We start from the raw sequence: 72,089 nt of genomic DNA, 5'->3' as shown, positions 1-72,089 counted from the left end.
AGCAAAGTTTTATGCATTTTTTTCCGAACAATTTATATAAAAAAAACTAATGCATAACAGATGCACGTTTATAATTTTTGATCATTACAGTATACAGCTAAAAGATCTGTTTTATGATTTGTTTTGTGTATTAAGACTACGATGGTCTAGTCTTAATTCATACACTATTTTTGAAACCAAATTCAAACATATAACCAAGAAAATCCATTCCTAAATGAGAAGTTGTCTATCCTTCGTGGTGTTGGAAAAATCAGTCAGATAAATTTTTCTTTTTATCGGACCCCTTCTGACTTAAGCAAAGGGGACTTCCTTTTTGCTATGCCCCTTTCGACAGCGTAAAACTGTTTAATTGGTCAATCCTTCGGGACTTTTGACCTTGACTGCATAATACCTCCTTCCATCCATTCTATACTCGATTGCAAGTTTACTTGACTATGGAGAAATGAGCTGCGGCCAAGCAAAAGAAATAGTTCCTAGCCCCATGGGCGGATTTATGGCGGGGCAAAGGGGGGCAATGCCTCCCCAGTTTGGGAGGACTTTATGTAGTAACAACATATCTTCCAAAATTTTTTTTAAAAAATATTACTTTTTTTTCTTTGTTGAATAGTTCAGAAGGGCATGGGTGGATTTATAGGGGGGAACATAGAGGGCAATGCCCGACAGTTTTGGGAGGACTTCATATAGTAACATTACATCTTCCAAAACCTTAAGACAAAAAAAAAAATTTTTTTTTTTTGAATAGTCAATGAAAATGAAGAGGTTCGCGAATGTCCTTTTCTGATGGGAGAAATAAAAATATAAAAAAGAACATTAAATACAAACAGTACGGCTGTCACTGGGGTGCTGAAAATATGTCTTAATTCACCATTTGACTGAAAATCATTTGGGCAAGTATATAAATGGAACTATAGGCTAAACGAGCTATGCATTCAGCTGCAACACTTATAATAATTGACGATTATTTTTACAAATTAGAACCTAAAACAAAGGAAACCCTCCTCCCCCATTTGCGCTAACAGAACGATCTACTCTTTATAATTTGTTTTCTTTCTTTTCAGAATGTTTATTTTCAATTTGCGTGATTTCAAAAACTAGATATTTTGTGTTGTTACAGACGAAAGATTTTGAAGAACCTTCTGAATTCACACGTTCAGATTGGTAAAACTGTAAAAACCCTTTAACTGTAAAAACTGACGAATTTTCGTAAAAATTACAAAAATCTGCAGGCAAGAGTGAATTACATACAGGGAAAGATTTACCTATAAGATAAACAAGCTATAGCTTAGGGTCACTACTTTGAAGTGGGCCGGTAACTCGCAAAAAATGCATCATTCGCTCCTTAAAAAATGGAAAGTGCTTGAAAAGACTAATTTCATTTTCAAGAGCTTGAAAGCTTTGAATATTCGGAAACGTGTGGCTACAAACCTTAAATTTTAAAATTTCTATCAAATGGTAGGGGGGAGGAATGCCAAAATATGTCAAATTCAGCTCCTTGCTACATCCTGCATCAAAAAAAATAAAAATCATGGTTCTTATGTTTGTAACATATTGCTTGAAATAAATTTTTCTGACTCACATGTTTCATATCTTGCTATTTAGTTAATCCCGAATGCAGTATTTTGGAAATTCTTTTCTATTGATTGCTTTTATCTTGCTTCTACTGCATATTGTTAATCTGTTTAGCCCAGAAAAAAAATGATACACTACCTCCATTCCTTTTCGTTTTCTGCACTGCTTATAATTTAAAAAAAGGTTATTGTAATGAGAATTCTATAGTTTATTTTTTCTTTTAGACTTAAAATAGCTGTTTTTTTTTACGAAGTTTGAACAAGACCGTACAACTGTATAACCTAGTACTCAATTTCAGAGACTGGAAAGTGCAAATGAGTTGCCTTAAATTATTAAATGTTCTAAAATCCTTGAAAAGAATTGGCGCAGTATAACCTACTAGGGCTATTGTGCCAAAACACCCAATCTAAACAACCAAACCTTGAAAATAGTTAGACAAGTCTTTGAAACTCCTAAGCAAAGTGTGCTTCAATTTTATTTCTTATCAAGTGTACAAATTATGAATTGTTCAAATGAGTAGTATGTTACTCTCATGTTACTTATTTTCTAAATATGTACACCATTTCTTTTAAAGTATTAACTTACATCACAAAACACATTTAAATCATAAAACTTTTTTTAAAAAAATTTGTCTATATTTTCCTGAGATTTTCGTCTATCCAATTAACTCTTATAAGGCTTCAAAATGCAGATTTTTATATCCATTTTACAAAATATCCTCCGGGGAAGAAACCCCCGGACCCCTAAAATTGGAGATATTCTATATCCAACTTAAAAGAGAGTCCTGCGTCACTCTTGATACCAGTCACCCCTCTTAAGGTCAATTCAAAAAGGACAGCATGAAAACACACATTAATGAAAACGACAAACACAAAAAAAGGTAAAGCATGGCCTTATTCATCACAGGAAAACAAACCAAAACATGGGGGGGGGGGGGCAATTAAAAATGTTGCTCAAAAAAGATCCTGCCCCTCCAGGAACTTAGTCCTAAATCCGCCTATGCCTAGCCCTTTGTCCGATAATCGGGGGGAAATTACGCTCTTCGCTTTAGAAATCGGATTAGTTAGTTAAACCCACGCATACGCAAAATTTTTTTGTCTTAATTTCTGTCGAACATTAAATATTTTTAATTCTACCAGTGAAGTAGCGCGGACTCCACTTCAATCAAACGCGCCAGGCAAGTATAGGGTCACACCAGAGTTTTTTTTTATCTGAAGAACATAAAGAGCGTTTTTTTTTTTTTGTGAGTGAGACCTAGCAGAAAAGTTTTATTTAGACTGTGAACGTGTGAATTTCATCCTTATTTAGGTAAGCATGTTTTAAAAATATTTTTCTCTGAGATTTGGTGATGTTATCAGGTAAAAAGTTCCCTGGTGGTGTCTTACTCAAAAGAATAGTAAAGGGTTTTTTTTCTGTAACAGCCAATTTTTATCCTAAAATTAATTAAATCTGGAATGCCTAAACGTTTCTGTTCACTGTACTTGGATGTTCAGATGCAAAAATTTTTTAAGATACTATATAATTTTAGGACTTTTTTCTGTTTTTGATATTTTCTGACAAAGCACAATTTTATTAAAAATATAGTATTTACTTAATTTTACTTAAAACCATGTGTTTTACTGTGGTATTTACAATAGTGTCCGAAATCAAACCAACACTACCTGAAATATGTAAAAATGTAACACTTAAAGTAATTACTGTAGTATATGGTACGTACACATAGTTTGAGAAACTTAAGTTTTAACACCAGGTAGGCCCCCATTTCGAGTAGCGCCTCAGGCCCCCATCTGTCTCGGTACGCCACTGATTACGGGCGGCTACATTTTTTAAAAGTTTGTACTTCAATTGCAATATAGAGACTGTTTTAGAATATGTTCAAAAAAAGGTAAATTGTTTTAAACAAGTGAAGTTTAAATTCATATTTTGGAAATTCCTCAAATTTGTATATTCTTAAATGTTGTTTTTTCGTTTCTAAAAGAGTGCTACTTTGTCCTTCGTATTTATTGCCATTTTACTTTTATGGGTACGGAAAAAGCTTGATTTTTAATCACGTCAAAGCGGTGGGTTTTGAGTTGTTTCAGTTACAGAAGAAAACTAATAAAAGTAACTATATTGTTTCTCACAATTATTACGCACCTAGGCAACGCCGGGTATTTTTGCTACGTACAACAATCTGGTAACTAACTAAAGAAAGTTATTAATTAGAGTCTGCCTCCCTACCCCTAGTTACCGTCGAAAAAATATTTATGTTTTACCAGGAAAGGCCAAAATACATGCAAAATATTTTCTTTGTAGCATCTTCTCTTCGGAATTAAAACTCATATCTTATGAATGTAGATTAAGCAAACATTTCACGCAGTTTTATAAACTTGGCAAGTCTTTAGCGAATGTATGGCACTGTGATCCTTTTTCCGATAAATAATGGATTTGGTTTAGATTATTTTACATTTTTACGTTGCTTCTAATTGCAAAAATAGATAATGAATTAGACTGCATTCGTTGAAGAAAATGAATTTAATTGCAACAAAACAAAATGACATTTTAAAAACTTATTTGATAGGCAGAGTTGTGATAACGCGGTCGGGACTAGTGTTCAACAATCTTGGCACTACAACCATTACAAAATTTGCATTAAAATGTAAAAACTTCGCCAAACTAATTTGGGTAAAAATATCATTAAATATTATGTATAGGGTATTGCAGTTAAAATTAATCCATCAAATTAGTGAAACAACACGCTCAAATAACATTAAAACTGCTATTAAAATTAAATTAATCCACCAAATCCATTTTATATCTCCAGACTCACCAGACGACTACGTTAGCGCATTTTCGAATTTTTTAAAATTTTAATGAAACTTTTCAATTAACAATATCCAATAGTCAAAATATGAACATTTAATAGGTTGCAACTTCTATATTAGGATTTTGTGGAATTAATATCCCTACTTTAATAGCGACAATAGAGAGTATTGTTCTTTCTTTTTTTTAAATTCGCTTTTTATGCTATCGGACCTGTACTGATGAAGATTTTTCGAATTAATCATGAAGGAGATCTTCAGAGGGAGATGTTATTTGAAAACGTTGATATCACCATTTTAATAGAGACTTTAGGGAATGTTTCTCTTTCCGACTACTATTGTCCTCATTTAAATGGGAACTTAAAAATAAAAAAAAAAATAATTTGAATTTTGACATCTTGAATTCAAATTATGTTTTTCGCAATCACAAGTGTGTGTATGTAGCCGTGTGTGTTTGTGTGTAGGGGTATGTGTGTTTGTGTGTAGGGGTATGTGTATGTGTGCGTAGGCATGTGTGTTTATCTGTGTGCTGGCATAAGTGTGTGGGTAGTTGTGTATATGAATGTGTGTATGTGTGGGGGGGGGGGTATGTGTATGTGTGCGTAGGCATGTGTGTTTATCTGTGTGCTGGCATAAGTGTGTGGGTAGTTGTGTATATGAATGTGTGTATGTGTGGGGGGGGGGTATGTGTATGTGTTTGTGTCAGTGTGCAGGCATGAATGTGTGGGTAGTTGTGTGTATGTGTGTGTGTGTGCGTGCGTGTGTGTGTGTAGCTGCGTATGTATGCGCTAAGTAGGACATGGATGCAACCTGGAGACGGCTTTCGCTATAGGAGCAGCATCGTGAGGAGCCGGTCGACGGTGACAGGGTGCGGAGGGTGGCGGTGGGAAAATAAAAAGATAGGACATCAAAACAGTCAAATGAGAACAATAAGCAATCGTGATTGCTCAAAAAAAAAGAAAGAAAGAAAGAAAAAAGAAAAAAAAAACTGTTGTGCTTACTCTGATTTTAATGGTATTTTTACACTTTTTTTTGGGGGGGGGGGGTATTTTAATCAGGACCGTTTGTGTTATTTAGAAACAGTTGATTTTCTTCTGATGGGGATTTTGAAGGATTGATGTTCTCACTCTAAAGGGACATTATTAGAATCTGGATTTGTAGTGACTGTTGACCCTATTTTGGGACGATTTCTCGGGTAAGAAGCTATACAATAATTTAGATAGCAGATGTAGCGCTAGACGCCATTTGACGGGGATGGGGATTATAAGGGAAATGGTTGACTTTATTTAAGAATTGTTGACCTCACTCGAATTGGAATTTTCGAGAATTACCCAAACTAACTTCTTTACAACTCCTGAACGTTTTCCTGATTTATGTTGTGGGATTTTTTAAGTGTCTTCCCAGTTTCCCCGAGACATTTCATTTACCCCCCCCCCCCTTGATTTTCAGTTTTCATCATATCTTTTGATACATTAAAAGGGGGAGGAAATTTTAAATGTCGGCGAAACTGGGGAGAAACCATTTTTGGTTACTATTTGACCTCTCCCTGTGTTGACCATTAACTTTAATCGTTTGAAAAAAAACTACATCAACGTGAGCGAAGCCGCGGGTAAAAGCTAGTAACTTCAATAAATTTTTAGGAATTGCGTTTGGCCATAATGTAATATTCCTGGAATCCTTTCACATTGCGTAATATGTAAATTCAGGGTTTTCAAAAACGTAAATTGTTGCTTTTTTTAATGTAAAAATATCATTTAATATTGTATTACCTTAACAGTTTCAATCGCTGGCTCTGTTAATAATTCATATGGAATGAATTATTAACAAAGAAGATATTCTCTCTCTCTCTCTCTTGGGAACATGAATTGTTTTGCTGATGATGTCAAAGTTATGGGAACTGTAGAAAATGAAGAACAAGCAAATCAGCTGCAAGAGGATCTAGATCATATTACGGAGTGGGCTGATAAATGGGGTATGGCTGTTAATGTTGGGAAATGTCAAGTGCTACATTTATGGCATGGAAATAAGTGTACTAGTTATTATTTGCAAGGTTCAGTCATTAGTCAGGCAGAAAAAGTTACTGATCTGGGCGTCTTAATAAGTCAGGATTTAAAGTTTAGACAACAGTGCAACATAGCTAGTAACAAAGCCATTAAGATGCTTGGGTTTTATCAATAGATCAATTTCAAACAAATCTAAGGAAGTTCTTCTGCCCTTATAAAGAAGTTTAGTAAGACCTCATTTGGAGTATGCTCTTTAGTTTTGGTCTCCTTATCTTAAGAAAGATATTAATTTATTGGAAAGGGTTCAAAGGCGGGCTACAAGGCTAATAAATGGACCTTGTCATTTAGACTACGATTCCAGGCTTAGATTGCTAAAAATTTACAGTCTTGAGCAAAGAACAGACCGAGGGGACATGATTCAGTTATTTAAATTTATTAAAATGAAAGATGTTACGGGGCCAAAGTTTAGCACTGAAAACAGGACAAGGGGTCATTGTTTTAAGCTATTTAAATCTCAGGCTAACGTGGATCTTAGGAAAAAATATTATTTTAGCAGCATAGTGGAACCTTGGAACAGCTTACAGGAAGAGGTGGTAATGAGGAAGGGAGTAGATAGTTTTAAGAAGGCCATTGATCTTCACTGGGGATTGTAAATCGACTAGGACCATCCTAGCTGGGCTCAGAGCCTGTTGCTGGTCGTCACTTTTGTATCTGTATTTGTATATCCGCACCATTTGCTTAAAATGACTAATAATTCGTAAATTTATATTAATGTCATAGTGAATTTAGTACGAAGAAAAAGGTGGATCAGAAAAAAAGCACAATATATTTAATGTACCTTTACATAAAGGATTTACTTCAATCGCCTGTTTTTTGAGCAATCACGATTGCTTATTGTTCTCACTTGACTGTTTTGAATTCCTATCGTTTTATTTTCCCACCAGCACCCTCTGCCAGCACCACCGTCGCGTCGACCGGCCTCACGATACTACTCCTCTAGCGAAAGCCGTCTCCAGGTTGCGTCCATATCCTACATACACACGCCTACAAACACATACACACACTCATGCCTGCGCACAGACACAAACACACACTCCTACACACACTCATGCCTGCACACAGACACAAACACATATGCCTACATAAACACACACACGAACGCCTACACACATGCGCCTACACAAACACACATGCGCATTCATACACTCACACGCTCATGATTGTGAAAAACATAATTTGAATTCAAGATGCCAAAAATTCAAATTAATATATATATATATATATATATATATATATATATATATATATATATATATATATATATATTTTTTTTTTTTTTTTTTTTTTTTTGAGCAATCACGATTGCTTATTGTTCTTACTTGACTGTTTTTGGCGTCCTATCATTTTATTTTCCCACCGCCACCCTCCGCACCATCACCATCGACCGGCTCCTCACGATGCTGCTCCTATAGCGAAAGCCGTCTCCAGGTTGCGTCCATGTACTACACATACGCGCACACATACACAACTACACACACACATGCACACATACACATACACAAACACACATGCATACATATACAGACACTTACACATACACACATGCATACATACAGACACCTACACATACACACACAAAAACATACGCACACACATGCACACAACTACCCACACATTCATGCCTGCACACAGACACAAACACATATGCCTACACACATACACATACCCCCCACACACATTCATACACACAACTACCCACACACTTATGCCAGCACACAGACACAAACACACATGCCTACACACACAACCCCCCCCCCACACGCAAACCCCCCCCCCCCCCCCACACACAAACACACACGCCCACATACACACACTCGTGATTGCGAAAACCATAATTTGAATTCAAGATGTCAAAATTCAGATTAATTTTTTAATTTTTTTTTTATTTTAATGAAATCGTATAAAATCTCCAGTTTTAGATGCATCAATGTATTTATGACTATACATAAGAGCTATTCCAGTAATTTGTTCTTCCAAAATTCAAGGGAAGAATGCCGTAAGCTTTCGATTAGTACCCCAGTAGCACAACAATTTTGGCCAATATCGGTCGAGTATTGGCCAAACCTGGCGTGCGTCTTCGTATGTCGGACGATTTTACCCGATTTTGGCCAATACTGGGCAGTATTGGCATCCCGATACTGAAAAAGTGAAAAGGCTTTATAAAACGTTTTTCAAGAAGAAATTTTGTGTTTAACAAAAAGGTAGAACTGTTCTAAGACTTTTTCCAGTAGATTTGGTATTTGAAACTCTTGATTAAAGAAACTGACAGACCTCGCTATTGGCCGATCTAGTCCAATACTGTATAGGCTTGGCCAACTGATACTGGTCAAATCAGAAAAACTTAATCAACGGTTACTTTTCAGAACATTTCTCAATTTCCTCCCAAAAGAATAACATGAATAACAGACATTTTGACGAAATTTAGCACTGCAAAAATATATTTGGAAATGTACGCTTCTTGTTTAATGTCCAATGCTGTCCGATACTCAACAACATTGGCCACCTCAATTATTAAAGTGCATTCAAAAGTTTTCTTGCAAAGCATTTTGAAATTTAATGCATGGGTACAATTGAGATAAGTTATTTTCCAATAACTTCGGAACCTATCATCCACGATAAAGTAATCTACGGTTTTCGCTTCATCCAACATTTGCCGATCTTATCCGATTCTATGCAGTGTTGGCATTCTGAATTAAAATATTACTTTTAAAATAGTTTTTTTAATGAATATTTTGTTCTGTAATGTATTGATAATACTGGGAAAAATTATACTGAAATAATTTAGGAATCTATTATCCACAAAAACGAAACGTATGGAGGTTCGGTTCTGCCGACATTGGCCGATCGCATCCGATGCTGCTCTGTATTGGTATTCTGAATTAGAAAATTACTTTTAAAACAGATTTTTTGCAAGACATTATAAATTTTTATACGCAGGTACAATGAAAAAAAGTCATTTTACAATAATTTATCGATCTATAATACAAGATACCGAAATGTACAGCGTTTATCTTCTGCCGACATTAGCCGATCGCATCCGATACTGTGCTGTATTGACAGTCTGAATTAGAAAATTACTTTTAAAACATATTTGTTGAAAGGCATTTTGAATTTTAATGTGTAGGTTCAATCAAAAAAGTCATTTTACAATAATTTATCGACTTATATAATCCACGATACAATGTACGGCGTTCCCCCTCTGTCGACATTGGCCGATCGCATCTAATACTGTGCTGTATTGACATTCTGAATTCGAAAATTACTTTTAAAACAGACTTTTTGCAAGACATTTTGAATTTTAATACATAGGTATGATAAAAAAAAAGGCATTTTACAATAATTTATCGATTTATAATACACGATACTGAAATGTACGGCGTTTTTATCTTCTGCCGACATTAGCCGATCGCATCCGATACTGTGCTGTATTGGTATTCTGAATCAGAGAATTACATTCAAAATAGTTTTCCTATTGGATATTTGCTGCTTCTGATTAAGTGGATAAAATTGAGAAAAATTATTCTTAAATGATTTAGGAATCTATTGTCCCCGATAAAGAAATGTATGGAGTTTCGCTTTTGCCGACATTAGCCGATTCCATTCGATATTGTGCTGTACAGCCAGCGCTCTCTGATGACGCATGCGCAGAGCTGGGAGTTCTCTTGCTCCGCTCCGTCGAAGGACGCCATTGGCCCATTGCTGTTATTTGCTTCATTCCTTCATTAACTCGTTCTGTGGGTAAGTTTGAAATCGTTTTGTATATTGAATAGAATTGCAAATTTCTTTAAACTAGAATTTGACATGTGTTATACTATTGCATTCACTCTTTGTTCAATACACATAGTGTTCTGAATACCCGAAAAACCTTCCAAATTTGCTTGTGCTGTGTTTGTGATTGTTTTATGATGTCAATAGCGTCGGGGGGGGGGGAGGCATTTCAATTATTCAAATTAAAACTTTTTAGCATCTGCTATCCTTTATTATAAATCGTTCCTTTTCACATTTTGAGAATCGAGCTATATTAACGTTATCGCTAACACTTACAAAAAAAAAAAAAAAAAGACGCCGAACTGTTTAGTTCTATATGTTACAGCTATTTTGCTTTGTTTTATATTTTCTTATCTTGCAGAGATTTCATATAGTACAGGGAAATTGCATTTTAGCTGTTTTCAGGCATCGAGCAAGATAAAAACATATAAAATATTCTTTTTTTTCCCTTGAAAATTCCCGTGCTCTTGAAAAAATAAGTTAGAATATAGTTAGAATAATTGTCATTTACTGTCAAGTATAACGCTTATTTGTGAGGCAATATAAGTATTTAATTTATGTCAACAACCAGTTAATATATTTAACAATTCAGTTTTGAATCGGATATTTACAATTTCTGAACATTTTGAGGCTGCGAGGAAAAAAGATGGAAACTTTGATTCTTTACAAACATTTTTTTTTTAAACAGTGATGTTTTGATGAAAATAATTTCATGAATTCACAAATATTTTCAATACTTCAAGTGCATATAACATTACATACTTTTCAGGGAAATCCAAACTCAGGAAATGGATAGGTACGTAGCAAAAGAGGGTTGTAGTAAGTTTATGCTCTCTGACACTTTTTTTTTTTCTGGTGCACTTAACAGTAGTTCGCACTTGACATCAGTTTAAGAAAGTAAAGGTATTGAGTTATTAAAGTAAGCATAAATAGTATCTTTATCTCTGTTGTGCTGTGTATTTTCTCTGTATTGTGATTCCAGCGGTTGTATACTAAATTGTTCAAAGTTGTATGTAATATTAAATATTTATTTGCAATTAGATATATTTGTGATTTGTGCTTATCCAAGTTATTTGAGATAATTGCAATATAAAGGCTGGAAGTGAAAAGATACTTAATTCTATAATAATTGCTTTAAATTGTTTCTGTAAAAATTATTATAACCATATTTATTTGCAATTAGATATATTTGTGATTTGTGCTTATCCAAGTTATTTGAGATAATTGCAATATAAAGGCTGGAAGTGAAATGATACTTAATTCTATAATAATTGCTTTAAATTGTTTCTGTAAAAATTATTATAACCACAAAAGATTACATATTCTAAAAGGTATTATATCATCCTACTTGCTAGAGTAGTAATTGCTTGTAAGTATTTTAAATAAAAAGCATATATGCCTTCAAGATTTTGATGCATAGAAAAATGCTCAACTAACTACATAGATTTGAGGAAAAAAAGAAATCTCTTCAACTAACAAAATCCCTATAATAGCATAGTGTATGTTGTTATTATATTTTCTTATTTTCAAAAACAAAATTTGAAATGTTTTAATATTTGCTATTTTATATCTAAATGTGAAAAAGATAATTTATAATTATAAAGAGTATTTTGATAATATGGCAAATATGAGTTTAATGTAAACTTCTCATTAATATCTTTCAGTAATTTGATTTGTTTGCATATGTTAAAAAAAATGACTTTTTCCGATTACATAATTTTAAATTTTGTCTCAAGAATTATAGTACAGTGAAACCTCCGAATAGCGGACAGTCAAGGGACCAGAAGTTTTGTCCGTTATTGGGAGGTGTCCGCTATTAGGAGGAACTAATTAATTTACCTTTTTCAAAATGGGCTGTTGTTCCCTTTGTAGAACACAATCGAAACAATTGCGAAAGGTTTACTACATTTTACGTCAAGTGTAATAAATCTGTTTTTTCTTAATAAAGGTATACTGACAGCACACACTTGTCTTAAAAAACATTTAATCAACTAAAGTAATCAGTTAAAACAGTTTGACACCTCTTTTTTGCATTACCAACGGCGGCGATTCGGCGGAGCAACCCCCCTCCCTCCACACACTTTTTATGGTTAATTTATTTATTTTATCTCGAGTATCACTATTGCATGATTGACAGTTGGCAATATGACCTTGAATATGGGCAAATCTTTTTCATGTCTAAAAATTAAACAACCCAACGAAACCACGGCGCCATAAAGCCGACTACTACCGGCGCCGGTCTGCTCAATTGCATCTCCCGAGAGCCCCACTTAGAAAAAGCGCCCAGTTTCTTCTTTTTTATCTTAAACTTTTGAATAGTTATTGTGTACAAAATTCATTAAAATCTTAAGAAAAACGTACATTAATTGTTAGGCTGACATCAGTTTTCACTTATCTGCTTCAATACTCTCAAAACTAGCCGTTACAAAATTATGACTTTTTTCTTTTTCATTTTTTGCTGCCCGCAAAAAGTACCATGACTTTTAGTTCTTTTTTTTCTGCCCCCAACTTTTAAGCCCCAATCACTGCTTCTGCCCCTTACCACCCTTTTAATTCCAAGAAACAGTGATAAGGAAATGACGGGGGTGGGGATGGAATATCAGTTGTGGAGGATGAAAAGCTTTGTAAGGCAAGCAGTTACTAAGATATTCTGTGAAAAGAAAAAAAAAAACCTTAAGCGCTACGATCGCAAGGGAAATTTTTTGTGAAATAACTGTCCGTTATTCGGAGTGTCCGTTATTCAGAGTGAATTACATGGAATCGCCTATATTGAGGGACTGGGACTGGCAAAAGTGTCCGTTAATTAGAGGTGTCCGTTATTCGGGAGTGTCCGTTAAGGGAGGTTTCACAGTATAAGGTTAGGAACTTAACTTTAATAAAAGTTTAAATAGTTGTACAAGACTTTCAGTTGTATGTTGCCATGGTTCGCTGATATAGGTATATCTATATATGATATTTTTCATATTTATTTTTGGAACTAGGATAGAATCCACTGTAATTTGGTAAAAAATAAAATGCATACTTGAAACATAACAGTAATGTTTATTATTCAGGTTTGTTTAATTACTGCCTTTTTTAATATCTATGTGATTTTCCCTGCCAGAGGTTCAAGTTGTGCCGCCCGTATGACCTCTTGATCTTTTCAGCAGGGAATCCTCTCTCATCAGTCTCTAAAGATGAATGATACCTGTTTGTCCACACAACAGAGGATCTTCGACCGTCTGGCTTCGAACCCACAACCCTTTAGTCCACTTCACTGATCCATGATTTGGTAAGTTTGCTCAATAATAAAGCCAATTATAAAAAGTTTTTGTACCGCGATTTTTTTAATTTTCTGTCGGACCAGTGATAAAAACCTTCCAATTGGGAAAACATAAAATTAGAGCAATGGCTAAAATGTACACATATTGTTAAAAAATAGACTCTTGTCCAATATTGAGAAAAATGTGTAATCTTTACTTTTTTTTTTGGTTTTTGGATACAAATTCACTTATAGCAAAATCTGTGCTAACATTTTTTTGCAAATTTACTTCTTGGTTGGCAATAATAAATTAAAATAGCTTTCTAGTTTTTTAAAATAGAAAACATTTATCTGTTTTTGGAAATGTTAAATGCATTTCCATGTAACATAGTAAATTTATCTATGTTTAGAAAAATTATTAAGATGAAACAAATCATCTAAATTGATAATTTCTTTCCTGATACATGATTTGATAGGTGATCGATCTTAGATCAAGAATCTTGTATTTGGGTCATTCCAAAGTTAATGCAACATTTCATGTCCAAGACTTTAAGTTGTAGGGTAGTTCTCAAAAGGTGGGAACAAAAACGTTCCTTTTGAGCCATTTTTAAAATTTTGGAATTTGAAATCAATTTTGCTTTTATTGCATAGCATGTATACCTAGAACATCATACACAAACATAAAAAGACAGCAGGTATTTATGCAATTTAATAAATAGCAAATTTAATGATCGGTCTGTAGGTAACAGATTTTGGACATACAGTTGTCCAGTAGGTAACAGATTTTGGACATTATCATAATGAAAGTTTCAGTTTTTGAACTTTTCCAATGAAAATTTTATCTATTTTTAAATTCTGCAATGAAAAATAGAGGATTTATGAAGTACATGAGTGACCTTATATACTGGTCTTAAAATAATAAAATTTTGTATGGTTTTGTAGAATCCGGAAAAAAAAAAAAAAACATCCATTTTGCCAGCGCAGGTGATCAAGTCGCCAAAACCGACACTGTTGGCGAAACCCTTTGGTAACCCTTTGCATATCGTACGCTGTGAGTCGTCGCCAATCGGGGTTTGCTTGGCGATTTTTGCTGCCTTTGTTTACTATTCGTTACATCATAACTTGAGTTTCTACTGTTATTTATGTAATGTTTAATGCATAACATATTAATTGTGCGAAATAGCAATGGATTAAAGAAATTAACATTATTATAGCCTTTAGTTAGTAAGGTTACAAGACGGAAGATCATATTATAATATTGAATAAATGGACAGAATTATCGTCATCTAGATCGTGACGCAATTTGGATATCTCACATATATGTTTAAGAAAAATGATTTTGCTTCAAAGATACTGCATAAAAACATATGAAAACACTTTAAAATGATTAACAATTAATTTTGAGGATCGAAAAATACCTTTAAAACATATAAATCATATATTTAGTACTTAAGTAATAGCATTGTCAAGATTGTAACTTTTGGACATACATGAAACTTCCAACTTCCTTCTTTTTTTAAAATTGTTTACACAATAAATAATCTGTCTTTAATTTTTTAATTTGTAGAAAATATTATCAAAAAAATATTTAGTTTGAGATTCATACCCTTAATTTTGTTTTGAAACGGTTGTAAATAATTTTTTAAAAAAAATTTTGATGGTACATTTGCTCAGTTAACCTTTTAAAAGTCCAAAATTGTGCCGTTTGGCAAAAAAAAAAATATTTTAAAGGGTATTTGAGGAGCATTTTTTCCATAATTTTTATATATTTTACATTTATTTTCATTTATCATTAATACCATTTTGTCCCCTGTGTTACCTTGATCTTGGTAACACAGGAGACAACAAAGTAACATAGGGGACTTAATTATTTCTAAGCTTGCTATATAGTTAAATTTTAAAAGAAAAAATATATTTAGGTTGAAAGAATATGCAGTATTTTAAATTATATGAAAAATATGTCTGTTTAATATAATTAAGTTAAGAAATTGCAAATGTTTCTTTGGTTACAACCAAATTTTATCACAGATAGATAAACAAAACAAAGGAGGACTAAAAGGCACATTTTTCTTCTCTTAAATTCTATTTAAATTTCTGTTGTAAGAATTTTTATCTCTTTTGGACTTATCATTATATAAGTTCAGTTTTGGTACTTGAAAAATATTAACGAAAAAGAGCACTAGTTTTTTTTTTTTTTTTTTTAATTTCAAGAAGGGTGTAGTGTTTAAAATAAGAAACAGGTTTTTACCTTAATGTTACTTTCTTAAAGACCTGCTTAACCTACAACAATGAGATTTTTAGTAAATTTGCCCTCTCTTTGTTGCAGAGTGCCAAGTATTTTCCTTTTTTCAAATCTGCATATTTTATATTTAATGTTAATTAGTAATGAATTGACTAATATATATATATATATATATATTCATTTCTAGTTCATATTAATTTTTTTTTTCCTGGTTATTGTCAATTTTAAACGTTTGTAATCGTAAGGCTGATGCATATGGTCACAAGAATTATGAATTAAAAACAACAAGTTTTAAATTTAACATCTGAATATTTTCCTTTACATTAAAATTACTTTGACAGTCTGAATTAATTTTGTACTGTGCACAAATTATAGCTTTCAATGTATTTAAAAAAGTATGTTTGTTTATCGATTATTCGCAACTCCAACGAACTATAGGGGGCACTGAAGTCACTGTCTAATGGCGGAATTGAAAACTAAAACAAACGCACATGGTAACGAAGAAAATGCTAAAAGTGTTGTGATTTTTGTTCGTACGTATGATTGTTTCGCTTTATTCTTTAACCGACTTCAAAAAGGAGGCGGTTATCAGTTCATACCGTATGTATGTTTTTTTTTTTGTTTGTCCACTCATAGCGTCTCACCTAGTGAACCGATTTTGATGATTCTTTTTTTGATGGATAGGGGATGGCTCAACTTAGGTCCCATTACTTTGTTTGACCATATTTGTTCTTTAGAAAAAAAGTTATGGGCAAAAAACAGTAAATTTTATGCAATTTCCCTATAATATTGTAGCGAAGTTCGCACTTTTCATTCGTGGATAACGGTGGCTCAGTGGTAGAATTCTCGCCTCCCACACGAGCGCTCCGGGTTCAAATCCCGACCAGAACAAAGTGAATTTTACTAAAATTTCGTTTCTACTGTTTCCCGTATTTTCTCGAATGTTCTATTAATTTCTGTATCTTTCCAAGTCTGGAAAGTTCCATCACTTTCTCAAGTTGTATATAAGGAGATGTAATGTTCCTTCGTGGTTCTGAATAAAGATCTCGAGTTGAGACTAACGCTTGAGTATTCGCGTCATTTGGCTTTCACATTGTCTTCGCTATCTTCATCTACGCGACAATATGAAACTCATTGTTATAAAAGTTTGGTGCCATCTAAGAGTAACATTAATAGTAATTGTAATGATAATTTTGAATAAAGGCTTTTCTAAAGCAATATAGTGATATAGGGCCGAACTTCTTACTAGGTAACTTCTTACTTTTACTGAAATATCTACATTTACACTAAAAAGAATGAAATAAAAAAATTTTGAAAAAAAAAATAGAACCGACTTCAAAATTGCTCTAAAAAGTGAAAAATAATTTTATTCCTTAAACACCATCGATAATACTTTTAAACATAATTTTTGAAGTTGGCGCAAAAACAAAAAGTAAAATCCATTGTAACCATGCTTCGTTCATATTTTTATCAAAAAATCATCCAAACTTAGGAACGAGACATATATATCGTTACTCAGATATGCTGTCATCAATGCGTAATGCATGTCGTAGTGAAGGAACTGGACCTGGTTAAATTTATACTTGTGGTTGAGTTATGGCTGTGAATGATTTTATCGATCGTTTTTGCGCCAACTTCAAAAATTATGTTTAAAAGTATTATCGATGGTGTTTAAGGAATAAAATTATTTTTCACTTTTTAGAGCAATTTTGAAGTCGGTTCTATTTTTTTTTTCAAAATTTTTTTATTTTAAATTAATTTTCAAAGTCTTGTTGATATTCTGACCCACGTAGAAAGAAATGAGAATTCAAGAAGCATTACTAAACGTCAAAGATTAATGCAAACTACGTAGTTCGTAGTTCTAAGCAGCCATTTCCACGATGTTGAATTCGATATTTATCAATTCTTGATAAAACTAAATAATAATTGTGGCCTGACAAGAATAACAATTAATGCTAGAAAATTTAATATGACATTACAAATTATTACCAAAAGAAGATGATACTTCTTTGCTTTGCTTTGGTTAGCGCTTGTTTTCCATTTGTAGCTGAGTTATTTCTCTTGAATTCCCGAATCGGTTAATTTAAAAATTTTCTGTTTCGATTTTTCTAATTTCTGAGTTACGATTTAATTGTGTCATGTTATGCAAATCATCAACAAAATTCTCACGGATATATGGTGGTAGTTTTCTTTTCAGTTGATTGACAATTATTTCTTTTTACTTATCGAATTCTGTAATCTTACTACCATTTTATTCCACTCATGATAAAAATTGAAAATGGTTTAACTAAAAACGCGAAATCTCGCCAAGGCTACTTTGCTCGCACAATGCCAAAATTATAACCCTAAACAAATTTGGCGATACCTTTCAGCTGAGAATAAAAGGAATAAAGTAAATTCTTTCTCGGTTATTCATTTTGTTCTACGATAATATTCAAGAAAATATTTTGCATACTGTCCATTCCAACTAAATGCTGCTGTAAAATATGGTAAGTTTAATTAATTTAAGATTAAAAAAACTCCCATATTCTTACAAATTCATACAAAACAATAAAATTTTTTACCTTGTAGAACGTTATCCAAGTTTGTTAATCCAGAATTTTCGCTTTCACCTATTATTAAGGAAACAATGAAAACTAACATTATTTGAGAAGCTCGAGAATACTACTAAGGAACGAATTAATTTCTGTAGCTGAAAGCAAACTAAGACACATCGATTGCGTTAATAAATACTCAGAACAAACTGCCTGTGTTTACGTCAACAGACACACATGGAACGCAACGTGGCAAAGTTTTAGTTGCATTCGCAGTTTTATAAATCACCGCAAGGTAGCGTATTCGAGCGCTGGAGTTCCGAATTGAACATTTAAATTTGTTTTCTATTTCGAAATTATTTTCTACATCTGATGACTTTTTCAAAAATTATTTTCTGCATCTATTTATTTCTGCATCTGGCAACTATTTTGAAGACTTTTATATCATAGGTTGCGTTTGACGAACTTCACCGGTCGACCGGTAAGTAACCAGTTACTAACCGCGTCGTTCTATGATCAACCGGTTACTGCAGCGGTTATTATTCTAAGAGGTTGATTGGTTGATTGGAGCACGTGATCATTAGTTGTCACGTGATTAACTAACCGGTCGCTCTCGGTCGTGCTCGTCGAACGCACTCATAGACTACTAGAAGCAATTATTTTAATAGCTGAAGTCAGTAGTAGCCCTGAAGAGATTTTGTTTTCATGAAAAATAGTGTTTATAGTAAAACTAGTACCAGATTGTCTTAGTAAATTCAACAATAGTGCACGATTAAGAACTTTTGATTGTGAAGTATCTTTATTTGAATGACAAAGAAAATAGATGACTTGCTTTAATACTCATTGTATTTTGAACTTATTCAAGCCTAGAAATATGTCCTTATATTCTAAATATTATTTAGAATATAAAAAAAAATTCTATAAAATAATAATACAATTATTTTTAAAAATTAGAAGAATTAGCATCTAAACCCTCTAGGATTTCTTTTCCTTTTTGCTTGCAAAATACAACAATTAGAATTGTGAGCAAAAATTAGAAGTTTTATGGAATCTGATCTTAATTTAAGAAATGTATTGATCCTCAAAAGTCCATACTCTGAACAGTAGTTTGATAGATCATTTTTGAAAGTAATAAAATTAACAATTTATGCAGAATAAACTACTTAATGATAAAATAGATTTTTTCTATTTAATTCAATCTAAATTTAATGGTAGTAAGCTAAATCTAAAATAAAAATTTCTTCGAAGTGATTTTCTTATATATTTAATCTGTATTGAATTTCTATCTCCTGTAAATATTCTGCTGTAACTACTTAGCTTAGGATTGTACTACATAAATTTGTTTGATATTGAACCTATAAGTCTTCTCTCTTTCTGTTTACAACAACAGAAGTACACAACCATTCAAAGAAAATCATTTATATCCGCAAATCAATTTATGCGTAATTTTTTCATTTTGTAATTTAAAAATACTTGCTAAAATAATATGAGGGATAATGTATTTGTATAATGAGTTATTTTACAGTGTCTAATAATTGCAAGGGTAAATGGGGGCTACCACTAAAAGCCCACAGTGGTCCACGAGCAATCTTCATGTGATCTGCAAACATTTTAGTTGATGGTGAACAGCATCATTTTTGTAGCTGAAATTAAATTTATCAAAGAAAACTTTTGGAATCGTATGATTTCATCACACATAATTGTTGTAAAAAAAAATATCTCCATTGTATGTGCTGTCATTTATCGGTTTGGGGTAAGGGTATAAGTTGAGAACTTTTCCCTTCCCCCAAGCCGAAAGAAAGAAAAAAAAATGTAGGAATCTGCGAGAAATTTTTTGAAAATGTAAATTTGCCAAAGTAAAGAGTCTTATTAAAGAGTAAGACATGATTTGGAAAATGTTTCGTTACTGCTATAATCAGCAGTGAAATAATTTTATAGTCTTTAATCATCTCCACTGGAGCAGCAAGAATTTTTACCTGAATGGGAGGGGAGGTCTATAACTACCTAGTCTTGATGTGTTTAATTTTATCTAATTGGTAGCAAATTGCTAACTCTACCGTTTCTACAGTAATAGAATTAGCAGTATATGTTGAAGCTAAGAACTCTGGGGAGAGTTTGACCTTCAAACCATTCTTGTTGCACCACTACTTATGTCAGATTGACTACCAATTAATTTGCAATACCCTCATTTTACACAGATTTCATTACACACAGTTTAAGATTTGACACCGTTATTTCATTACATATGGATGAGTTTTGATTTATGCAGATGCAGCATTAAAATGCATAAAGTTTTTCAAAATTTTCATATTTCAAACTTCTAAGATTGTAGATAACAAATGAAAACTGCATTTTGGCATGCTTATAAGGGAGCTTGAGTCATTGGAGACATTTTTAGAGCTCTTTTCAGAAGTAATGTTATTAAACTCACACAATTCATAGCTCACTTGAAAAAAAGCTTTTAGAAGTGACAAATAAGAACAAAACCAACAACATCAACAATGATGATACTCGACCGAAAGCTTCCACATTTAAATTTTGAGCCATGTTTTGATAGTGGATCTTTCTGATTTGTTTATAAAGGAAGATCCCATCATGGAAATGATGCAAGTGACCATGGATGTGCTCATGCCCCACAAAGGAAAAGCCCTGCATAGAAAAATGACTGCCAAAGGAATATCATAAACCGCTCTTATTCATATTCCCTAAGTTAATTCATATTTTCTTCATGTCCATTGTGTATTTGTATTGGAATTAGTACATATTTTTTATCAATGGAACATAACCTAACCTATTTTAACATTACTGTTAAGTCTTCATTTACACGGCGTTTCTGTGGAACGTAACCCCTGCTAAAAACGAGAGTCCATTGTATGTAGTTTACAATTTACATGTTGGTTATAAGTAGTAATCCTTACTATGTGTTTGCTTTGCACATTGCAAAGTTCAAAAAAAAAGTAATTATATTTTAAGTGACTGCTTTTTTTCTCTCTCTCTTTAGCAAGTGTAAAAATTAAGTGGGATGCTGCAAATACAAATGCTATCAGCCGCAGAATCGGCAGATACTTGCTGGAGCTGTAGATTGGGATCATCGGTCTCACAGTATCAAATAAAGGACACTGAATGGTCGAAACGAAGACAAAAAAGCTGATAATATGTAAACACAATATATATGTATGTTTTATTGAAACATATTTATGTTATAAATAATATGTATGTTTTTTACATATTACCTAGCTGATAATATGTAAAACAAATGAATAAAAAATTTTTTCCCAATGAACTTGTAAATATATAAATTGTTCCAAAATATTAATTTAAGAAAAAAATAAGGATTTTGATTATATCATTTATATGAGCGAACAAAAACATTTATGATGGAAATACTGTCAATGGGAAGAACTATCATGCTTAAATCTGATCCTTACTCTTTACAATAATGAATCTTAATTTCCCACAATCTTAACATTTGGCATAAAAAAAAGTAATTTTTTCTTATTAAAAATCATAAAAAATGAAAGATATTACTGTCAGTAATCTAATTATAAAATAAATGATAAACCATCAATTTTCCTCTAGTCTAGTTATTGTAGCCGTAAATTATATCGTTTTAATACAGAAAGGTCGAGGGACCTTTGACCAGCGCGCTAGGAATAAAACACAAACGCACAGTTTTGGGTTTTATACCTCTAGTGCAGTGTCAAAGCTTCATAGCTATGGGTGCCACTTCTCATTAAACACGAATTCCGTTTTTTGAAAAAAAAAAAAAAAGTCACACAGATTTCCGTCCTTCCATTAAAAGAGGTAAAACAAATCCCTAAAACTGAAGGATGGAAGCCTGTATGCCGATTTTTTTTAAAGACTGAATTCTGTTTTAGCAGTATTGCCTAACACTGGCTAATAGTTACATATATAATCGGCCAGTGTCACCTGGTCCCATTGGCCAGTACTGGCTTGAGTATCGGCCAATGCTGCAAAAGAGATTGCTAGCCGGTATTGGCCAATTTGATTCTGCCGGTACTGGCCAATGCTGGCATCAAGTATTGCCCAATATTGTTAAAAAGTCAACCGTTCGACGCTGGCCAACCCAACTTTAACCGATATTGGCCAAAACTCGCTCCGAGTATCTGCCAATACTGGGGAAAAATTACCGGCCAACATTAGCCAATTTTGATTTGCCAGTATTGGCCAATACTGGCAACGAGTATTGCCCAATATTGTAAAAAAGTTAGCCGTTTTACGCTGGCCGACCCAACTTTACCCGATATTGGCCAATCTACCAAACACCGTGGTTATGACATTGGCCGATACTGCTGTGCTACTGGGGTAATTTGGGATTGCTTCTCACTCAGTAAGAAAGTTGTCAAAACCTATCTCGTTTGAAAAAGAGATTGAATGCTGTTATTTCCCCCTTTTTTTTGTGAAGTATAGTGCTTAGAAAGAGTAGTGTGCCGATCGACGGAGAAAAATGTGAGGTCCACTCTTTCTAGGCACTACAGTGTGAAGAAATGTGTCGGTCCGCTCAGTGAAGAGGAAAGAAATTCTTTCGTTCTATTGAAGACAGTGGCGTAGCTATACCTGACTTTCGGGGGGGGGGGGGTTACTTCTTATATATATATATATATATATATATATATATATATATATATATATATATATATATATATATATATAATCGCTTGGAATTTTTTCCTTTTCTTCTTTTTTTTTCTTTCTCTTCTCTCTTCTTTTTCTCTTTTTTTTTTTTTTTTTGAGACTAACTTTTCGGGGGGGGGGGTTTTGTCCCCAAAACCCCCCCCTTAGCTACGCCCCTGATTGAAGATGCTGCTAGAAAGAGAGGACTATGATCAGCAAACATAATTTTCAAAAAAGGATTCTAAATGCACAAAATGCTACGGAAAAATAAAAAATAAGTTGCTTGTTGTAGCAATGGTTGTAAGTTTTCATGTAGGGACTCAAGTTGTAGCCACCGATGTAATTGTAACAAAAAGTTCGGCCTTGTTTATAAAAGCTCAAGGACGTTTTTTCATTTTGAGCGTTTGGCAACACCAAGTGACATGCTCATTTGCATAAAATTCTAAAATAAACAAAACAGACGTCGCCTCTGCTGATTTGAATGGTACTATTTAGACTAATTGTCCTTTTCATGTCAACAGCATATTCAGAAACAGCAGTATATATGCAAGCATGCATGTGCTGTATGTCACACGTCGAAAGAAGTTTAATCAACCGGTGATATTTGACAAAATTTTACAAAATGATGCAAAACCTACTTACACGTTTGAAAGTAACGAAATTATCTTTGTTATTTGCAATAATTTTACTACTGGTACTTAGTTTATTTTTCAGCGATTTATTTTTGTCGAAAATACGAGCTCATCGAATGCCAAATAGCTGCAATTTATGCCAAGGCAAAGAAAATGTCACTTTTGGGAGCGCTAAAGAGTTTTTACATTTCTCTATGCCCGCCGCTGGAAAGTCTACTCAGGAAGCCATTCATGTTTTATTTCTCTTTGCTCATGTCAAGCGCAAACCAGATCTGAAAAACAAACTTTCTAAATGTATGTCTTCACTCTTTAAGTATGCAACTTCGCCTCTTCATCTACACATATTGACAGATACTTCGAGTTTAAATGCTGCCATTGAAGTTCTAAGAGAGTCGGCTTCGTTAGCAAATAATTCTGTTGAAGTAAGTCATAATTATTTGTTAATGTGCAGCATATTTTTTTTTTACTTAATCATTTACAGTTGTTAACTTAACTACAATCATAAATTCATTAGGACAGCGGTTCTTAACCTTTTCATTACTGAAGTTCACTCGGTACTGTTCCAAATCTCTAAGCGGGCCACCTGCAACAGATATAATAATTTCACAACAATTACAATAGGTGAAATGAGATGACTCCAACAATTTTCTTTAATAAATTTAATTGAAAGTACAAAAGGGGTTCTCAAACTGCATCCCGCGAAGTGTCCGGGTTTTGTGGCAATTTCCTCCAGGGGTTGGAAGGCTTATTAAAGAAACATATTACCAATACAGCGACTACGTTCATTTTACTGGAAAAAGAAACTGTAGTTTTGGTTTGTTTCCTAAATGTTTGATATGTGAAAATTCCATATGCAGCTGATGTCAACTCTTAAGCAGGGTTGGCAAGGTTTTGGACACAACGGTAAAAACCAGGGTTTTTACTGTCCTGTCCAAAACTATATTTTTAGAGGGATTGTATTTTGTGGTGAAAACAGAATAAAGTGTATCAAAGTAATGTTTTATATTGAACATTTATTTAGTTTGAACAACTCAACTTATTAATGCAGCTGATTTTAATCTACTTACAGAGAAGTTGTATTCTTGATTAAAATTTTCAATTTGTATGCATGAGTTTAGGTTGTTGGTACTCGCACTAAATTAATATTTCAGTCACAAACCTAGTTTGAAAATATAAAAAAGTGCTAATACGAAAATTGACATTATATGCAGAGCCAAATTTAGCTCCACGCCACCTCCAGGCAGATTTGAAATCTGTCACCCTGCCCCCCTCAAAAAAAAAAAAAAAAAAAAAAAAAAATTTCCGCGATAAAAAAAAAAAAACGACAAAAATAGTGTTCCTGAAATTTCAACTGTCAAGATTATGAAGAAATGATCGCGTTTACATTCAGAGGTGCCCCAATGTAAGGTCCACTGTGACTTCCCAAATTATCCTTATTTGGAAAATTTAGAGATAATATTGCATCATTGAGATTCTTTTATCTTTTTAAACATTTGTTTTTAATGATGCCTAACGTTCCTTCCGATTATGTGGTCTGAATGCATGAGATTCTTTCATCCTCATATTTTATCATGTTCGGTCAAATGGGAACTTCATTCGGCAAATTGAGAATTGCTTTCGTCTTGAATCAACGATTAAAATTATTTCCTCTGTTTTATTACATTTACTCGGTTCAGTTTGTTACCACTCCTCATTGCTCAATGGTATTTCACTTGTAAATTTGTACTGGATTACATTCCAAAAAGTCCAAAGATTCTGCTTTTGAAAACTATCCATTTTAAAAATATTTATCATCTCACATTCAAAAAGCTTTTTTAAGACTCGGTTTCGTTCTCCAGTTTTTAATTATGCACGTTTCCTTTATTTAAAAGCATTCAACTTGTTTAGCTCATTTCATTTGCCGCTGAGACTTAATATTAGCAGAAAAGTTTTTAAATGTTAATAATGTAGAAGAGAAAAACTTCAATCACTGAAGAGATAACAACTTGTGGTACTAAAAATCTTAGTCAAACTCCAATCTTGTTGAGGCTTCTGGATAAAGGCAATGACACTTGCTTTTCTTCAATCAACTCCCCTTTCTGTCTTCACATTTATTGTTTTACGCACATTTATCACCATGTTTGAAAATTATTTCATTTTCATAATATGTGTGAAATTAAACATTATTGAATTACAAGAAAAGGGATGTCACTATGGAAAATAAAAGAATGCTAGTAGTTCACATTCAAGAATAATAATTTTAAAAAATTGCGTCATTAATGCAAAATTTGCGCCCTGAGCATCTGCCTACTTCGTCTGTTGGAAAATTGGACCCTGCTTATATGTGTTAAATACATTCCTTAACATTCTGTCTGTATATTTTTTTCTATGGGAAATAATTTGGGCAGTAGAGAGTTAAGAGACCTTCAACAAGACAAAGAATTTTCAAGTTTTTTTTTCTGGAAGTTTACATTGCATACCGTTACAAGATAGTATGTACTAATCTTTATACCATTAAAGAAAACAACGAGTCTTTAAGACATTTACAGTCGGACCTCAATATAAGGTCGACCCTCGGGGCTTCGAGAATATGACCTTATAAGAGGAGTGACCTTATAACCGGTTCATAAACTTTTATTTAAAAAAAAAAAAAAAACAAATTCTAAAATATAAGGTTTTCAATACTATACAGGAGAATACCTTTATAATGCAGTCCTGTATAACGCAATTCTCTATAAACCGCACAACTTTTCAAAAATAAACAATAAGTTTTGAAGTTTAAAAAATCCATCTGTTTTGCCTTGCAAACATAAAAATTGTTAGGAAAATTAAATTTTGAATCGGTTTTTCATCTTAATTCAAAGCATTTTAAATGAAAATTAGCAATCACAGTAAAATGAAAATACCAGATGGTTCTTAAAAATGCAGCTGTTATGCAAACCATGAAGCTAGCAGAAGTGCAAGATATTTCACTTTCTTGTAATAAACATATTTATTTGTGAATGACTCATTGTATAATTAGTGCTTTAATATTCACTGCAGATAAAACTCATTCTGAAGTGTTAATATATAGATATATTTTGAATATTAGTTTAAAAATTTGTGAAATGTAATATAATGAAATGTAATCAGGGTCAAGACGAACAGATGTTTAGTATTATTAGTGACATTTCTAGCAAGGGGTCAGTCATCATAATGGGAGATTTTAATTTTCCAGGAATTGATTGGAATAATTTTTACCATAGTAATAGCAGAGAAGAGAATTTTTTGAAAGTAATTGGTGACTGTTTCTTAGATCAAATTGTAACTCAGGGTACTCGACAGGACGCGATTTTAGATCTAGTTTTCTGCGACATGGAAGGCTCTGTTCAGGGGTTATGTGTAGGGGAACACATTGGAGATAGTGACCACGACAGTATTAGGTTTGGGATTAAATTTGATATGCACAAAGTAGAGAATTTTAGGTTTGTGCCCAATTTCAGAAATACTGACTTTGTGGCACTTCGGCAGAGTTTGAAAGCAGTTTTTTCTTCTGGATTGGACAATAGCGATGTGAATCTTCAGTGGGCAGAGTTTAAGGAAAATCTAGCGAATACGGTTAGGGATCATGTTCCTTTTAGGAGAAAGGGTGTCAACACTAAAATTTGGCCAATGTGGTTCTCCAAGGAAACTAAAGACGCTCTAAATTACAAGCAAGCTGCTTTTCATAGGTTTAGAGAAACAGGTCACAGTGCAGATAGGCTCCAATATTGTAAGGCAAGGCGTAAATTTAAGTATTTGGTATGGATTCAGAAAAGAGAGTTGGAGCAAGGACTGGCAGATAACATAAACAGGAATCCCAAGAGGTTTTTTGCATACGCTAATTCGGGGAAAGTTCGAAATAGTCATATTGGGCCACTGGTTGATGAGCACGGAATTTTAATTCAGGACGATAGTGATATTGCTAATGTTTTCAATAACTTTTTTTCGAGTGTTTTTAACGATAACTGTATCTCAACAGTTGACACCAACAAGACACAAGCTATAGTACAGCTTGAGGACTTAGTATTTTCCAGGGATGACGTTTTACTTCATTTGAAAAAAATTTAAAGAGGCTAAGGCTCTGGGACCAGATAATATTTATCCAAAAATTTTAGTTGAATGTGCAGAGGAATAAGCAGATGTAATCGCAAACATTTTCAATGCTTCTTATAATTCGGGGACAGTGCCAGAGGACTGGAAGTTGGCTAACATTACACCGCTCTTCAAGAAAGGGTCTAAAGGGAGTGCGGGAAATTATAGACCTGTGAGTCTAACTTCGGTGGTTTGCAAAATTTTTGAAACATTGATGAAAATTAAGATAGTAAATTTTCTAGAGACTAATAATCTATTGACTAGTTTTCAGTACGGTTTTGAGGAAAGGTAAATCTTGTCAGGGCCGGACTAATACTCCGTCAGTCCGTGCCCCGGCACGGAGTAAAGATTTTTGAGGGGCGCAAAATTGCCAAATCAAAATATGAAAAATATTTGCAACTGAGCTGCTGAAAAAAAAAAAAAACTAAGTTCTCTGGAAAAAATACTGGCACCATCTACAAATGAAGAGGGCGCATCGCGATATCCCTTTATCTATTCTATAACCGTAGTCTCGTAGTCTGCACAAGTTTGAAGTAAAAGGTGTTAGTTCTTTTATACTAATTACAGAGACTTTAAAATTATTTTGTCATAAGTAGGATCAACACCAGCAGGGGCACCTCGAACTTAAATTTTTAAGAGGAGAGAACTTTTCTGCCGAACGGAGCTCTAAACTTTGCAGAATGATAAATTATGGATATTCACACATGTGCTTACATCTTTAGTAAATAATTACATTTAAGCATTTTATTATTTCAACTAGTGGTACCCGCACGGCTTTGCCTGTAATAGAAAAATTAAAAGGTATTTTGGTTCGCCTGTATATTTACAAATAATGTATGGTGAATTTTCTCGCCACTTGGCTTGTGTCCATGTTACGGTTCCACGTTATGATAATTTCGAAATTTACTCGTCTATCTTATGATATTTTTGTTCTTAAAATTGGAATAGAAAAAGACCACATCGAATTTTCGAAAAATCGCTTTGAGGTGCACGCCTCCATGCTACAAACTAACTTTGTGCCAAATTTCATGAAAATCGGCCGAATGGTCTAGGCGCTTTGCGCGTCACAGAGATCCACACATCCAGACATCCTCCGAATATCCAGACAGAGAGATTTTCAGCTTTATTATTAGTAAAGATTATGTCTCCAAATTTTCAGAATCATCAGGCGAAATGTCCCGAATTATGAAATTTTTGGAAGATTACAGTGACTTCCCATCGGAAAACAAAATTTCGCGGTTTTTTTTTTTGCAAACAGAAGCGAAAATTGAAAAATCCGACGTAAAAAGATTTTTTACAAGGTTTAAAAATTTTTTATTATGACGGGGTTGCGAAAATTAAAGCCTCGCGAAAAAAATGCTCTTACAGTATTCAGTGCAATTTGGAAACTCATGGCACGCTTTAGACTAAAAAATGTATAAATTTATAAATAAACAAGATAGCGTCTGGGGTGCTGATGTTTTTCTGTTTCTGTTTTTCTTACTTTCATTTTTTTCTTACCATGAAAATCTTAAAGCTGAATGCTGAAAAATGTTTATGCCGTTAAAATATGGTTCAAACAGATAAATCAAAGTAGAGAGAGATAGAGAGAAGTGAGATTTAAACGATTGATATGAAAAGTCGCACTAGAAGTTGTTAAATGGTTGAAGGGAAAAAACGAAGGTTAAAACAAGAACTCTGCAGGAGATTAATGAGACACGATATTTAAAATGAAACATAGTAGAAAAATGACCATAGTTATCACACAAAAGTCAAAAATAAAATAAAATAATAAATAAATAAAAACACCTCCGTCCAAATCAATAAAATATACTTCTGGGGCTGTAAGCGTTTGAATTCAAACATGTTAAAATGTAAGGTAAGGGTGAAAATTAAAAGTTTTAATATTTCCGGTTTTAGGACTGTATTCTGAAAGAGTTCCCAGGGTTAGGTGAAACCCTAGAACCCTAAAACCTAATCCCTATAACATCATCAAAGATTGTCTAAAGTTGTTTTCGAAACTTTAATTTTGAAAAATTTCCGAGGAAGTCTCCGCAAATCTTACCCTTTACCCTAACGTCATCAAAGATTGCTTACAATTTGCGTAATTATAATTTCAATTTTGAAAAGTTTTCGCGGAAGTTTTTGCAACCTTCCCTTTCCACCTTTAAAGGTCGACTTTTGTTTAAACGATTTCAATTTCGAAAAATTCCGAGGGGAGAGGCACTAAATTCTCCTCATCCTAACATCCCGAAGATCGTCTAAAACTACGATTTTGGAAATTAAAACTTCTGACAATTTACTAATGAAGATTTCTCCAATCCCATTCCTTCTCTTACAATTACTTACAATTACGTATTTTGGACGAAAAATGTATGGGGGATGATCCCAGATCCCATTCCGTTCCCTTACTTTAACAAGTGTTGCCTGCCGACCGAGTGGTGTAATGGTTAGGCGTTGGCATCTTACGCCTGAAGACAAAGGTTCAAACCTGGCTTTAATCGATGGATTTTCAAGATGAATAAAATAGACAGCGCTCGGGTCGTATGATTTTGCGGCATGTGAAAGATCCTTCGATTATTCGTTTGGCTTGAAGTACTCTCGGGAAAATTAAATTCCCAGCTCAGTTTCGCATTGTAAGAGCCCAGGTACCTCCATCTGATACGGATGCTACATCGGGAGATCGCACTAGGTCTACAAAAGTCAAAGCCTCTAACACAGTCCCATTAGAAATAAATAAAAAAAGACAAAGATTGCTAACAACTGCATTTTTTTTTTTTTTTTTTGGAAAATTTTCCTCTCTAGACGCTTTGACAACCTCTTCTTCCCTTCTCATTTTCAAATTTTGTGTACAGAATTAAAATTTTGAATCGTTTAAAATTTTGTTTTGAGCCTCAAGTTCGAAAAATTCCAAACTAAGGTCCCCTTAACATTCCTTCTCTTCCATCATCAAATCATCAAAGATTGTCTAAAAAAGCGTTTTCAGAGCTACTATTCAGAAAACTTTCCAGGGTGTAACCCCTAGACCCCCTATTTAGGCGCAAAATTTACCCATGACGCAATGTTCACATTGCTTTTTTTTTGAGCAATCACGAATTGCTTATTGTTTTCACTTGACCGTTGAACGACGTCCCGTTCCTTGATTTTATTTTTCTATTATAATGCAGGCGTCCACGTGCCTCGGAATCGAATTATTTAGAAACGACCGTCGATTGTACACAATCTTTTTTTCGCGAAAAAAGTATTCAGCACACAACATTCAGCACATAACAACCAGCCCCTGGCATTCATTTGAATTTTAAAGTCTTAAATTCTAATTTTTGTTGCGATAAGAGCCATTAGTAGAACCCAAGGAGTAGAGTCCTATCGCAATTCGTGATCGCAGAAAACATAATCTGATTTCAAAATCTCAAAATTCAAACTGTTTTATTTATTTATTTTCACATAGAAAAAGGATTAGTAATATGCATGTAACACATAAGCATAATTCTACTGATTCTAGATTCCACATAGATAACACAAGTCCCCTGATTTGTGAGCTCATAGCGCTTCGCGCCCCCACGCCACAGGCCCGGATTTCTATTCCCGGGTGGAGCATGGTTGAACTCAGCCGTTCATCCCTTCAGTGGGTCGATAAAATGAGTACCAAGTGCACTTGGGAACCAAACACTGGGGGTTCCGCGTTAGGCTGACCACCTAACCGGGTCGTATGCCTTACAACCCAGAGCCCCTGGTCAGGAAAACTGAGTTGGGCACAGTAGGCCTCGGCCCTCATGAACTGTCGTGCCGCAGGGTTTGGCTTTTTTACTCCCACTTAAGCCACAGACGTTAGATCTACTCTCTCTCTCTCTCAGATCGCTGTCTTATGAATGGAGAATTTGTAATCACCAGAATCAAATCTATCAACCGATTTGAAAATTGTTATTTACAATTTACATTAAACGCCAAGTTACTTTGACACATTTTATGTGTTTGCCAAAAAATGTAAAAAAGATCATGTGTTTTTTTCATTTGTTGGGGGAGGGGAGGGGGAGCTCTTTATACATGCAGTTCAAAAGGGGCGCAATTTTTCCCTTTTGCACGGAGTGGTTCAAAAGCTAAATCCGGCCCTGATCTTGTGCAACTAATTTATTACATTTCTATGACAAAGTTACCATGGCTTTGGACAATAAGAAGCCTGTAGATGTTGTTTACATTGATTTTCAAAAAGCTTTCGATAAGGTACCGCATGTTGCTCTACTTAGCAAATTAGCTGATATAGGAATAGGAGGGAAAACTTTCATTTGGGTAAAAAACTGGCTGACCGGAAGGAAACAAAGAGTAGTTGTAAGGGGAAATTATTCTAATTGGAGTGAGGTCTTAAGCGGGGTTCCTCAAGGATCAGTGTTAGGGCCTGTTTTGTTCATTGTCTTTATGAACGATATTCACAAAAATATTTCTGGGAACATGAACTGTTTTGCTGATGATGTCAAAGTTATGGGGACTGTAGAAAATGAAGAACAAGCAAATCAGCTGCAAGAGGATCTAGATCATATTACGGAGTGGGTTGATAAATGGGGTATGGCTGTTAATGTTGGGAAATGTCAAGTGCTACATTTAGGGCATGGAAATAAGTGTACAAGTTATTATTTGCAAGGTTCAGTCATTAGTCAGGCAGACAAAGTTACTGATCTGGGGGTCCTAATAAGTCAGGATTTAAAGTTTAGCCAACAGTGCAGCATTGCTAGCAACAAAGCCAATAAGATGCTTGGGTTTATCAATAGATCTATTTCAAATAAATCTAAAGAAGTTCTTCTGCCCTTATATAGAAGTTTGGTAAGACCCCATTTGGAGTATGCTGTTCAGTTTTGGTCTCCTTATCTTAAGAAAGACATTAATGTATTGGAAAGGGTTCAAAGGCGGGCTACAAGGCTAATAAGTGGACTTTCCCACTTAGATTATGATTCCAGGCTTAGAAGGCTAAAAATGTACAGTCTTGAGCAAAGAAGAGACCGAGGGGACATGATTCAGCTGTTTAAATTTATTAAAACGAAAGATGTTACGGGGCTAAAGTTTAGCACTGAAAACAGGACAAGGGGTCATTGTTTTAAGCTATTTAAATCTCAGGCTAACATGGATATTAGGAAAAATTATTATTTTAGCAGGGTAGTGGAACCTTGGAACAGCTTGCCGGAAGAGGTGGTAATGAGCAAAGGAGTAGACAGTTTTAAGAGGGCCATTGATCTTCACTGGGTATTGTAAATTGACTAGGACCAGTCTAGCTGGGCCCAGAGCCTGTTGCTGGTCGTCACTTTTGTATTTGTAATCCTATATAACGCCAAAACCTGTATAACACAAAAATTCTGGTCCCAAGGTGTGCGTTATAATGGTCTTCCACTGTATCACATGATGAAGTTATGATGTTTTCATTAAGTTGAGTTGATTGAAATTAGTGCAATTAGTTGGAAATTTGAAAATTATTTGTTAAAATTTTAACTCTGAAATAAATACAAGTGAACAAACGGTTGGAATGAGATAATTTCCAATGGTTTGCTGGTCAAGGAATGGACATGTGCTTACAATGGACAATGTGACACTATGGGGACCTGCCTTCAAAATTTGTATGCATTGATAAAAGCCTATTGATCTTGACCCTTATCTAAAAGATGTCTAACTCAATCCACAAAGCATGAATAGGAACCAACAGTAAGCAGCATGGGGAAACAAAACTCTTTTTACCTGAAATAAGGGGGGTGAATGATCCCTCCTACTCACTTTAGTCGTCTTCTCTCTACAGCATTCTGGTGTATCTACATGCCTTTTTCCTAGAATTTGAGGGGTTCGTTCGGCAGACGGTATGTTTTCAATAAAAGATCATGTACTAGGGAAAATTCGTGGAACTGAATCAGTGAGGCATTGAAATCACTCAAAAAAAAAGTCGGACAACAAATGACCTTACAAGCGGTGGCAGTATTTGAGACCTGACCATATATCCGATAATACATAACACAGAACCCCTATTCAATGAGTCGGGACTTTACTAAAGGTGACCTTATATGCGGGTGACCTTATATCGAGGTCTGACTGTAGTTCATTCTTGAATATCATGCACGCAAGAATCAGAGTAAGTAAGTTAACTTACATAATTTTATTTGAACTGTCCTATTACGTTTAAGTGATATTTAAGTATTAATGACACACATAAACTTGGTCAAACATATTTTGATTTGTTCTTACAGATCACATTATACAATGTAAATATGCTGTTGGAACCACTTCAGGAATTCATTGATGCCATAAGACCTCACTTCAGCTACAAAAAAGGAGCTTACTACAGCGATGGTCTCTTCTTCATTTCAATCTGCTTATTCAAAGTCTTGCCTCTGGAGAAGATCATCATCGTGGACGCGGACGTCAAATTTTTAGACGACATCAAAAGCTTGCATGGCCACTTCGACAACTTCACGTTCGAAGCGTTGATCGGAATAGCCGCGGAACAGCAGCCGGTGTATCGTCATGTACTGAATGAATATCGACGACTCCATAAGGAAACTGTCGTCGGAAATCCATTACCCGATGGCATGCCGGGTTTCAACAGTGGCGTCCTGCTTTTGAATCTCGAAAAAATGAGACATTCCGGTCTGTACTCGGATATTGTAAATAATTCTTCATATGTTGTGCAGCTGGTTGAGAAGTACAAATTTAAAGGTCATCTGGGCGATCAGGATTTTTATACGTTAGTCAGTTTGGAATACCCACAGCTATTTTACACACTGCCTTGTTCTTGGAACCGCCAATTGTGCCAGTGGTGGAAATCTCATGGTTATGGGGATGTATTTGAGAAGTATAATTCTTGTAATGAAACAATCCATCTTTTGCATGGGAACTGCAATACATTTATTCCCGATGGTTAATGCAATTGTCTTTTTCTTATGTTCATTTAAATATGTACATAACTGTGCCATTGAAAAATTTAAAAATAGTTTTAAATCTCTTAAAGAGAAAAAAAAAGCGATAACTCAATGTGTTATGTTGTGAACATTTTAGATTATTTACTTGTGTATTGTATTATGTAAAATCTAAAATATATACAAGGTATGATATGATCTGACTGATAAATATATATTTTTTCCAGTGTTGTAAAAAATTGCCTTTTATTTAAAACAAAAAAAGTTTGATTCCACTAAAGCATTTAAAAGGAAAAAAAATTCTTGTTTGTCAAATTATCATTCTTGTTATCATAAGCGTTGAAAAATATTTCAATTATTAATTTAAAGCACCAATTATAATTTTATAAACTTTTTTCAACTAAAAAAACTACAATCATAGTGCTTATTTGTGTAATATGTCATTTTTTCTATGGAGTTTTTAATGTAAAAATACAGCATTGACAAATCAAATGTGCTTGATAAAATAAGAGGTTGTATTTTTTCACTCGAATTTAGCTTAATTGTTAAAAATTCTAGAAAGATGACTTTATTTTGTGGCCCTGCAGAACCGACATATTAATCTCCTGTACTTGGAGAGCATGTTTTGTGAGCTGTGGTGGAATTAAAGTAGCAGAGGGGAGCACTCCACACCGTTGCAACTACTGCAGATACCATATATCCATAATAGTATATATGGTATCTGCAGTAGTTGCAATGGTGTGGAGTGGTTATCCTCGTGTGTGGTGGAGGAGTTTATGTGTAATGATGGTTCTGTGATCACTATTCAGCGAACATTCTGTCTTCAGTTCAAACTTAGTTAACATCATCCTATTCTACATAGAAAAACTATTCACTTTTGCATATCGAACTTTAAGTACTGTACAGAAACCTGGCAGACCTCAAACCATAACAACGCTGAAAAATAGTAGCATGCGAGAGCATCAATTATTGAATCTCTGTCACGTTTATCATCTAACTGGGATTCAATCTTGAAACAATTCGTAAGAGCCCTTCAAAAACAACTCTTAAAAATTTCATTTTGTTGCTTTTTACGTTAGTAAAGTGGCCTCCACTTATATGAATCACCTTTGTTCTAAACGGTTTTGATTTCATTAAACGGCTGATTCAATAAAGCAGGATTTTGTTTGTTTTTTGACAATTTGATTCACAAACAAACACACATTAAAGCGGCTGATTCAATTAACAGGCGTCCACTGTATAACAGCTTATTCATTTCTATATCAACTTGATCCACATTGGGTAAGTTCATACATTTCGAGAAAATTTTTAATGATTTTTTTTGAACGTTTAGCACTTAAACATGCAGCTGCCCCGCAATTGTCCTAAAGGAGTAAGAAAAATCTAGCCTTACAGAATGACGTCGGCAAAGTTAGAACGGAATGCGAAATGCTTGCTGAGCAGAACTCTTAAGTATCCCGTTGCAAATATACTCTCCTTCTCCTCCACAACACAGGACAATGGTCACCATTCCAAGCTGTAGCATCTACATGAGATGGCACGTACACCGCTATTGATTGACGTGCCCCTCCCCCCAGCTTAAATGGGAGGGGGGGTTCTAAATTTGCGGAATGGAACTCCAATTTTCCCGAATAAGGACATTTTTGTAACGTCACAGTGACCTCTTATCAAGGCGTCCTTGTCGATCGATATCACATCCGTCACCTTATCCTCACCACAACTCACACTTTGAAGCAAAGGGATGTAAGTGGCAAAATTAAAAATTTGGAGATAACCAGTACACATGGTAGGTGAACCTCTCCTCAGTCTCAGGGCAAGAGATTGTACTAATAGCCCCGGTAGTTGCTGCTATACAGCATGATTTGGAAAAAAAAATTTCAATATAAGCCTACCTAGGATCTTTGAATGCATTTTACTCAAAACTTGAAAATGTCCACTTACATTTCTTTGCTTCTCACTCCCTCATATGTACAAAAATATTTTTTTTTAAAATTTATAAATAACTTATGTAGTTTCTGGAAAGATCTGAAAACAATTTTTACAGGTTGAAGGACACTAAATTACTTTCTTTTACAAATGTTTCATTTTTCGCATCATTACTATGGATAATTAAACTTGCTGATATTTTTTTTTCTCCTTTAAGATTGATATAGTTTTGTACATTATTGCCAATTTATGAAATTTGCATTTATAGATTTTGTTACAGATGGGGTTATAATATAGATTTTGAAATAGATTTACTTTTCAAGTGCATCATTAATATGGTTTGAGCCGTTTAAAAGTGCCAATTGTTTTTGTATGCAAATCTTATCACATCAACTGTTACTAACTCACAAGTGCCTTCTTTATAGTGCAATATTTTAATACTGCCATTTTCTTCCCTCCAGATATAGTTAAAATTATAATCATGCATAATTCAGATAAAATGCTTGAGCTGTTATCTGGGTATGATGAAATATTTTATTTACCGACTACTTTTTGTCCATTGTATAGTGTACATATTGAACAAAGGTTTAATTCCATTTAACATGTTAAATGTGACCTATTCCTCAACATTTAATGTGAAATATTTTTTTATGTGTGCCACATTTCTCATTCCATAAAACTATATTTGAATTTATATTTACAAGAGGGGAAATTGTTGGTATTTTGCAGCAAGAAAGAATATTTAAAGTTGTTTCTGAAATAAATTTTGCTTTGAAATCATGTTTTAACTCTGAACTTTGAAAATGAAGTTTTTTTTTAGCAGAAAAAGGTAGTAATATGATGAAATAATTTTAAAATGGTGGTTGAAATACCACACAACAAACTTAATGAGAAAGCGTATGGATAAGCAAAACAATTTTTTTTAAAAAAAGATCAGAAGGGTGAAATTTGTTACAAAATATATTCATTCAAAATATTTTAATAAAACTTTTTTTAATGATGAAAATGTAAAATAGTTTATATTTTCCATTTTACAATGTTATTTGGATGTTATGCTATTTTTACAACTTGATGGAGTTTAAGCTCATATTTATACATGTATTTATATGAAATAAATTTTATTTTTACTAAACATTTTCTAATTCTTTATTAAGCCTAGGATGTGAACTCTGCATTGACAAGTTTGTACAATCTTTGCTATAGTTTCGATACATACCTTGTTGATAAATGTCTGAGCATTTAAAAATTTATTTCTTCAACTTTTTATATAAGCAAGTAGGTGGTTGACTTATGAGTACAGATCAATATTTTTAATTTCCTTGACTATCTACTACATCAGTAGGATAGAAACCTTTAAGCTACACGAAAATGTATTTAATTTTTCAAAATTCTAATACAGAACTTAAGGACCAAAATTATTGATTCAGCATTAGGGTGGAACGAAAAAAAAAGTTTTTGATTTTCAATTTGCCGTAGTGCGGAAAAGTTGCCTTTTCATGCAAACAATATGTAAAAAAAATATGAAAAATATTGAAGCACATCTTGAGGTGCCGCAAAGAGCATAAAGTTTTGCAAAATTGCAATTTTTGCTACATTTAAAATTTTTTTTAAAAAATTTCAAATTTATCTTTATGCTTCAAATGCTGTCGAAAAGCAATTTTTATGCTCAACAGGTCGCACAATAACTTTTTATTGTTGTTCGGATTATCTCTTGAGGTGCCGCAAGAGCAAAGTAAGTTTCGCAAAAACGCACTTTTTGCCGAATGCACTGGCATCTGGGAGCTTGAGTCATTGCAGCAGCGGGTTTTAAATGGGGGGGGGGGGGGGGCTGGTCAGCAGTGATTGTGTGAGTAGGGCCAAGCTCAGATCAGGTATAAATTTCTTTGTCGAGTTGAGTTAGTGAGTAACGTAAAATTTCGTTAGTTGGTAAGATACTTCACTGTTGTGAGTTGCAATGGCTGTCTAGCAGACGAGACAAACATCAGAATGTCCTATTATTGGAATCTTTAGCGATTTCAATGAAGTTTTACTACCTACTTACGAAGATGTAATGAAATGCTACTGTTTTATTAGACACGGCCTAAAATGTGCGGCTAGGAAAGATCTTTTTGTAAGTGAAATATATATGACTTTTTAGTTTCCAGAATAGATTACATTTGGTCAAGAACTGCTTTGAGACAACAGGAATTGAAGCCGAATGGATTCTTAGATGGTAAAACAAAAGAATCAAACGAATTTAAAGACAAAATAGGTCAACAGCTGGAAACCTGTTCTAATCTTCCTGTGGTTACCTCCTTACCTATTGGAAATAACCTTCTTTTTGAGAACATACAGGACATAAGTACCGATCAAATATGTATTGGATATGTGTGTCACTATACCAAGTGGGACTTGCTCACTAGATTTATCTTCAAGGAGCCTGGAAAAAATTCCCCACTCCAGATGACTTACATTTGCAAACCGTATATTTCGATTGTACGTGGCAACTAAAAATCCGACTGAAAATCTCAAGACTGACTCAGTACATTGTTAAAGTGTAGTAAAGTATAGTTTCCTTTATATGGGCGTGGCATTTCGCTAAAATTGTTTGAAACAAATAATACTGAAATATATTAATAGTAATATTCATTCATACATTTTCAAGAAAGGATCCATTTCTTGTACGGATCAAGTGGGCAATGCGTATGCCCCAGTGTGGTTTAACATCAAGTTAAAACCTTCTCGTACTTACGGCTCTAAACATTTATATTTGAACGTATCTTATATTCACGATATCTCTCTCACCGTGTTATCATATCACCGTGTTATATAAAGAAATGGGTATTTTGATGCAACAGAAAATCTCCATTTGGCTATGTTATGTAAAGAGCGTAGAAATGTAAGAAAACTTGGATTACGATGTGTGTTGAATGCAAGAACACAAAGTAGAGGCGGGGTTAAGAAATTTAAAATTCAACAAATAATTTTTGCTGCCAAAGATTACATCGATTTGATTTCATGGGGTGAAAATGAAATAACCGCCCCTCTTGGTGAAACATTTGTCTAGTGAATCCCTCAAAGTGAAACTTATAACCCCTAAGCTGCTCTTAAAAAGTATGTTTCAGTCGCAGGAGACGAAAATTTGACTCAAGAGTTATTTTGAATAAAGAGTTATTTGGTCCAAAAAAAAAAAAAAAAAAAATGTGTCAAAGAAGTAGATGCAAACATACCATTTATTTACAATCATTAAGAATACTTTGAATGGTAAAAATAGAACTGTTAATGTCTTTTATAGTGTACTAGTGATACCCACACAGCTTTGCCCGTTGTAGAAAAAATTAAGAGGTCAATTGGTTTGCTTGTATATTTACAAATAATGTAAGAATGTCTCGCCAATTGGCTTGCCCATGTTACAGTTCCACGTTATGACAAGTTTTTAATTTACTCGCCCATCTTATAATTTTTCTCCGGTAAATGTGATTAAAATTGGAATAGAAAAAGAACAAAATCGAATTTTTCAAAAATCGCTTCGAGGTGCACCTCCCACCCCCATGCTACAAACTAACTTTGTGCCAAATTTCATGAAAATCGGCCGAACGGTCTAGGCGCTATACGCGTCACAGAGATCCAGATAGAGATCTAGATCTCCAGACAGCCTTTCAGCTTTATTATTAGTAAAAATTATGATTTTTTTTTAAAACTGTATTTTGTAATTAGTATTTTTTTCCTAATATAACGCTTATAAATGTATTTACTGTCATATTTTGTGCCATTAAATACAGTAGGAAAGCATAAAAAGGAATTTCATTGCTAAATGGAAATTTCGGTTATTATCAAACTTTAAGCTCGTTGCGGCACCTAAAGATGTTGTAGTAAAACAATGAAATTTCTTCTGCTTCTTTTTAAACTTAAATGACAACTTTTCCCCCCTAAGGCAAACCAAAAAAAATTTAAGGTCATTTTCGTTCCACCCTATTCAGCATGTTTATGTTACATGATTGAAACTTCAAACTGGAAACAAAAACATGAAATATATTACTTTCAAATTTTTATTGTAAAAAGGTACATCATTGTTCAGCAATTATTTATTTTTGAAAATCTATTCTACTTTATAATACTTGGGAACATCATCTCCAATTAAAGTCCTTCTCTCTATTCCCTTTTCAGTAATAATGCCCAAGCGGATGATTCCACCACTGGAGCAATCTCTCCACATTGCATGGGCAAGTGCTAAAGGGAAATAATTATTGGATTGAATTAAACACAAGAAATAGAAATTCAAAGTTTATCTAGATTAATTTTGTTTTGAAATGATAGACCAATCACAATTTTCTATAGATAAGAAATATAAACTTTAAATCTGCAATCAACTTAAACCTCAAATATCTACATAAACACTTGAAGGAAGATGGGTAAGGGTGCAGCTTCAAAATTTGCCACAGCAAGGGGGAAATCAAAGACCTGTCTCTGACCCCAAAGCAGAATATTTTGTGATAATCTGCAAAGAAAATTTATTTGACAAAAATTTGATTTTCAAGATAAATTCATTATAAACTTATCTTCAGAACGTTATGAAATATCCTCTGAAACATTATCAAAAAATATTTTAATCATATGTATAATGAAATGCGAATAATTTAATGAAATTTGATCATTTTAAAACAAAAAAGTATATATTTTTCTATGCTTAACTATTTACATGTTCATTCCTATATACAGGGTGGTTCATGCTAAAATTTAGTTTTCTCTACAATTTTACTCATTAGCTCAGTATAATTTTTTTTTTTTTTTCAAAATCCCCCAGAAATTGATTTTATTTTATTCAAGGCATTTAATAAATAGCATAGGCAAATAAAGATTTTTTTTTCTTAAAAGACTTGAAATTTAAAAACTTCTTCTACATAAGAGTCAAAAAGTAAAGCAATTGGAGAATATCTAATGGTATTTTCTTGAAAACTGCAAGATTGAGCTCAGATTTGCAAATTTAAATCACATGCAATTTTTAATAATTTTATCTACGTATACTTATCATATTTCAGTATAGTTGCAATGTGTGCAGAAAAAACTATCATAATTCAGTTAAGTTAATCATTTCAAATACTTTTCTTTTCTCATTTTTAAAATCACAATACAGTCAATTTTGGTTTATTGCTATTAATCCATTTTCAGCCTCTACCATGATAAGTTTCACTGAATTATATCGATTACAGATGAACACAAATTTAACTTAAATCATTAAATAATTTGTACTCGATTGTATTTAAAACATGAAATAAATATTAAATAAAATAAGATAATTTAAAGCAACAATGTTTAAAATAACTTTCACTTTTCAAAATAATAGAAAAATTCACAAGATGCAAAAAGATTAAAACTTAAAGCACAGCACACAATTTTCGGTGAATAAGAGAAATGCTAAGAATTCCCCCCCCCCCCCCATTTACTATATTTTTCGGCTTTTAATAACAAAAATTGAATGCAGCTGCCAATCAGTTCCTTGTAATGAACACTTTTAGATGATGAAATCGCATTTTTGGAGAAAAAATTGCGATTTTGTCGTTTTTTTGTAACAGACATTGAAAATTTGCGCAAATTTTCCACCCCTAAGTTGATATACAGAGTGGTTCGGAAGAAACTTTCCCTACATACAAATCTTTGGTTGCCTACATACTGAATCAAAATTTTAGATACAATTATTTGCGGGTGTACACTTAAGATGCATATATTCCAAGTCCCAAATGGGTGATGATGATGTAAGACTCTGTAGCTGTGTTGGTTCCTGATAACCAAACCCATGAACAAAGAACATGTTTATGCTGCATATTTCAGTCTATGGTACTTTACTTTAAAAATTAATTTAAAAGTTATTTTAAATTGATGAAAGAAAGAAAAAATAAAAACTGCACAATCAGAGTGAAAGAAACAACTGAAAAACATTATGTATATGTAAGTTTTATTTTTTCTATTGTACGTATTGGTAAAAGTTGTCAATATGGATGAGGGAAGGAAACTTTTTAAGAAAAATTTTATTGAGCTCTATTTAACTTTTATTTATTATCACATTTATTTGATATTAAAGTTTATAACTATTAGATAATTAATAAAACAAATAACTTAATAAAAAGTCAATCTATTCTATATTTTTGGAGATTTTAAAACTCTATTGAATTAGCTTGAGGAGTCAAATTAGAAAAATCAATTAGAAATTGAAAGTTTTAAAAATCCATTTTGGTAAAGTAGAAAAATCAAATGAAAAAAAAAAAATGCGCGGTTGAAGTTTAAAATAAGAGGAACTCTCAGGAATGAAATGATTTATTTAAATTTTTAGTTGTATATTTTTTTTTCCATTTTCAAATGATAATTTATTAAGTCTTTACCAGTTGCACTAATTTATTGCAGATTACTAAATGCACAGGACCTAGACATCTGTACATCAGCTAATTATTAAAAATAAGGTTAGATAATGACAAGTAAACAGCAGGTTGTGTGATCAAACTGAATTCTTTGACAAAGATAAATTAAAACCTTGGGCTAAAACCTAATTAAGGTACAGAATCATGACATGGTAATAAACTAAGCAAAAAAGAAAAAAAGTTAGAAAATGCATTTGTTAAATGTATTTTCAACTATATTTCTATTTTCAAACAGTGGAAAAGCTTTGAAATTTTCATATTTACTATATCTTTTAGGAAAGTAAAGAATCATTTATTTTTTATTTGTTGATGATACATAATATACTAAATGCCTTGAATGAAATAAGGGAAAATAATAGAGAAATAATAATTTCTGGGAGATTCAAAAAGATCATGAATTTTTAACAGAGGAGCTGTAAGTAAAATACCAGAAAAACAAACTTTTTAGGTAGTTAAATTCAAAAGGAAAATAATAGAAAGCAGCAACACACCTTTAGATACAAATTCAACACACTCATTTTGCGTCATGCCTTTCCTATAATTGGCATCTGTGAATCCATAGATGAAACCACTTCCAGAGCCGCCAATGCAACAAGGCTCTCTTGATACCATTCCACCCAGAGGAATCGAATACACCTAAAACAAAAAATCATCATTACTTACTCACCATTGTTATTGAAAATTGTTACTGAAATTTCAAGACTTATATTAGATACCAAAGAACATTTAACAAAAAAAAAAAGTATTTTTTGCTGTGTCAATAAAATTGAAAACAGCTGTCCATCGTATATTACAATTAATTTGTACCATGCTTTATTGAAACCATGTTGCATGAGACTTTTAGTTATGTATTTACATTTATTTTTATGTATTTGCATAAGATAAATCAGGGCATTATGTACCATATTGTATTGAAACTGTAATATGGAAATCACGTTGTGCACAAGTCATTGAAATTATCTAAATTGAGGAAATGTAGACTGTGTTATACCAAAGTCAAGTCTTATAGTATAAACTCTGTTTCAATTAAACATACAAACATGCTAGTTACTTTCATAAAATAAAAAAACAATAAGTAACTTCATTTACAGAGAGCAAAACACATATTCTATCAAAAAAAAAAAAAAATCAGAGAATTTCTGTATCAATAAAGTCTGACTGAGCAACAACAATGAAAAAATAAAATAGAATTATTCCATTGCTACAATTTTCATTTATCTTTTGTAAGATTTAGCTTAACTTTATTTTCTACAATTTTTTTAAAAAAGTATTGAAATAAAAATAACATTAATTTTTTTTTTTTCAAATTGCGTTATATCAAAACTTTATAGTAGTGAATTAAAGTTTACACATGTAATACTGCATTCATGTTAAAAAATTAAAAAAAAAAAATTACGCATAATATTGAAAGAGTGTAGTACAAGTACTGTGTTATTTGAACATTTATATTTTACAATTTTCATTTTTTTTTTACTTTTTTTTACATTTTTTTAATGCATTGGTATCATTCAATTCTGATTTTTTTTAAATCTCATGTACAGGGTTGCCAGATTTAAGAACAGTAAATACAGGACAGGCTTCTAGGAGTGAAGGTGGGGAGTGGGGGGGGGGGGGGTATTTTTTTGAGATTGAGGGCAATTACTGGTTATGGTGTATTTTAAGGGGTGATGAACAGCCATGTTTTTATAGCTTTCAAAAGATTCCTCTTAGTATGTTTATGGGTGAGCACAATTTTGGTAGAACTCTTTCTCAGAGAATAAAGCAAGCAATAGAACGATGTTCACTATACAGATCGATGTTGATAGGAACAGGTGCTAATTAGTTTTTTACTTGCGTTTGCTATGAGAGAAACGGGCAATCAAAAAATTTTCTTGTTAAATGTGACTACTTTATCTGAAATGGTAATACAAGGAATTGTGGAGCAAAACTTGTTTTTTAATGCCACACCAGACAATGGGGAAATTGAATGAGTAAGCCTTATGGTCTGCCACCACCAAAACAAAAACATACAAACCATATCAAAACGATAAGAACTTTTGCATTTGCTGCCACATGATTTTCTTTTTGCTCTTTATTTCACATGATTTTTGTTTTTGTTTTTCTCCTTAAAATAATGTTTCATTTTATAAAATACTGTTATTAGCCAGAATACGGGACTTTAGCCGTCCCATATGGATGTTCCCTGGGACGCGGGACAATTTTTTAAAATACGGGGCTATCCCTTGAAATCCGGGATGTCTGGCAACCCTGCTCATGTAAGAATGATGCAAGAATAATTTGCATTTCTTCTTTAGTGTGATCCAAAGGTTAAATGATAACGAAATATTAAATGCTTACTTCAGCATAGTACAACCTCGTGTATCCGGACTAACTGAGACTTTATTTCGAGCAGTTTTTACGGTTTTATGTAAACGTGTGAACCATGTTAATTTAAAACAGAGTCTTAATGAAATTCCTACAAAATGACATGCACTAACTGCTTGTATATTATCTTACTTCACATGGAAAATCATGATTTAATGCCCCCCCCCCCAACCCTTTAAAGCATGAATCTAGTTATATCTCACTGATCTTGTTATATTACCATAATTGTGTTTAAACAAATCTTCAATGAAGGAATTTTAATGTTAATCTATTCATCTAGATGGCAACTCATTATAATGCTAACTGATACCTCCTAAAATTTAAGTCCATTACTATCCTTTTGATTTTAAGAGTTCATATTTTCTCGGAGCTCTTTACGTGTAATTATTATTTTTTAAACATTTTTAAATGCATGACTACAAACAGTCAGCAAAAAAATTTCTCCTCACATCTATTGAGAAAACTAATACACTAGACCTTCACTATTAGATGAATATTCCACTATTTTTATAATTTGATCACTGAAAACTTTATTTAATAGACCTTTTTTTTCAACAAGTTTAGAAACAAGAAGAACATCCATTGGTAATGACATTTAAAAACTGATCATTAAAAATGACTTTGCTCCATGATACTTTAAAAATCGATCAAAATTATACCAACCCTGCCGAAAGTACAATGAAATTACCTGGCCACCAAGTTTTCGATCCCAACCTCCGACAATGATGCCTGCCGATAAAGATTCTCTGTAACTGTAACAAATTTGCTTAAAATCATTTGCAGCAGTTCTCACAGTCACTGGTTCATCCAAACTCATGCTAAAAACAATAAGACAATAATTAGTTTATTATTGAAACTATTTATTTTAGTTAAATAAAAAGTTCAATAGAACAACTTTAAAAGCAAAATAAATAAATAAATAAAATAATTCAAAAATCATTGATTAAATTTAATGTTTTAGAGTTAAAGAAATAGTTGTACACTTTCCCCAAATTTAGAAAAAGACTTGTTTCTTGCATCCCTTCCCTCACTCTCTTTTAGTTAGTAAAACTTCAAACAAGAATTGTACTAACAATGTAAATTGGCATAAAGTAAAATCTTCTAATCTTAAAATTCAAACACTTTTAAAAGGTCTTAAAATTGCTATTCAACAATGGAAACACTTAGCAAAAAAAAAAAGTACCCTTGTTCTGTCAAGGTCTTTAATTGTAAGAATTTGCAATTAGCAGTTTTTTGCAAACTTTACAGAGCAAAAACTGTGCCTTTACTAAAGGTATAAACAGGAGCAAGCAGAGTGGCTAAGATACAGACTGTGTATGTTTGTCTTTCCAAACAAAAGCAAGCACCCAGTTTTCTAAACAGTAATCAATCACTTTACTTCAGTGCAAAGGATCAACCAAGAACAAAACAAACTGTAGTTGGATCAAACCTAACCTGGTAGCATTGTGAACACCACATAAATCCTAATCACAGCATTACGACGCTGCCAGGTTAAGTTTGCCAAAACTGTAAACGTATTGTTACAAATCCTGTAAATAGTAATTATTGTAGTAACGTAACCTGTAAATAGTTTCCCGTAATGAATATACATCCCCTTTTTCATATGGCTAAAGTATACGACCCCTATTTCCTTTTTGTTCATTGATAAAGTTTGATAACGGTCTACTACTTTACAGAAGCGTGTGGAATATTTGAGAAATTTCTTTTCGGTGTATTTAAGCCGTTAGCGATGGATAAACAGTTAGTTTCGATTGAGGATTTCGAACTGAGAGTGTGTATTTGCTCTGTTTATAGCGAGGCATTTCGCTGTGTTGTTTTCGTATTTGGAAGTAAATACGTGTGTAAACGTTGAGTTTACGGTGTTGTGTGATAATTGCTTAATTGCTGATGAATAATTTAGCAGTTGTTGACGATCTTTCCTGTACATAGTGTAAATAAATTTCTTGTGCTTTTATCAAGAACTGTGTCTTCATTTCAAGAAAGTGGAAGTCGCACCGAATCCGTTACAGTATTTTAACATCAACATTTCTGCTGTCATAAAAATGCAAATTTAAATAACAGAAACATAATAATTGTTCAAGTTCAACTCAAAAAAAGTTGCCATATAACTTATATGAGTACATTTCTTTGCCTTAAAGCAATATTGGGATATCTTACTGTTTCCTGGGGTTAGATGTCTTCGTTCCCCAAAGCAGAATACTACTAAATTTGCGACGTATGTCGCAGAACACATGCCTGAGCTGCAGAACAATTCTGTTTAAATGAGAGGAAAACTCGGACAATTTTCTGCAGAAATTCTACAGATTTCCGTACAATTTCTGCAGAAGCTGTAGATTTTCTGCAAATATCTTTCAACTAAAGATAAAATTTTGCCCAAATTCTGCAGATCTCTTTAAATTAGAAGAAAACCTAAAATTTCTGGGAAATTACGATAATTCGACGGAAAGCTCGAGAAAAATGTAAATTTTACAAATCATCTGTTTAAACTTAAGAATTACTTTGAACCTAAAGAAAACTGCACAGTTTGTGCAAAGTTCTATCTTGAGATGGAATATATTTGTAGAGTAGAAAATCAGCATTTTCTGCAAAAATTTCATATTCTAAATCTGAAAAGATTCTGATTTTTCTAACGTTTTTGGTTCCCCTTTTCCTTATTTTCCCCTAAATTCTAAATTTTTAACTGCAATTTCCTCTAAAAACGTATGTTTTGGAAACATGTCAACAATGAAACACGTTCATTGCAGAAATATTGCCTGTCTCCTTTGAGTTTTCAATCCTTTTGCATCCTGAAAATATTTCAATTATTTAAAAAGTTTTGGAGTGTTTTATTATTTGCTACTCTAACTCGACTCATTTTATTTATTAGTTTAGTAATTTATTTATTTATTAACATTATTTTAATTCTTCCTTCATGCCATGTAAAATTAGCCAAAAAAATAGTGGTTTGACACCTAAGTTCGGATTTTTATAAAAATTTTAAATCTTTGCTGCTTCTATGCATTTTAGAATGCATATGAAATATTTTTGGAGAATCTCAATCGGTTTAGGTTTCACAGAAATGCATAGCAACAGTGAAGTTTTAAAACTGTAAAAAAAAAAAAACCCTCCTGCTTGAAACGATTTAGATTTAGGCTCCCGATTTATGGAAAAGGTCACATTGGTTGCTTGTGTATACAATGCTTGAAGTACTTTCAGAACAATTTCGGTCAAATGATTTTACGTTGCAGAATATTGTCAAGTATTCTGCTTTGGGGGATGTCTAACTGTTGCTTGGAGGCGAGATATACATTAGAAATTTCAAAAAAAGAAAAGTAACTGGTCTTGTGAAGCAGTAAACATGAAGATATATTAGTCTGCAGACAGTGACTGGTCCACTTTACACAAAACGTAGTTTAACATGAAATATGTGAACATAAATTGATAAGCATTTTACTTGTATCTTATTGCATTGCATAGCTTCAATTGGCTTCAATTTACAATGTAAAACATCAAACTGATAGTGCATACAAGATACCTACAGTTGGAGCAAACCTAACCTGGAAGCATTGTGAAGGCTATGCAGATTCTGATCACAGCATAGCAATGCTGCCAGGTTAGGTTTGTCCTTAACTATAAATGTAAAATTACAGTACATATAAAAAAAAAATGTTTAAAATATAAACATGAAATGGCTTAAATGAGGATGATTAACCACTGATCCCCCAGACTGCTGAATTTTATTTCATGATGGTCCGATTGGTTTTGAATGGTCTTGAACCAGAGGACCACTAATGATTTCAAACGCCGGGAAACATAAAAAAAATATCACAAAAGGTCAATTGTAATCACAAATTGTGATACAATTGATCTGTGATAATTCGACACTAACTAATGTGAGCTAGAGAAGAGTTTTTTACTTTCTTTACTAATTTACAAGTGAGTAACAAGTGTACCATGTAATAAACATTACAAAAAAGAAATTTGGATTTAATTCTCTATAAATTCCTACAAGTTTTGACAAATCTTATATAATGATCTGAAAAAAAAAAAAAAAAAAAAAAAAAAAAAAAAAAAAAAAAAAAAACTTAGTCAAACAGCCCTAACCTGAGCATGTCAAGTCTGTAAGCAACAGCATCAGAGACAGCTTGAGTATCAGCAGCGGAGCCAGATCTACAGCAGTAAATGTGGTCCGTGACTCTGGTCAATTTATCGGAAACACGGTTTGCGATGTAAGCTCTAAAATGAATTTAAAAATACATTAATATACATTCATTCGCATTTAACAACATCAAATGAAATAAAATAGGAAACAGAAACTCAGAATAATTCTTACAATAGCGGATTTTGCTATGCAAGTCATTTTGCATAGAAATGAATGAAAAAGAAAAAAAAAAAAGTTTCGCTTGAGAATGGATCATGAAATTTGTATATGGACTACAATCAAAATCTTACCATTATTCATAAATTTTTAGAAGTCCTTTTATAGCTAAAACCAATATTATGTATTATTTTTTTCTAAGGTGCATCTTTTTTTTTGCCAAAGGTGGAAAAAATGGTAAAACCCGCCCCGGCAAAAATAGATCTTCATCTATGTACAGATGTACATCTAGGTACTTGTCGGCAGTTTGATTTTAAATAAAGATGCATCAGTTTTTGTCATGGATTAGAATTAGACATTTTTAAGATTTTTATAATTGGAATAAAACTATTTAATATTACAAGCATTAATTTTGTGATAAAGATAACAATAAAGAAACTGAAAAATCTAAAAGAAGCTGGATCTCAAAAAAAAAAAAAAAAAAAAGCATTTTCCCGCCAGAAAATGAAAAAATTACATCCTTGCCTAAATTTTTTGTTAAGTTTTATATCAAAGTTATTTTCATGAAACACTTAAGAACTTACCCTGTTGTCGTTCTTGAATCTGCACCAATCACGACACCACCGTCAAACTCAACTGCCATGATGGAAGTCTGAATAAAAAATTTCATACGTTAGTGTCTTATTTCACATACAAAAATGTTGATTTAGTAAATTGCAAATAATAAAAAAATGATGAAACAGTTCAGTAAAAAATGAATGTTTTAAAAATTCTTTTAGTAATTTAAGGGGTCACAGTACCTCAAAAATGATCTAACAATCAAAAAATCTTTTTTTGCTTATTTCAAAACTACAAATTATTCCAAACGCAGGGAAAAAGTTTAATCGCTTTAGTTCAAATATTTAAAAAATTATGAGTAGTTTTAAGCCATGCTCGCTATGTGTTCTTTTGCAAAAGAAAATTTTTAAATTGCTTTTTCTCGGTGATTGTTTTTTTTTTTTTTTTGTGTTTTCATGTCATTAGAATCCCTAAGGATTTTTTCTATTAAAGATACAGCTTTAAAGTAATACTTTTTGCAATCGGGATAATATATTTAACAAAACTGTGCATTGGATAAGCATTTTATAAATTACTCAAATGTTTAGAGCATGTTATACCTTTAAAAACAAAAATTTTTTTAAAACAAATTACGTTTTTTTTACATAATTAATCACAGAAAATGTTCCAATACATATATAAACAAATGAATGCACAGATTTTTAGAGATGAGTATTGTGATTGCTTAGCAAAAATCTTTTTTTTTTTTTAATAAGGATTTAATAAGGGATTTTAAAAAATTGAAATTTTCCTAAATTTTTTGAATTTTTAAAAAATGTGGGTAATATTTTAAGATTTTGAAAATAAGTTATTGGTTGAGAAATGAGTGTGTATGTTCTGGTTTCAAAGAAAAGCACAATATTCATAAATTTAAAAAAAAAAGTTCAAAAGGTACTGTGACGCCTTAAAGTAAATTACAGAGGTCTGTTTTTTGAAACCAAATTTTAAAAATATGGAAAAAGTGATCTTTCTAAGCACGTAAATCCTGAACTAAAATGGCACCGATTATGAATGAAAACTAAATATCCCAAATTAAATACACTAAAATAATGCTTTTTATACAGCTTTTAAACCTCGATATTAAATAAAAGTTACTTAGATACTCCCTAATACAAAAGTGAGGACCGGCAAAACAATCTTCTTTAATCAGCATGTCATATTAAAGTTACAACATCGCTGCAAGTCTGAATGGTTACAAGTCACTAAGTGGCAGAATTGCCAACGTGTCACATTTGTGTTATGTTTCGTCAACTGCACTGCAAAAATTAATTTGGGTACTTTTACACAGTCTTGCATAATATAGACGCAGAAAATTTTTGGCTGTGCAGAAATTTTTTTTCAAACTGCTAACATTGATTTAATTTTTTTTTTTTTTTTTAAGGGATTTTTTAAGAAAATCCCAGAGTTTATTTCTGTTAAAGCCTTTCTCTAAAAGCCTTTTAAAGCACATTAAAGAGACTAAGGCTCCGGGGCCAGATAATATTTATCCGAAAATTTTAGTTGAATGTGCAGAGGAATTAGCAGATGTAATCGCAAACATTTTCAATGCTTCTTATAATTCGGGGACAGTGCCAGAGGACTGGAAGCTGGCTAACATTACACCGCTCTTCAAGAAAGGGTCTAAAGGGAGTGCGGGAAATTATAGACTTGTGAGTCTAACTTTGGTGGTTTGCAAAATTTTTGAAACATTGATGAAAATTAAGATAGTAAATTTTCTAGAGACTAATAATCTATTGACTAGTTTTCAGTACGGTTTCAGGAAAGGTAAATCTTGTGCAACTAATTTATTACATTTCTATGACAAAGTTACCATGGCTTTGGACAATAAGAAGCCTGTAGATGTTTACATTGATTTTCAAAAAGCTTTCGATAAGGTACCGCATGTTGCTCTACTTAGCAAATTAGCTGATATAGGAATAGGGGGGAAAACTTTCATTTGGGTAAAAAATTGGCTGATCGGAAGGAAACAAAGGGTAGTTGTAAGGGGAAATTATTCTAATTGGAGTGAGGTCTTAAGCGGGGTTCCTCAAGGATCAGTGTTAAGGCCTGTTTTGTTCATTGTCTTTATGAACGATATTCACAAAAATATTTCTGGGAACATGAATTGTTTTGCTGATGATGTCAAAGTTATGGGGACTGTAGAAAATGAAGAACAAGCAAATCAGCTGCAAGAGGATCTAGATGATATTACGGAGTGGGCTGATAAATGGGGTATGGCTGTTAATGTTGGGAAATGTCAAGTGCTACATTTAGGGCATGGAAATAAGTGTACAAGTTATTATTTGCAAGGTTCAGTCATTAGTCAGGCAGACAAAGTTACTGATCTGGGGGTCCTAATAAGTCAGGATTTAAAGTTTAGCCAACAGTGCAGCATTGCTAGCAACAAAGCCAATAAGATGCTTGGGTTTATCAATAGATCTATTTCAAATAAATCTAAAGAAGTTCTTCTGCCCTTATATAGAAGTTTGGTAAGACCCCATTTGGAGTATGCTGTTCAGTTTTGGTCTCCTTATCTTAAGAAAGACATTAATGTATTGGAAACAGGGTTGGCTTTTTGCCGGCAGAAACTGGTTTTTGCCCTGCCGGTGGCAGAAACTGGTTATAACCGGTAAAAACCGGCAGAAACTGGTAGAAACTGGCAAAAACTAGAAAACGTTTTTAATAGCTCTAGTAATTAGGGGAGATTAGGGATGGATGGGACACTGGGATGGATGGGACTCCTTCAATTATTCTTAAAATAAACATTGTTTTTGATTTCTAACTCTTCCACTAAATGGAGCAACCATAAAACCATGTTTGTTGCTATAAATCATTTTAGTTGCAAAGTTCTATGAATGTATACCAGAAAAAAGCTATTTTACAACACCAAAAGTAAATAACTACTTTGTTTTCAAGATAAGTTTTCAATCTTATTTATTGATGTTAACATAATTCTTTTTGCTGTTTTATACACCTAATAATACAGCTTTTATAAAGTAATAGTTAAGTTAAACCTAAAAGTAGCATGCTTCTAGTAACAAGCTATTTTACTGAAATGTTGTGTAAAGGGAGGGATGGGACAGTATGGTTTAGGGAGGGATGGGACATGTCCCATCTCTCCCTTTTATTATCTGCAGCTAAATAATTATACTGATTGTCCAAATTTTTTAATATTTTATTTTTGCAGTACTATCTTGTTTTGGAATTGAATTGCAGAATAAAAAGGCCATTGAAATTATCAACTTGATATATAAGAATTGCATTAACTTCTATGATTTTTTTCGAAACTAATTTCTTTACATTGAAAGTTTACAGTAGTATGACTAAGTTTTCCTTACTCCTGTAATATTTATCAATGTAATTATTACTTTTATGTACTATATAATATACTTTCAATCAATTGGTTAGCTGTACTTCTTTGTAAGAAGTATAACAGTGATTTCATTACAGGTTGTTTTCGCATGAAGCACATTATGCGAAGAAAAAACATATTGTTTACGAAAGTGTAGTATATTTTTGTAAAATGAAATTTTATATTGGAAAATAACATCCAGTTACTCAAATATAAACCATAAAATAAGTAGTGACTTGTGTTAAAGTTTCAGACTAATTAATTTTGTTTTTCTGATTAGACATTTTAAAACATTAATAAATAAAAATAATTGATGAATGTATTTTATGAATTGAATCGGGCCCTGATAATAGAACTCTAAGAATTTCAATTATGTTGGAAGAGTTGAAAGCAAGGATAATGATGAGACCTTTCAAGTACTCTTTATGAGGAAAAATGAAAAAGGAAACTTTATCTTTCCACAAACAACAGATAGTTCTGTGATTGATAAAATAGACATTATTGCCAAGTTGCCCCCACCAAATATGGTTGGTGGAACTAGTCGAGCACAAAAATTTTTCATTTGATGCTGATTTATTAAAGTATAATGTTAGATAAAATAGATGTTCCCAATGTTCAATAAACCTTACATAAATAAATGACATACTGTCTTTGTCATTTTTCATAATATTTTTGAAAACTATGTATATGTATTTTAACTTTCAAAAATGTCCCATCCCTCCCTTACATGAGGGAGGGATGGGACATTTTTACTGCTATTGTAATTGTCTTCAGAAATGACCATTTTAATAATTACCATGAAATTTATATTTTTTAAATATATTAAAATGTTTCAATTTGTTATTCTGAAACTTTCAGTGTTATACCAGTAGAAAATAATTTATAAGAAATATTTTTGTGAGAACTGTCCCATCCATCCCTAATCTCCCCTACTTAATGACAGGCAATTAAGTAAAATAAAATATATAATTCATTTCGTCATTGCAAAAACTTAATATAATAGTTATTTAATAATTAGTGTAAAAATATGTTAAATAACAAGACTGACATTTCTAAAGCAAAGTAAAATTTATCGTAGTTGAAATTGCTATGTGTTAGAAATTTTAGCCTTGTAATGCTGTAAGTAACAAATTTTTCAGTTTGTTTATAATTATTTTGTTTGCATTTAATATAAAGTGTGATATATCAAATATTTAAATAAATACAGATTTTTATTTTATTTCATTAAATTCTAAAATTCAGAAACTTGTCATTTTACACTTAATGTAACTGAATAAAGCTATTCTCAAAGAACAAAGAGCTCTCCCCCCCCCCCCATTTTGATTTCTATGGAAAGCTAATAATCCAATTATATAAGTACTAACACAGTCTTCAACTTTGCTGTATGTAAGAAACAATATAATTGGTTAGATTCACTGACTCATAAATGTAAAGAGTTTCATTGGTTGAAACTAGGGGTGCCACATGGATGTCGATGTTTTGGAAACATCGATTTTTTTGTTAAAACGTCGATGTTTTTAACATCGATGTTTTACTTTCAATGTTTTTGGACAATCGATGTTTTGGTTTCGATGTTTTTTCGATGCTGATGTTTTTGCATTTTAATTGAAAATTATCATAAAATTTTGCTCCAATCTTCTCGCTAGGTAATTAAGTTTACTTATGGAGTTGCCAAAAAAAAAATCATTTTTTGCACCCGTTTTATAAGAACAATTTTTCTGCGTAGAGGATGATTTTTGGGAAGATCACTACAAGATAGTAAAAGATTAACTAGAGAGTAAAAAAGAGATCAAAGCTATTGGAAGAACCTGACACTGGTAGTCTGGTGCCAGAACTTGCAGTCTATTTCAAGGCTCCAGTTCTTAAACTAAAGGAAAATCCTATACGCATTTGATAGTGATGGAAACTTCTGCTCCATCGAAAGAGATGTTTCTCAGACTGGTGGGATAGTCTGCGAAAAGAGAAATGCCTTTCTGGGGGGACAAAGTAAAGAAACTTCTTTTTCTCCAAACTGTCAACACCAATATTCGGGCTTACTTATCAATTTCCTCCAACAAGTCGTCCGTCTATTACCTTAAATTTGTGTTTAATTATTAACTAACAGTACAACACATATTTCTTACTCTTAAAAATTATTGTTAGAGTTAATTTCGTATTTTTAAAATAATTAGCACAACTTTTTCTCATCATTCAACTGACGGTAAGTGCATGATGCATTTTTTCTTAGATTCTAAATTTATTTTTAGTTTAATTCAGTTTGAAAATATTTCTTTATTACTATAACTAGATTGTATTAACCGCTGCTTGTCTTATTATCAATTTTTGCCCAACTATAATACCAAGCTGTTGCGAAATTATTCTTATTAAATTATATTCATGATTTGAGGTTCAGTATTTTCAATATATTTGTCGGATACATATTCTTTTGTATTGCTTAAATTAGTGTAGTATATTCAAAAATGTAGGTTATACATTGATAAAAAGATCGATGTTTTAATTTCTAACATCGATATTTTGATGGGATTGAATGAATCTTCTCAAATTTCTCCTTTGTGCACAACAAATTAAGAAATTGTTTAGGTTTAGAAACAGCGTCAAAACTTGTATTTTGTTACAGGCTGCTGCAATGTGAAAACAATGTAAAATTTGATTTTGAATGGTGATAGTGTTGTAAATAAATTGTATTTGGGTTAATATTTAATTATTTTTCTTATACATTTTCTATTGTATGTCAGGAATTGCATTTATGTCATTTTTTGAGTTTCTGCCACAAATGTGGCAGAAAGGGGTTTTTGCCATGCCGGTTTTAACCGGTTTCTACCAGTGGTTTTTACCGCCTTGGCAGAAACCTGCCAACCCTGATTGGAAAGGGTTCAAAGGCGGGCTACAAGGCTAATAAGTGGACTTTCCCACTTAGATTATGATTCCAGGCTTAGAAGGCTAAAAATGTACAGTCTTGAGCAAAGAAGAGACCGAGGGGACATGATTCAGCTGTTTAAATTTATTAAAACGAAAGATGTTACGGGGCTGAAGTTTAGCACTGAAAACAGGACAAGGGGTCATTGTTTTAAGCTATTTAAATCTCAGGCTAACATGGATATTAGGAAAAATTATTATTTTAGCAGGGTAGTGGAACCTTGGAACAGCTTACCGGAAGAGGTGGTAATGAGCAAGGGAGTAGACAGTTTTAAGAGGGCCATTGATCTTCACTGGGGATTGTAAATTGACTAGGACCAGTCTAGCTGGGCCCAGAGCCTGTTGCTGGTCGTCACTTTTGTATTTGTATTTGTATATTTGTGTAAAAAAAATAATGGTTTCGGCAGTTTTCTTCAGTTGGTGAAAAATAAGCAAACTCTATGTTATTGTAAAAAAAAATTAAATGATTTAAAGCACATTTTTTTGGTCTCTTTCATATTTGAATATAAATTTAATTCTTTATTCAAGGGTGAGTTAGGCAAAATAATTATTTGCAGAAAATTTTCCAGCTAGGATTTGTGTTCGCAGAAAGCTTTTCATTTTATCTAAGTCTGCTTTTACATTGTAGGTGCATTCGGCTTGGAGACTCGTGAACTTTCCACTACAGAGAAAATAGAAAATTAACGCTTACGTTGCTGCCATGTTTGCTTCTTTTTTTTTTGTTTTCCCCCCTCTTTTATGAATTTTTCAACTTATTGATGGTTCAATATATTTGTTTGGATGATTATTTAACGTACCTTTTACAGATAAGAGCCATTCCACCGAAAACAGTTATTTTGTTCCGCAAGTGAGGCATCGTATATTTCATTAAAAATAATAATTTAAAAGGGTAATGATAATTTTATTGCTTAACAAATTACAAATGTATGTGTGTTTCCTTAAGCAAAAGATTTTGTCATTACTTTTTTAAATAATTACCTTTTATTGAAATATATGAACCGTCATGAGCGGGACAAAGTGACTAATTTTTCGTGGAATGATTCAATACGTAACTTTTTCAATGGTTTAAACAATTGTTTCTCAACAAATGAGATATGTTTCCTTTACATCGGAACCTTTGCTTTTGAAATCTACAATTTATTTTAACATTTATATTTCAATAGAGCAAAAATATTAACTATTCATAAGCAAATTACAAGCAGGAGCGCAAGCAACGAGGGGGGGGGGGGGCACAGGGCGTGTTCCCCCCCCTAGAACGCCAATTTGAACAATTTTCAAACATACTCTTTTTTTTTTAAAAATTCAAACGAAGATGAAAGCGCTTTGAAAAAACGAAGTGGTTCCAAAGTAAGCAGGGATGACAAGAGGTCATTTAAAACTTCTCCCTCTCTCTTTTTCAGCAATTATTTTTTCTGTAGTTAGGAATGAAACGTCAATGATTATAAGATCGTATCTTCTTCCGTGTGACAGTTGATGGATAAGCAGTAAATCTGAGGAGAAAAACTTCGGAAAATAAATTCACCACCACTTTCGTTTTTCTCGGAAACACTCCAGATTGACGACGGGTGAAAATGTTGTCGGACAAACTTTGTATTGTAGACAATAAGACAATTTTATAAGTGTACATATGCAATGCGGATATTTAGGATTCATCAAGTGTAAGTGATTTTATTGATTATTTTGTTGTATTTTTAAGCGAATTCATGCCATTTTAACGTGTTTCTTTTTTATTCTCTTTCTTTGAATGATCTTAAAAATATGAATAGTTTAGAGCTTTTGGTGATAAAAATTCGTGTGCATTTTGACTTATTTCATTAATATAGTAAACGAAGTAATAACAAGTATTGATTTCCATTCATTAAGTTGAACATCTTACTGCCAAACTGTTGTTTCAAGTACTTTAAAGTTTATTCTTAACATGATTTCAATTCTGGGATAAGAACAATTAATGTTTTGCAACAGTTTTTGAATAAATTGCAAAACTTATACAATTTTAAGGAATTTTACTAAATAATATTAATAATAATAATAAAAATATATTGATGTAAAGAGAGAGAGAGAGAGAGAATGCTGATAGAGTGTTGTGAAAAAAAAATTGTGCCCCCCCCCCCTAAAAATATTTTCTGGTTGCGCCCCTGGTTACAAGAGGTTGACTTTGGATGTCAGGCACGTGATGCATGTAAATAAATTATATTTTAAACAACAAAATTGTTTAATAAAAACATAACTGCATCAGGAGCATCTTTGTATCAAATGTAAAGATAGAAAAATTTGCTAACCCCTGATTAATTAAAATATTAAGAGATACCTATGACAAAATGTTAATGAAATTTAAGAGTATTTTTGTCCTGCATTTGAACAGGTGCAATGGCCCACAAGTAAATTTGTGACTAGTCTCTTTGTTATTGCTTCTAAATTTCTTCTAATGACAGGGGTATGGCGGTATTTTTTACAGGGTCCTATTTTTGCGAATTTTGAAATTTTTTTGTGAAAAATCAATTTTTTTTTTGGACATTTAAAAACGTAAACCAAAAGTTACAGTAAAAACTAGATTTATGATTTGCATTCTGATGCATAAAAAAAGTAGTTCGTGAAAGATCTGATTCGGTTAATCGAAATTTTGACTAAGGTTCATTAACTGGTCTCAGTTATGATTTCGTGAAGGGATCCTTTCAACTAGAAGAATTTTTTGAAGGGTCCTTAAACAGTCCCAAATTTACCCTTGCTAACAAGTAGAAATAATTATTGAGAAAGAAAAATAAATTACAGGAGCTGACTCCCATGAATATTAAGCTCTGGTTCAATCTACTATTATTGATATAACTAATATTTGAAGACATATTTTAGCTTACTCCAGTAGAAACTTCACTATCCATCCAATCTGTTGAATTCATGTTATTATTATGAAGACCGATGTCAAAAGCGAAATCCATAGCGTGATTCGACGATTTTCAGTTTTTCTGCCGAACGACGGAAGGTGTTGCCACTTCTTAATTTGAAATGAGACAATAACAGAACCATAATGGAAACTGGAGTCCTGTTTCCTCTGGAATATATTTATCATTATTCAAAATGTTATATGAGGCCGTGGTAGCCTGATCGGTAGGGCATTGGACTCGGGGCCGGAGGGTCTCGGGTTCGATCCCCGCTGGTTGAAGACCCACCGTCGTCATTAAAGGGGACTGGGCGACGTTAAATATGCTCGTGGTCTCAATGTCCTCCAAGTGAAACGATACCTCTGGGGGTGCTAGCATCAGGTAGCTATTAGCTCTTGGACTAGTTCTAAATTCTCATTAACTGTTCGATCCGGTGATGGTGCTGCCATCTATCGGTATATAAAATAATGGAGGCAAGGCACTTAGTATGCAGTCCTCGACATAAATACAGTTGTAGTCAGTTGTGACTCTTGAATAGAATAGAATAGAATAGAAAATGTTATATCTTCGTTGTTTTACTTATATAACTAAATAACTAAAAAGCAAGGCATTTCACAGATCAAGTGAAAGTTTCCGCAAAGCCAAAATGCATCTGTTTGATTTCCTTCTGCTTTTGCTTCTTGTAGGTCGGGGGAAAGAGTCAAATTATCTTTTAGCAATAAAAATATGAAATACTAGGCATGATATGAGCAACTAAAGCCATAATACAAAGCATAAGAAGGGGTGGAACTTGATTTTCAAGAAAACTAGAATGTATAATGAATAGAAACCGAGCAGGGGAAGAAATCATTTTTGGAATGTCTGTGGTGATAGTTTAGGAAACAGGTTAAAACAAAAAGACAGGAAGCTGCTTTTATTCAATTCATTTCAACGAACCAATTTCAACACCTGTGAATCTGTCTTTTCTTTTTCGTTCTTTTCTTTTGTACGAGTGTAAAGCTATTTTCCCTGTAACACACGCCTTTCATTGATTGGCTGTCAGCCAAATCCTGCGGATTGGCATTTTCGGATTCATCATTTTCCTCTCTCCTCCTCTGCTGCTGGGCAAAGTAAACAAAAATGTGAAACAAGATGGGAGAGTAGTTGTGATTCAATGTTTGCCCTTCAAATTGTCGTCTTTTCGTATTTTGATATCATTCGGCTTTCTTCAAACATTTCTCTGAAATAAGGCTGAAGTTTATATGGACTACGCATTCAAAATCGTGTGAAATTCCCAATAGTCGGTGAGATTCTCTCCTATACTTATCAACTTTTAGTTTGCAAAATGCTGTAATTTATTTTACATTTCTTTTTAGAAAATAGTTGTATTTCATTCAGTTATTCAATTGATTTCCCTTTAGTTTGATTTGTTTTCAAAGTATGAAACGTCTTTTCTCATCAAAAGAATTATTGTTTCGTTAATCAACTGTTTAATGCATGCCTCTACTGGTTTATTTTTAAAATTTTGTTTTTCATTTAGGATTTTCTTCGAAATGTGACTGCTGGAACTCCATCAAACATTTCAGAATTCTATCTAATGCTGACCTTACGTCTCGTCTCATGTAGAACTCTTAAACAACCATGAATTGTAAACTGTAACAGTTTAATTCTTCTAGTGCATAGAAAACGTACTGCATTACAGCTCCACTTGTACATTTTGTATATTTTCCTTCATCTTTCATCTTACACATGCATTTTGTAGGTGGGTAACTTTGATTCTGACATTTAACTTCATGTTAATACAGTAGAACCTCGATTTACCGAGCTTCGATTAACGGAGGTTTCTGTTAACCGAGCCGATAATTAAGTCTAATTTTTAAAAATAATTTTAATTTAACATTAAGTGAAGAGTTTTCAATGTGAAAATAAGAATATTTTCCAGAAGTTTGCTTCTTTAAATGTATTTTTCAATATTTCACTTGGCATTGTAAAAAATAAAAAACTTTTCTTTTTAAACGTACTACTACAAGTTATTTTCTATTTTAGTTTTTTAACTGTAAAACATTGCTTTTTTCATGGTCATTTTTACCTTTTAAAAATATTCTCTTGTATTTCAATTAATATTTAAAAATTTGAGATCCTGACAGGGTTTTTATACGAAGTTTCTATCAACCGAGATTTCCGACATCCCAGGCACTAGCGGTCCCAATTAGCTCGGATAATCGAGGTTCTACTGTAATAGTTAGTGTTATACGTGCTTATTAATGTTTTTCCTAATCTTTATACAGTGGAATGAATCAAACTTTTAAAAACATTAAGTCATTTGTTGTGCTGGTATTATACTTGGCCAAATTTCGACTATGTAATCTGCCTCTGCCGAATAGTTGTAAAAAATTAATAATCAACCACAATGAAGAAAATTTATGTTTAAATGCAAAATTTTAGACTGCTGCTCGACTCAAAAGATGTGATTATGCTGTATGGGCAGTTCTCAAAAGGTGGGAACAAACACAGACCTCAACTTTGAAGCTTCAACACCAAATAACTTTCATTTTAATTAACTCAAAATTTTTTGAGTTAAACTATAATACTGTATAGAGACAAGAATTGACATAAATTATGGAAAAAATGCTCTTCAAATGCCCTTAAAAAAATATTTTCTTTGCTAAAAGGCACAATTTTGGACATACCAAAACGTTAACTGAGCAAATGTACCATTAAAAAAAAATTTTTTTTAATTATTTCCATACGTTTCAAAAAAAAATTAAAGGTATGAATCTTACACTGAATAACTTTTTGTTAATATTTTACACAGATAACAGAAATAAAGATAGATTATTTACTTTGTAAACGATTTAAAAAAAACGTAACTTTGAAATTTGATGTATGTCCAAAAGTTGCGATCTTTAAAATGCTATTATTTGAGAACTAAGTATATGATGTTTTTGTTTTAAAGGTATTTATCGATCCTCAGAATCAATTTTTAATTGTTTAAAAGTGTTTTCATAAGCTTTTATGCAGTATCTTAGAAGAAAAATGATTTTTCTTAAACATACATGTGAGATGTCCAAATGGCGTTACGATCTTGATGCCGATAATTCTGTCCGTTTATTCATAATTTTTGATGATCCACTGTCTTCTAACCTCAATAAAAAAGGTTATTATAATGTTATCTTTTTTAATCCATTGGTATTTTGCATAATTAATTCGTTACACATTGAACAATGCATAAATTACAGTAGTAACATGGCTTTCTATGATCGAACGAAAGCCATTTTGCGCTAACATCGCCAAGCAAACTTCCGCTGGCGACATTGGCGACAACACAGTATACGATACGCTAAAGGTTACCAGAGGGGAATTCCAGTCTAACAAATGTAGTTTATCGTCAGCTGTACCACTTTTGGCGAATTTATCACCTGCGCTAGCAATTTTTTTTTTTTTTCCCGCTTTTATTATTTTAGAATTCTTTTTCTCTTCTTTCTTTTGGAAACATAATTTAACGATCTCCAAAGAGAAATACGAATTTCTTTCTTCAATAATTTTTTTAGACATCATTTTAATTCTTATGACATTAGAAAAAATATTCATTATTAAAACTGATGTCACTTTTTACAATTGTATTATTTTTAATTTGAAGCTTTTTTTTAACTTTGCATCAATTTCTTCAAAATCATTCCAAAACTTTATTAAATGTAAGGAGCAGCATGTATAGCCATTCAAGTATTTCATTAATATCCTCTTTATTATTAAATTGCAAAATTTAAAAAGTAATAAATAAAATTTTCATTGGAAAAGTTAAAAATCAGATTAACAATTGTCAAAAATGATGAAACTTACGTTATGATGATGTCCAAAATCCGTTACCTACAGGAAAGCAATGTCCAAAATCTGTTACCTACAGATTGCTGATTTAATTTGCTAATTAACAATTTTTACAAATACCTGCTGTCTTTTCATGTTCATATATTGTGTTCTAGGTATGCATACTATAGAATAAAATCAAAATTGATGTCAAATTCGAAAATTTTTGAAATTGCTCAAAGTTAACTTTTTTGTTCCCACCTTTTGAGAACTGCCCGTATACAACAAGCCCCCATTATATTACTATTGTTGGGCCCCAAAAGACATGATATATCCGAAAACATAATATAACTGAGATCAAACAAAGTTGTAATTCAATTTACTTAAATTTTTGGTTAATGGAATTGTAACTTTGTTATTTTTGTTAAAAAATTAATGACCTCTGCCAAAAAGATCAATTTATTATCATGTTAGGACAACCTTCTTCAAAAATCCACCAGATTTTCTTTTCTTATAAATACAAACACAAATGTGACAAATAAAATGATAATTTGAATCATTTCTGCTAGCACCCAATGACTAATTATGCATTTTCTGAATATATTTGAGGATATTTTTTTTTCTTAGTAAAAATCAAGAAGGTCCTTTTAGTGTATGAAATCAAAATTTATAAAGCTAAGAACTTTTCGTTAAGTTGATTTTGCTGTCAATACTAATTTTAGACAGGTTTCAGACAGAAATTTAGATTCTTGGCAATTATGTTGAAAACCAAGTCGGAAAAGTTTTTTTTTTTTTTTGACATGATGGTAAAAACTGGTTAAAATCACCAACTGTCAAAATCTTGCCAACCCTGTTCACAGTGGAATATGAATGGAAAGTTTTACTTTAGACTGAAAGGTATTGTTCATTGATTTAAAAAAAGAAGAGAATACTTTGTCTGAGAATTTGTCTGAAAACTTTCATTTTCTGTGATACAAATACAAAAGTGATGACCAGCAACATGCTCTGGGCCCAGCTAGACTGGTCCTAGTCAATTTACAATCCCCAGTGAAGATCAATGGCCCTCTTAAAACTGTCTACTCCCTTGCTCATTACCACCTCTTCCGGTAAGCTGTTCCAAGGTTCCACTACCCTGCTTAAATAATAATTTTTCCTAATATCCATGTTAGCCTGAGATTTAAATAGCTTAAAACAATGACCCCTTGTCCTGTTTTCAGTGCTAAACTTCAGCCCCGTAACATCTTTCGTTTTAATAAATTTAAACAGCTGAATCATGTCCCCTCGGTCTCTTCTTTGCTCAAGACTGTACATTTTTAGCCTTCTAAGCCTGGAATCATAATCTAAGTGGGAAAGTCCACTTATTAGCCTTGTAGCCCTCCTTTGAACCCTTTCCAATACATTAATGTCTTTCTTAAGATAAGGAGACCAAAACTGAACAGCATACTCCAAATGGGGTCTTACCAAACTTCTATATAAGGGCAGAAGAACTTCTTTAGATTTATTTGAAATAGATCCAGGGCCGCACCGTCCCTATGTGCAAGGTCGTACGGCGCACCACGGCGCCAGAGACTAAAGGGTGCCGAACTCTACCGATAAAAAAAATGCTTCAAATGAAGGGAAAATTAACTCTAACCAAAAAGAAAATAAAATTCTTCATGATATCTAATGGAGGCAGTGAAATTATACTGCTCATTGAAACAATCAATCCGTCTCGCTGAGAATCTAAAATTAAAAAATTATTGACTTTTTGTTTCTAAACACGCTATTCAAAAGCACTATCTTTTACACTGAAAACAAGTGACGTTAATTAATGCATACATTAGCATTTTCCTTCTTAATGTGGAGCCATGAATGCTATTTCGGTATGTCTTTACACAAAATTGAGCATACGAGGAGCAAGAAATTTGCTTATCCCCATTTTGGTTTTTGAGGTGAATATCTTGTATTATAATTTGTGCAAACATAGTCTTAATTCGTTGTAATTCCACTGCTTCATGTTATCATACATTAAAAAAAAAAAAATACAGTAACCACATTTGCATATTACTTAGATGTGTGCAATATTTATCCATTGCAGGACACTAATTTAGGTTAATGTTTTGGTTCCGAAAAGTGTTTAACCATAACTACTTGATTCTCCTCCCCTCCCCCTTTTATCTTTTTAACTATTAGTGCATTAAATTAAAAAAAAAAAAAACTTTGGAGAGACTAAGTATTTGTTTTGGATCTTAAATTCAATGCCTTCTGTAACGGTCCCGTATTTTAAAATTTTTGATTTTATCGGAAATGATTTCAGTTTCAGATTTTAAGAGGAAATATCCTCTACTTCAATTTAGAAATCTATTCAGTACTCTGTTGTCATATTTTGATCGGCATGACACTTTAAATAATTATTTATTAATTCGAGAGATATTTAGAGCGGTGTTAACTTTGATGTTTAAAATATTTTCTTTTTCGGAAAACACATGAGCATATCACAGGCCGGGTTCGTCAAACCAGCCCAGCCTGAAAAAAACCCGCTATCTCGGTAAAGTAGGTTTTTCAGAATTTTCTATATTTTGAAACATTTTCTTCAGAAACAAACTAAATATCGATCAATGTAAATTCCAGAAATAGACATCTTGCTTTCTGGAAAGTATATCAAATATTAAAAATTTAAGCTGCATACTAGCAAAGCAATAATTATATCGATCATTTTCCAAGATTTTTTTTTTTTATATTTTTAATTGTTGGGGTAAAATGCTTTGATTAACTGAAACTGGTCATCTCTTTTTTAACGGCAGCTCAATGCAAGGTTTCCAAGAGAAAAAGTCAGATTCCAGAAGTCAGTTTCAATCGCCCGTCCTTTACACCCGCCCATACTCGAAATAACTTAGAGATATGAAGTAAACACATATATACTGTGTTCCAAAATTGAAAATTTACAGATTGTTTTTATTTTAATAAATTAAATGCCAAACGTATTTTTTCCCATATTGCATTTGTTTACAAAACCTGACCCGAGGAGTTAACTATATTTTGCTCGAACGTCACTGCATAAAGGCGCTCAAAAGACATTTGCACGATGGCGCCGATCAGGCTTGGCGCGGCCCTGAATAGATCTATTGATAAACCCAAGCATCTTATTGGCTTTGTTGCTAGCAATGCTGCACTGTTGGCTAAACTTTAAATCCTGACTTATTAGGACCCCCAGATCAGTAACTTTGTCTGCCTGACTAATGACTGAACCTTGCAAATAATAACTTGTACACTTATTTCCATGCCCTAAATGTAGCACTTGACATTTCCCAACATTAACAGCCATACCCCATTTATCAGCCCACTCCGTAATATCATCTAGATCCTCTTGCAGCTGATTTGCTTGTTCTTCATTTTCTACAGTCCCCATAACTTTGACATCATCAGCAAAACAATTCATGTTCCCAGAAATATTTTTGAATATCGTTCATAAAGACAATGAACAAAACAGGCCCTAACACTGATCCTTGAGGAACCCCGCTTAAGACCTCATTCCAATTAGAATAATTTCCCCTTACAACTACTCTTTGTTTCCTTCCGGTCAGCCAATTTTTTACCCAAATGAAAGTTTTCCCTCCTATTCCTATATCAGCTAATTTGCTAAGTAGAGCAACATGCGGTACCTTATCGAAAGCAAAGTCATGTCAAATGTAATGCATTGATGTCAAATGTAAATGTATTGATGTCAAATGTAAAGTAACAATATTTAAAAAAAATAATTTTTCAGGAAGAAAAGTGCAATATAACAAGGGGAAACAGTATAAAAGTTAACAGAATAACTATTTCACAAGATTTATCTACCAATAATTCTTATGCAAGAGCGGATGCAGAAATTGTTCAAGGAGGAAGCAGTTGATTTTTTAACTCACCTCTAAAACGTATATCTAATTTATTTTGCCTCAAGCATGTGTCATTGCTTGGGGGAAGAGAGGCTGCTACGTCATTTTTACGAAATCTCTAAATAGTGATTTATCCATGGAGGTCCTGGAGCATATTCCTTTCCTTTCAGTAGAAAGAGTTATTCTGAAATAGCGTTTTAGAACTTCGTAGTAATACCGGTCGACTGTTTAAAAATCTGCTTCCCCTAACAGGATCAAAGGTTATCTAAAATAGAACTTTTTGGAACTTCAGTTTCGAAAAATTATTGGAGAAAAGTTACTAAACCAATTTTCTCTCTCAAGACTAACCTGAGACATCTACAATCATGTCATTAGACTTAGATTTTGCAAAATACCCAAAAGAAGACCTCCAAACTCTTCCTCCTAACATAACAAAATATTGTCGGAATTGTCGTGTGCCGTTTTGAAACTTTAATTCCAAAAAGTTTCTGATAGGGAGATCCAAACCTTATTCCTTTCCTTAAAATCGTCAAAATTGATCTACCCATGTGCTTTAGAACTTCAATTTGAAAAAATTGATGGTTTAGGGTGCCTCAAATGAGAGGCGATTGTCCCTGTTCTGTATCCGTCCATGCTCTTATATTAATAGTATGGAATAAGTTGAACTTTCCGAAACAGTTGAAAGTCATTTATTGTTTTGTACTATTATTATTATTCAGTATTTGGCAAAATTTCAGCTATGTACTGGGAAAATATCCTATTAAAAGGATTTCTATGTAGTCGTACTGTTGGATGTTTGTTGAAATAAATGTATTTTATTGTCTTGTAGAATCGATGTTCTTATTCCTGTTGCTATTTGGAGTCGTCTCGCCGAGTGATGCATGCACTGTATGATATTGAGCTTATGAAAATGTTGGCCCCTAATCAGGTAGACAATATTTTTTTACACCGAGATTGTCGCTTTCTTATGATTTAAGCCAAGGTGTAAAAAAATCATGATTTTTTTAAATGAAAAAAAAAAAAACGAGTCTTAAATATTTGATTGAAATTGGAAATTAAATTTTTGTTAAAGATAACAGTTTTTGGTTATTTATTATTTACATTTATAATCAGAAGTGAACATGCTATTGATGTTTCAAAAAATCATGAAAACATTGCATTTCAAGTATTACTTCACCAAAAAAAAATAAATAAATAAATAAATAAATAATAATAATTTACTTCCTAACATGATGTAAATCTAAATTTTTATGCATGATTTAAATTACAGTATAATCCCGATTAACAACTGCAAAGGGACTGAATTTTTTTTTTGTTAAATCAAGGATATTGTTAAATCGTGGAGCGTAGACATTCAATGCAGTCAAATCCGGACTAGTGAAATGTATCATTAAATTTAGGAAATCGTTGAATTGAAGTTATTCTGTAAATAAAGATGGCATAGTAGTGCGCAATACATATAGAAAATGAGGGGAAAATATGGAAATTTTTCGTGGTGTTATATAATAAGAATATCAAATAAGATTTAAATAGAGTTCAACTTTGTTTTTTTTGACTGAAATGAGATTAAGAAAAAAAAAGAATCAGATTTTTAAAAGAGTTTAACTTCTCACTGATGTAAGAGCTGATATCTTTAAATCGGACCGTTTCCCATCTTGATTTACCTACTTTCTTGTAGAAGTACATAATATATACTGTTAAGACCTGTAATTAAGGTTGTTGATTTGCTTTTATCTTACATTAGCTGTGTTGCCCAGTCCACCTTGAAAATAAAAATTGTGTCCAGCAACGTATCAGGCTTAAATAAATAAATTAAAAAAAACATCATGCAAAATTTCCCTCTCAAAAAATGATGGCAGATATTTAAATACTTTTAAGAAATTAAATCAAGAAAGATGGATTCAAAAAGCGTAACCATGGAAACGCAAAATAAAATAAGTTTAAGGAATTAAAATACAAAAGAAATTGATTACAATTTGAATGGACATGATATGTTTTGAACTTGATTTAAAAAGGCTTGTAACTTTTTTTCCTTTTGAGATAGAAGCTTAGTTTTTCGACCATCGGTGAAGATGGATCTGGAGTAAAAAATGTCGCTTTTTCCAATGGTGTCAAAAAAAAAAAAACTGTGGGACAGTTCCTAAACTTTTTATTGGTAGATTTAATGAAGAAAGTAGTGCCTGGATTTCATTTAAGCCTAAAAAAAATCAAGCTAAAAATGCAAATGACTCCTGCCGTAATTAAGTTAGAGCATTGAAAAAAATTGCGTAGAACATGGAAAATTTTACCCTTTCCAACGACATTAATATGTGCAAGTCATTTTTCACCCCCATATTTGGAAACTTATGTGAAAATTGGGCCTAAATTGGAATAAAAAAATAACTATTTATCGAATATTTTTCGAACCGGTCTGCAAACCTTTCCGTGCTAAGAAAAAGATACTGTGAAAATGTCAGCGAAATCGGACGGGTAGTTCTCGAGTTTTGCATGTTCGCACAAACAGATACTTTTTGGGGACTTCATTTTATACTATGTAGAGAAGAAGGAAACATTCCTAAGGCATATCAATCCATGCCAGAATGTGAACATAATGTACCTGATTGTTGTAAAACTATCCATTCTATTGAGCTTCTTATTTATTTCAGCATCAGGAATCTTCTGGAGAGAGCCGCATCGACAAGATGCGGAAATTTCTCAGCTCACCTTTGATGAGGAAAAAGCCGTCTGTGTTACACTTGAAGACGTTCGGCACACCACTTGACATCCTCTTGCAAAAGACCCCGTCTGATCATTCTGTACCTTTCATTATCACAAGGTTATGTCAGTACATTCAGAAAACAGGTAATTTCATTACAAGTTTAACTGCAGCAATTTTTAATTGCGAGAGTAAATGTTCTATCTTCTTTTAGTATTTTTTCTCCTCAAAATTGTTATAATCCAATTGCAAGTCTTTTTTTTTCTCTCTGAGCTGATTAATTTTATACTTTGATAGAGAATTTTGCAAGGGCGGATCCAGAAAGTTTCCAAGGTGGGGGCGATTTTTTTTTTTTTTACCCTACCTCTTATTGTTTATCTGATTTATGTCTGCTTGTGGGGAGGATTGTCACATAATTTTTATTTAAAACAACTAAAACTGAACTCATTCCCTTCCTTAACATTACCTGAGTATGGTCTATAAGACCTAAATTTTGAAAATGCCTGGGGAAAGGCCTCCAAACTGCTACTTGTAAAATCACCAAACATAGCCTAAAGTTGACGCTTTAAAATTTCAATTCATTTCCAAAATAATTTTTTGGGGGGGGGGAAGGGGGAGAGATTCAAAACTGATTCCTTTCCTTAGTGTCATATCAAAGATGGCGTACACTTTCGTTTTATGACCTCAATTTGGGAAAATTCCAGGTGTAGGATCCTTCAAAGGAGGGGCGATCACACCTCCCTTGTATCCGTCCTTGGAATTTTGGCTTGGGCAGAAAATTGCAAATTCTGCAGACAACATTCCAAGATGTTTTACTCTTTAAAATATTGCACCACTTAACTTCAGGAAAAAGTTTTCAATGTTTAGTCTTAGTCAACATTCCTAGATCTCTGTGTTTATTATTAATTCATGTATATCTTTTTCAACCTAAAGGCCTTTGACCTTAGCCCTTTCCAATGCAATGAGACTGATGATCATTAGCAAGCATCATTGAGTTTTGGTTACCCTGAGTTAACGGCCCACCCCAAGTTTGCAGCCCCCCTGTGCATACCCTGAGTTTGCGGTTTCTTATCTAAGTGTTTTTTTTTTCACTTATCAAATCTGAACATTACTCCTGACAAAATTTGCTGGGAGTAAAAAAAAATTGTCCTAATTTTTTTGTGAAAATCCTTATATACCAAGAGCTGGTATGTAAAAATGTTCATAAATAAGGTACAAAGAAAATTTTTATCTGAAAAGAGAGCATATAGAAACGAGGATGGGCAATCAAAGCCCCAACGTATTTTTTAAATGCGAGAATTTTTTTGAGAAAGTGGCTACTTCATGTTATGGCACATAATGGTTCCTTATATTCAAATGTATACAGTTAAAAATTCAGGTAATAAAGCACAAGTATGTGAATAAAAATGTTGCATACGTACAAATGGATTGAGCAAGTACTGATTGTCTTTCGTTTGTCTGGCCAAAGTCACCCCAATTGATGGAATGCAATTTCAATCCACATCAATTGCTGGATTCAATCAAATTGTGCTGATTAATTAAACCTCATTTTTAAGTCTCATGAAATTTTAAAAGTAAGTTTCATTGCTTTTGCTTGTGTTCTGTAGGCCTGAGCCACGAGGGGCTATTCCGCATCAGTGGCAACGCTCGATCCGTGGAACGTCTCAGAGTTTCTTTCGATCGCTCCGGAGATGCCCCCCTGGAGACCGAAGGGGATGTTCCATCGGCAGCCGCCCTGCTCAAGCTCTTCCTCAGGGAACTCCCAGACCCCATTATCCCCCTGGCCATGCACTGCCAGTTCCTTGAGGCCGTCAAAGGTGAGCTTCTTTTTGTTAAATGTGTATATCATACTTGTAATTTTTCGGCTAGTTTGCAGAATTCTGTTTTTTTCCCCTTGTAATTTAAAGAAAAATACAGGAATAAAAAATCCAGATCTTGTAAAAAAAATAATTCCCAACTTCATATTTTTGCTCAGCATGTGTTATAGTGTTCACTTTTTAAGAAGTAATAGTGAATATATAAAAGTTACTGCTGATGTAAAAGAAAATAAAGCAACGTAAATAAGCATAAATTTCCATGAAACTCTATACAAATGTTTCAGTGTTGAAACGAAATGAATGAAAGGGGGACTCGACTGAACCAAGCACTGCGACCAGAGGTCTTTTGTACTAGTCCCAGGGGTCTGGCCAGAGGATATTTGGGTCCGTTAACGGATCTTTCACAAACTCCCGATCAACCAAAACGGACCCTTCACAAAATTCTGATAAACAGGAACGGATCTTTAACAAATTGTTTATTGGAAGAGCAAATCTGAAAGCAAAATAACGCATATTTCCGTGTATAAAACCGATAATTTTTGGAACCTTTTTCAAAGTCAAATTAGAAGGATCAGCTTATACAAAATCTGCTGGCGTCTGGCGTTTAACCTTTATAATGATTTGATTAGAAAATATTCTCATTTTACCAGCTTGCGTTTTTACGGGTGCGGGTATTAACTTTAAATAAACTCTTTTACTTACCGTTTGTTTTTTCTTTAGGTGTCTACGTTTTGAAAAATGCAATCTTTTATGAGAATTATATTTTGTTCTTTTTTCAAGCTAACTTTGCTTTAT

At 32.8% G+C, this 72,089-nt stretch overlaps 3 protein-coding genes across 3 annotated transcripts in view; 2 read left to right on the top strand and 1 right to left on the bottom strand.

Moving 5' to 3' along the window:
- Positions 1–23,385: 23,385 nt before the first annotated feature.
- LOC129226311 (xyloside xylosyltransferase 1-like) lies at positions 23,386–34,449 on the top strand. Its single transcript, XM_054860913.1, has 2 exons — positions 23,386–23,907; positions 33,775–34,449. The coding sequence occupies exons 1-2, from the start codon at positions 23,476–23,478 to the stop codon at positions 34,447–34,449; spliced, it is 1,107 nt and encodes a 368-aa protein (XP_054716888.1). The 5' UTR covers positions 23,386–23,475.
- A 5,940-nt stretch (positions 34,450–40,389) lies between these two features.
- Positions 40,390–59,249, bottom strand: LOC129225883 (proteasome subunit beta type-6-like). The gene is made up of 6 exons (XM_054860412.1): positions 59,119–59,249; positions 50,007–50,074; positions 49,209–49,340; positions 45,814–45,943; positions 43,253–43,397; positions 40,390–40,578 (listed from the first exon to the last, which is right to left on the bottom strand). Exons 1-6 carry the CDS (start codon positions 59,197–59,199, stop codon positions 40,448–40,450), a joined length of 687 nt encoding a protein of 228 aa, XP_054716387.1. The 5' UTR covers positions 59,200–59,249; the 3' UTR covers positions 40,390–40,447.
- An 8,443-nt stretch (positions 59,250–67,692) lies between these two features.
- The window catches only part of LOC129226310 (unconventional myosin-IXAb-like), a 43,254-nt gene continuing 38,857 nt past the window's right edge, over positions 67,693–72,089 (top strand). The window contains exons 1-3 of the mRNA XM_054860912.1: positions 67,693–67,710; positions 69,428–69,623; positions 71,085–71,294. Of these exons, the coding sequence (XP_054716887.1) occupies positions 67,693–67,710; positions 69,428–69,623; positions 71,085–71,294 (424 nt within the window). The remainder of the gene's footprint in view (positions 67,711–69,427; positions 69,624–71,084; positions 71,295–72,089) is intronic.

This window comes from Uloborus diversus, chromosome 7 (assembly GCF_026930045.1).
Source record: "Uloborus diversus isolate 005 chromosome 7, Udiv.v.3.1, whole genome shotgun sequence".
NCBI classification, from domain to species: Eukaryota; Metazoa; Arthropoda; class Arachnida; order Araneae; family Uloboridae; genus Uloborus; species Uloborus diversus.
The sequence above is the reverse complement of the archived record's forward strand: the minus strand, read 5'-3'. Positions and strand labels throughout refer to the sequence as shown.

Coding starts and splice junctions, on each gene's coding strand:
- LOC129226311 (XM_054860913.1), top strand. CDS start 23,476: ATGATGCAAAACCTACTTACACGTTTGAAAGTAACGAAATTATCTTTG. Junction 23,908..33,774: donor TAGCAAATAATTCTGTTGAA/GTAAGTCATAAT, acceptor TTGTTCTTACAG/ATCACATTATACAATGTAAA.
- LOC129225883 (XM_054860412.1), bottom strand. CDS start 59,199: ATGGATTTCGCTTTTGACATCGGTCTTCATAATAATAACATGAATTCA. Junction 50,075..59,118: donor ATAGTGAAGTTTCTACTGGA/GTAAGCTAAAAT, acceptor TTTTTTATTCAG/ACTTCCATCATGGCAGTTGA. Junction 43,398..45,813: donor ATCGAAAACTTGGTGGCCAG/GTAATTTCATTG, acceptor TTTTTGTTTTAG/GTGTATTCGATTCCTCTGGG.